General features: G+C 48.6%; 2 protein-coding genes across 10 annotated transcripts; both read left to right on the forward strand.

The window, feature by feature from the left end:
* The first annotated feature begins 6,599 nt into the window (after positions 1-6,599).
* Elmo2 (engulfment and cell motility 2) lies at positions 6,600-45,415 on the forward strand. 2 transcript variants are annotated; one of them, XM_005392377.1, is made up of 21 exons: positions 6,600-6,679; positions 18,209-18,336; positions 18,702-18,742; positions 19,187-19,259; positions 20,046-20,096; positions 23,082-23,263; positions 24,807-24,906; positions 26,271-26,422; positions 28,785-28,863; positions 31,903-31,953; positions 36,241-36,363; positions 36,710-36,844; positions 37,543-37,647; positions 37,728-37,836; positions 38,271-38,407; positions 39,515-39,678; positions 39,847-39,959; positions 40,134-40,241; positions 40,610-40,692; positions 42,789-42,866; positions 43,941-45,415. In XM_005392377.1, exons 2-21 carry the CDS (start codon positions 18,259-18,261, stop codon positions 44,139-44,141), a joined length of 2,163 nt encoding a protein of 720 aa, XP_005392434.1. In that variant the 5' UTR covers positions 6,600-6,679; positions 18,209-18,258; the 3' UTR covers positions 44,142-45,415. The 2 variants fall into 2 exon arrangements, with proteins under 2 accessions (XP_005392434.1, XP_005392437.1); XM_005392380.2 differs by lacking the exons at positions 6,600-6,679; positions 18,209-18,336; positions 18,702-18,742; ... (1 more) ...; positions 20,046-20,096; positions 24,807-24,906 and having other exon boundaries at positions 23,184-23,263.
* Positions 45,416-47,436: 2,021 nt separating this feature from the next.
* Positions 47,437-59,469, forward strand: Slc35c2 (solute carrier family 35 (GDP-fucose transporter), member C2). 8 transcript variants are annotated; one of them, XM_013518300.1, is made up of 11 exons: positions 47,437-47,492; positions 51,817-51,890; positions 51,988-52,188; positions 52,541-52,691; positions 53,369-53,432; positions 54,178-54,250; positions 54,648-54,816; positions 54,909-54,992; positions 56,966-57,141; positions 58,263-58,392; positions 58,710-59,469. In XM_013518300.1, exons 3-11 carry the CDS (start codon positions 52,069-52,071, stop codon positions 58,835-58,837), a joined length of 1,095 nt encoding a protein of 364 aa, XP_013373754.1. In that variant the 5' UTR covers positions 47,437-47,492; positions 51,817-51,890; positions 51,988-52,068; the 3' UTR covers positions 58,838-59,469. The 8 variants fall into 8 exon arrangements, with proteins under 8 accessions (XP_013373754.1, XP_005392438.1, XP_013373755.1 ...); XM_005392381.2 differs by having other exon boundaries at positions 52,004-52,188; XM_013518301.1 differs by having other exon boundaries at positions 51,820-51,890.
* Positions 59,470-69,644: the final 10,175 nt, after the last annotated feature.

Here is a 69,644-nt window from a genome sequence, read left to right on the forward strand (position 1 = left end):
ATGTTATATTGGTAAGTGGTAGCTATTATTTTTATTTACTGCGTGTGCTAGAAATTTTGTAAATCTCACTGAATATGCTTCCCCAGTGCTCACGCCGCGCCGGCTAGCTTTGGAGGTTGGAAAATGATTTCCTGCGCTGCCAGAGGGCGCTAGCCTCTTACAACCGCCTGAGGAAGTCCCTGCTGGGGCCGACAGCCCACTGCTCCCTAGTCTCGCCCCTGCCCCTCCCTCGGCTTCCACTCGCAGGAATACACCATAATCCCCGGTTCCTGGAAGCACGATCTTCACAAATTAAGTTAGCGTGAGTTATGTGAACCCCAGCCTGCAAGAGCTGATGCTAGACTGGCTGTCTGCCTCCTGCCCTTTGCTTCCCGCTTAAAGAACCAAGTCACCATGAATTTTCTTAATGATACTTTATTCGCCCGTTTTAGCCATTTTTCTTCTCTTTCTATCTGAGATGGAGAGTTGTCTTAAGGGAAACGGTGCAGCACTGCAGAAAAGACGCAGTCTTTGAAATTAGACAGAACTGGATGTGAATACTGGCTCTACCACTCAACCCTGTAACACTAGGCAAATGTCTAAACAGCCTGTGTCTCGGTCTCCTAGCTTGTAAAGTAAGTGATAACCGTACGTATTTCATAGGGACGTGGGGGTCAAATGGGATCAGTCATGTAAAACCCTTAGTATTAACACACAGTCTCATTTGCATCTAGGCTTAAAAAGTGTGAAAAGAGGGACTGCGGATTTAGCTCAGCAGCACAGGGCCTGCCTGGCAAGCGCAAGGTCATGAGTTCGATTCCCAGTACCGGAGAAAAAAACAAAACAACAAAAAAAAAAGTGTGAAAAGAGAACACAGAACAAAATGCCCGGGTGTGTCGTTTCCATGAACAGAAAGACAGACATTGTGTAATCACACTCACTTGGGTACAAGACAGGCTGTGGGGCCTTAGCAGGTTTCTTCACATCTCTACACCTCAATCTTCCACATCTGTAAAAGGGTCACACTAATGTCTATAGAAAGTCAACTGTTTTAAGTACGATAATATATAAAACAGCCTTCAGTATAAGTCTTAGTACAGAGTAGAATCATAAGAAATGCTGGTTCTATTTCTTTTAGAAGATAAATGCAAGTTTTGACATTTATTATCTTCTTCCTCTTAGTAAGGTGCTGGGACCATATTTTGATAATTGTATGTGAGAAGGGTCATGCTTAACTTATAGATATCCAGAAAGATTCAAACATGAGCCAAGGCATAAGCCATAGAGACCTTCCACTTACCCATAGCTTACTTTTGTGTAGTCAAACATACAGTAAATAAGACATGGATCATACATCATATACTAACCCAGAAGTCAGAAAACAAAACAGCAATATGACATCAAATGCTAGGAAGACAATTAGAGCAGGTAAAGGGGAAGGAGTCAGTGGAGGGGCAGAATTAGAGGAGCTACAGTGGTCAGGGAAGGCTTGTCTGAGGCAGGTTGGAGCATGGTTTGAATAAAGTGAAAAAGTAAGCATGACCCACAGAGGAGCAACCAGGGAGCGGGAACCTCAAGTGCAAAGGCATAAAGGTGGGAAGAAACTGTGTTCAAAGAACGGAAAATTAGGCTGTGAGACTTGAGCAAAGTGAACTAGAAAGAGAGCAGAAACAGACTAAGTCAAAGAAGCAGTACAGTGCCAGATCACGGAAGGCTTAGTAAAGATTTTGTCTTTCTATACTCCCTCCATTCTCAAGATGGCCCATGATACAGCATCCGTGGATGCTACCAGGAATGATGGAAGCATTGACGTTGCTGGGAAGAGGGTAGCTGCGTGCATCATCATCTTTCTGTGACTGCAATATGTACCTGAGATAATTGGGTGATAAAGAGAAATGATTTGTTTGGGCTTATGGTTTTGAAGGTTTGGTTCATGGTGTATTGGCCCATTGCTTTTGAGCCTACAGCAGCATGGTACATCATGGCAGAAGCATGCAGTAGAGGAAGCCTCACCTCATGTCCCATTGCAAAAGAGAGTATATTAGTTAGTTTTGTCATTGCTGAGACAAAATACCCAACACCCAAAGTTAAGGGAGGAAGAGTTTAAGCTCATAGTTTGTAGAGGATTCGGTCCATAAATGGCTGGCTCTAAGGCAGGGTGGCACATGGCAGAGGGGCACCCATTCATGGCAGTGGAAGACAGCAAAAGCAACAAGGGATCCTTAACAGCTTCTTTCTGCCCTTTTTATCTTATCCAGACTACCAGGATGAGGGTGGTGCCAAACCAAATATTAGACTGATTTACTAATCATACACCCTTAATCCCAGCATCACACACTCCAGATTCAGCTACCTCTGGAAAAAGCCCTATGACCACATGAGGCTTTGGAGGACAAATAACAGAGAGAGAAGAAGAGACTTGTGTCCCACACTGCCCTTGGACAGCATGTCCCCAGAAACCTACAACCTCCCACTCAGCTGCACATCTTACAGGTTCCCAGCACCTTCTAATAGCAGCAAGAAGAGGAGCGCACATTAACACACAGGCCTAGATCCGAACTGTAGCACTACAGAAGCACAGGTTGTGGGGCGAGAAGAGCTGAAATCCAGGGAGCATCTGAAGAGGTGCCCTGACTCTGCCCAGAGCAGAAATGAGGCATCTATAGTGCTGGGAGAAAAGCTGGAGCATAGCAATTCTGATGTAAATGGGATGAATTTCCACATAAGGTGAGATGGTTTTCCCCTTGTTATTTCTTTCTGGCCCTTCCTTTTCCCTGGGAAAACAAGAAGGTCATCAAGTAAGAGTGAGGAGTTGAGGGCAGAGAGAAGACCCAAGACAGCCCTTGGGTGAGTAAGAGGGATCCGACCAGGGACACACAGTGTAGGATTGTTGCCCTGCACTGAAGAAGACCCACTTGAGCCAGAAAGGTCGTGCCTTTTTCTCTGGCCCCAGTCAGTTGCTGGGCATAGTCATGGAATCAGTGGTGAGCTGAGTTTAAGAGTTCAGATTCTCCCTGTGAGTAACTGGAGATTACAGGAGTTGAGGGAGAAGACAAAAGAGTAGTTAAGACAGGGGTTCTAACTTGGGTAAGGAGGGAAATGAGACCACAGAGAGGATGACAAACCTCACAAATGTGAAAGGTCAAATGGATTAGAGAACTGGGAGGGGTATTTCACTAAATTCCAGTTTCAGATACCATTTTAGGAGAACTCAAACACTACAAATAATTCATGCACTAAATACTTGCTGAAAAATTGTAAGCTTACCATTTACTGAGCACCTATTATGTATCAGGCACCATGGTAATGTTGTGTACTCATCATAACTCATTTAATTCTCATAGCAACCTATGAAGGGCTAATACTGTACTGTTATTCACAGCATTATACCGGGTGACTGAACCATGGCTACTCCACTGGCAAGTGGCAAAGAGGACTGTATGAGTACAGCGGTTAGGGTCCTACTTGATCCCCCTGACTTACCTACCCATTGATAGCAGCTAGGGTAAAGGTGGAAGAATCTGGAGCTCTTACTTGTGCGCAGCCTTAGTGGAGCTGTCAATCCCGGTGCCCTTCTTGGCTGAAGGACTACCTAAACACAGCCAATCAGATTCCTGTTCCAGGGCCCTGGACTTTGGTCAATGAAAGGTCTGATCAAGAAAGGAAGAAAAGGATAGAATAGATTCAGTTTTGGCTACCTAAACTTCCAAAGCATCTCTGGTCCCTGTCCTTTCCTCAGACTAACTCTCAAACTTCCTGTCACCTCTGTGAATTAGCCACCAGCCCACCTCTAACGTCCTTTTCTGCTAAAGTTAACCAGATTGGTTCTCTGACTTGCAATCAAAGAACCTGCACTGGCCTTTCAACATGAAAAGACAAAGAACTGTCAAGCAGAGTGAACGATTCATTCCTTGGATAACGGTATTGAGCAGAGCCAGGACTAGGGCACAGCAGGTTAGGCACCTAGGATAGGAAATGCAAGGAGGCTCTCTCTAGGCTGTGTGGTGCAGGGTAGGCTCTAACAAACAGACCCTCCACACTCCCCCCACCAGAAAAAATCACTAACAAAGAACAAAGATTATTTTTCTTTCACATAAGAGTATAAAGTAACCAATCCTGGGTTGGTGGGGAGCTTTCTGTTTCATGTGATCACGCAAGGACCCTGACCCCTTTGTGCTGTGGTTCTGTCATCCTCCAGCACAGTATCATCATCACAAGTTTAAGGCTAGCTCTAGCCTGTAAGAAGGAGAAAGAGTAGGGAGGAGGAAGGTCACCAGCTTCCAGCCTTCCCCTGTGGTTTCATGCATCATTTTCATTGGCAAAAGCCACCACAGTTACTCAGCATGTCTTAGTGGGAAGTGAAGCTGGGAAGTCAGCATAGCTGGCCAGCAGTATCACTATGGAGGGAAGAAGGGGCTTTGATACATGACTAGCAAACTCCACTGCAGTCCCATGTGGAGCCCATTTCCCAGCAGATTCTATTCCAAGTAATACTACAGGCTGCTGGATGTGAGCGTCCTGGGGCTCGCGGAGAAGAGATGATCGTGGACTGGAGTAAATGGGGAAGATGGAGAGAAGGGAGGATGTTACTGAGAAGGGGAACTTCACGAGCAGCCCCTGGAGCTGGGGAGGCCTGACAGGCCATCTGTGATGAGCAGGAAGGACATGAACTAGACCAAGGCAGAACATTCGTGGACACTCACAATGCAGTAGTATGGTAAGTAGACAAAGACACAATTTGGGGTGAGGAAAGCTGAACCTGAGTTCTAGTTTCTGGGTTGAATTCAGATATATCCTAACCTTGTCAAGCCTTGGACTTCTCCTTTCTAAAATGGCAAGGATGATAACAAGAGCATCATCAATGATGCTGAGACACTGAGACATTTATGAAAGGCCTTCATATTGCACAAAGCACTGTAGACCAGGAGTGGGTGAACTACTTGCTCAGGCCCCTACCTATTTTATGGATAGTTTTATTGGAGCGTAGCCACACTCATCTGTCTATATATTTTGTCTCTGGTGGCTTTCACATTACAACAGAGTTCAGAAGTCAATGGCGATCGTAGGGCAAAATGTATGTACTACCCAGACCTCTTGGGTAGTTTGCTGACACCTCTGCAAGGGCTTTGGAAATGTTAGCTATGGCTGAGCCTCTGCCTCCTGAGCATCGCTTTACCAGTAAAATAGGACTGATAAAAATCATCTTCAACTCCAAGATGTCTGGAGGATCCAATGAACCAAGGTATACATAGACTAAGTGCCATATAACAGGTGGTCATTATTTAGTCTCTTTCTGAGAATCAGTTTCTTTATCAATAAAAGAGAGAACTAAATGCTTGCCTCCTGCCATTGTTCTATGAAGCAAAATGACTAAAATATAAACTTTGGAACAAAGAGAGGTCAAGCCCAAGGCGGTAGTACACAGTTCTAAGCTCAGTTACTGGGGAGGCTGAGGCAGGAGGATGGCAAGTTAGAGGTCAACCTGATGACCAACCTTTTAGAGCTTTCAATGATAACAAATAGCTGGCTGTGGCCTGTGCACCATAGGTTTGTCACCACTGAAATATCCTGTCTCAAAACTTTAAATAGAGCCTGGGAGCATAGCTCCGTAATATAGCACTTGCCTAGCACAGGCCAGGTCCCGGGTTCAATCCTCAGTACCAAAAACAAAAACAAACTGGGCTGGGGGTTTAGCCCAGCGGCAGGGTGTCTGCCTGGCAAGCACAAGGTCGTGAGTTCGCTTCCCGGTACCGAAAAAACAAAACAACAACAACAAAAAAACCAAAAACAAACAATAGCAAAAAGCAAAACAGGGAGAAGCTGGACTTTTGCTCTGAGCATCACCCAGGGGATGACGGAAAGCCCTCTCTGAACCTCAGTTTATTCACCTGTAGCAAGGGGTCAGCATACTGCCTACATCATGGGCTGGCTGTGCACTTTGAGGTAGACAGCAGGCATGAGTCCCTGGCGCAGCCTGGCCTTGTTCCGCTCCGCAGGTGCGGTGACGAATGCCACCTCCCACGCATCCTACCAGAGTACAGCTGAGTGTACCCCTCTGCCTCTGCTCGGCGCCCACGGTCAGCCTTGGGTGCCGGTATAATTAGCTCCATCTCCACCGCCTCTGACACGACTGTCACCTCCCACTCGTCCACACACCATAGTCATTCTCACCAGTAACGTGCATGAAGTGCCCGCGGGGCACAGAGCTAAGTCCCACCAGAGGACAGTTCAGGAGTTTTCACAACCTCTGATGTGTCACAGGAACCAGAGGTTTTTTCTTCATACTGTGCTATGTACCAAAAAAAGAATTAAAAAAAAAAAAAAAAGAAAAGGAAAGAAAAGGAAAAAAAGTTTGGGGCCACAAAGTCTCTTACATTTGCTGGGAAATCACATTCTCAGACTTGAGAGCCCGCGGGAGAAAGGCATCCTATTTCTTTAAGAGGCCTCAGCGGGAGGGGTGGGGTGGGAGGGAACTGGCGGCGTCCGCCCAACCCACGCCTGCAGATGGGCCCGCCCCTTCTTGAATGACAGACAAACCACCCAATTGAAGAAAGTCACTTCAGCGTGACAGCGAACTGAAGCAATAGGAGCTGGAGCCGGCCTACGTGGGGAGGGGTTCCAAAAGGCGGGGCGGGTGGAGGCTGGAGTAGCAGCGGCTGCAGGACCTGGGCGCGGGAGCTGGGCCTGGGTCAGCGACCTGGTGAGCGAGGGGCGCGCCGGGGCGGGAGCGCGCGGGCGGAGCGAAAGGGCCGGCTCCGGGAACGCAGGGAGAAGAGGCCAGGCGGGAGAAAGGGACGTAGGACTGCGGCCTGCGGGTGCCCCGGGAGCCGAGGGAGCGGGCCTTGGGCGGACCGCGCTGCTCCGTCGGGCCGTGGGGGTTGCGGCCCTGCGAGGCCGGCCTGGCGGGAGGGGACAGCTGCTTCCCGCCGGGGAAGGGGCGCCGGGTGAGGAAGAGGCTGGCCGCGCCGTCGGGAGCGGAGGCTAGGCCGGGCAGTGGTCGGAGGGAGGAGTTGGGTGGGAGGACGGCGCCGGGGAGCGGGGGCAGGGGAGGGGCCGGGAAGGGGCGCGCTCGGAAGTCTGGGGTCGCGCTGAGCCTCGGCCTTCTTCCCCGGAGCATCTCCCCGCCCCGTCGATCCTGCCGGCCTAGTAGCCCCGCATCCACCCACTGTCTGTCTCCGCTGCTCCTCCCTAGCTCAGCCCCTCGCTTTTTTCCTCGACAGTTGCGGTGCCCCAACGGGTCCCGCGGGCAGCTGCGGCCCTGCTCGCGTCGGCCTAGTGTCTTGTTCAGAGAAGTCTTTACAGAATGCAGATCTGCTCTGGACACGGGCTGCTTGCTTTCCACGAACGCTTGCGGGGTCAGCCCCAGGTGGTCCCCCAGGCCCCGAGGTCGACCTGTCACTAGGCTCAGTCAACTATTCCTGCCTGATCAGTACTCTGCACATCGGCCTTTTTCCGTTCCCTCTACATCCCTAGCTCTTGCCTTTCTCGGGGTCTTTGCTTAATCCTCCTCTGTGGGCTTAATGTAGTAAATTACTTTTCATCCTCCAAATCTTCGCCCAAGTATCTCTTCCTCAGGGGAGGCTTCCCTAGTCCCTGGCAGCGTCTCACTTTCAACACAGCGTTCCTCTCCTTCACAATACTTACACAACTTCAGTTTTGCATTTGGTTGAGAAAGTATTGTTTGTCTGTTCCTATAGATAGGAAGATCCACAAGTAAGAAGACAATGTCTGATTTTGTTCCTTATATATGCAGCATCTCACACAGGGCAAGTACCATAAATATTTACTAAATGAATTGAGAGTTAGGTTTGTCAAGAGGAAGTGAGTGAGTCAGGGTCACTGATGACCTACCTGTGGAAGAAGGAAACCAACATTTAGAATACTTTTTTTTTTCCAGAGGCAGGGACTCACTGTGTATTTCAGGCTGGGCTTGAACTCCCAGCAATCCTCCTGCCTCAGCCTCCCAAGCACTAGGATTGCGGGCCTCTGCCACCATGCGTGGTTTAGAATACTTTTTTGTGCTAGGCTGTGTGCCAAACTGATGCTTTCCAATAGAATAATAATGCATGTCATGTATATTATTTAAAATTTTCTAACAGCCGTATTAAAAATATAAAAAGAAATAAGTGAAAATAATTTTAATAATACATTTTTGGTTTTTTGGGTTTTTTTGTGTGTGTGTTTTTGAGACAGGGTCTCACTATGCAGTTCAGTCTGGCCTTGAGCTCACTTTGTAGCCCATGCTGGTCTCGAACTTGCAACAATCCTCCTGCCTCAGCCTCAGGAATGCTGGGATTACAGGCATGTGCCACCATGCCCGGCAATAATACATTTTGTTTAATCCAACATATTCCAAACTATTGTAACATATAGTCTATATAATATAGTATCGTGGGTCCGGGTATGTAGCTCAGTGGCACAGCGCTGCCTGGCAAGCACAAGGCCCTGAGTTTGACTTCCAGTACCAAAAAAAAAAGAAAGAAAGAAATAGTATCAATGGACTATTTTACAGTTTTTTGTACTGACTTTCTGAAATTTAATATGCTACTTGCACTTAAGGCAGCCCTTTTTTTTTTTTTTTTTTTTTAGTTTGCATCAGTAAGAAAAGTTTATTGTAAATATATAGTAGATGAGAACAGAAGGTTTTCCTTTTTTCCATGAAAGAACACTTTCCGGTTAAGTGAAAAGAAGAAATACAGAAATCATAAAACACCTTTTAGACACCTTATTTTCAAAGGGTGAACCTGTTTTCATGGACCATTAAGATAGAAGTGTTTAAGCCAGGGAGGCTGAGGCAGGAGGATTTTTGTGAGTTCAAGATCATCCTGAGCTACAAAGTGAGCTCAAGGCTGGCCTGAACTGCATAGCGAGACCCTGCCTCAAACACACACACACACACACACACACACACACACACACAAAGATATAAGTGTTTTCTTGGACATTTCATTTTTCATGACTCTGTATGTAATGGTCTGGATGAAGAGAGACTTTGCTCTCAATGCAGCTCAATAGTAGTGTTTCTTGGTTTGTGATTCAACTCTAGATGAAGGCACTGTACCATCAGGTATCACCTCTTCAGCAATTGTCTTGATCAGTCTGGCTTTGTTAACATCTTGGTCCCTTAGATGATTCAGCCCGTCTTATTTTGAAGTAGCCACTTTTCAAGTGGTCCATAGTCACATGTGGGTAGGGGTTATCCTATTGCACTGTGCAGTATTAGACACTTCATATATCTTAACAGTGTTTAATTCACTTCAGAGCCTTTTGAGGAAACTGCTGTTACCTGCATTTTACGGTTAATAATGAAGCTTCTAAAAAGTGTTACCTCCCAGGGATCATCCTAGAGTTTGTGCGTGGAGGAGGCAGGCCTCAGGTCTCCATCTGTTGATGATGACTCAAGTCATTGTTACACTTGATACTGCCTCTAAGAAGTGCCAAGGAAGTTTGGGGGTGCCAGAAGTGGGGGCCAGACTTCTTAAAAACAATAGCGGCAGTATAGAGCATATTCTAGTTTGCTCCATGCAGAGGTATTTGTCTGAATGTATCAGTACCACCTGCCTGCATGGCTCAAGCAAGCACAATTGATGCAGTTGAAGCAAAACCTGTAGGACAAGTACTTTTCTGACCCAGTCACTTCCCTCATCCCAGCCTCAGCCTAGTCCCAGGATCTGGTTAGGAAACTTATACCCTGCAGCATCTCAGAGACCCTGGGAATACTGTGCTTGACTTCACAGCCTGACTGAGCTCAGCAGTTGCTCACTATTCACTGTGAGGCCAGCATTGTTCTAGGCCAGTTGTGGTGATTGGAGAATCTGAAACACAGCCTTCGTCTTCAGGGTGTTTATAGTGCACTTGAAAAGGCAAGACTGGATCACATAAAATGACAAGATGATAGCAAGACATCATGTGGTGTGCTGAAGAACCAGAATCAGTGGTGCGCCAGAGACTGCAAAGTGGCTGTTTGGCCAAGCTGCATGATGTGTTTTTAAAAATATTGAATTTTCACTCCTCTAGGCAGGGTAATGCTATGCAGTTTGCTCAGTCCCTACATGGAGGCTGCTTGGTTTATTTACTTACCTGCCTGACTGCTTAAGGTATTTGAATGTATAACCCATTAGGCATGCTGGTTTAATTGGAATCCCTAGAAAAGATTTGTTGAACACCAGTCATGTGCCCAGTATTATGTTGGCTGTAGCTCTAGAAGTGAAAACTTTCCAGGGTTCTTCCTTTAAGAGTAGTAATAATAATAGAACAACACTAGCAAATGCTTTCCCTTTTATATGATTTTCCTCCCTAACTGCTCTCAGATATGTTCTCTCATTTTGTCAGCAGCATACCATGGCCTGTCTGTCTTACACTAGGAAACCTGGTTACTGTGTCTTTGCAATGTCTTTGAAGTCACAGAGATAGAATTCTGCTTACTCTATGCTAAGTATTAAGTTTAATGCTTTACATATAGTACCCAGTTTAATGTTCAGACAACTTTATAAGGTAGGGTTGGTTCTAGTCCCCGACTTACAGGGAACAAAGTTGTTAGAGCTGGGTTCTAAATCCAGGTTGTCCTGTTCCAGAACACAAGCGCCTTACCTCTTAAGTTTCACAAGAAGGTCAGGGTTAGAAAAGATTCACAAACATCTGGTCCAAACCCTGCATTGTAGATCCAGTCCAGAGACACTTGTGCCCGCGGTAAAGCTGTGGAGGGAGAACTAAACCAGAAGTGGGGACCTGGGCCTTCTTTTTCCCCTAACTAGTGGCCTGGGTGTGGCCTTGACAACTTCTCTGGACCTCAGTTCCCTGCTTCATAAAATGAGAAGGCTTGGCCTAATTTTATAAGAACAATGCTGTGTTGTTACGGTCATTAGTGAAGGAGTCTGGCCCTCAGCCTGGGATTTCAGCCATAACTCAGGCCTATTCTCAGCCTGCGACAGCCCCTCCCTCTCCAAATTCCATCTGGCTATGCAGCCATGGTAATCTATTGACAGAAAACTGTTCCTTAAAGTGCATCTATATTTTCTGTCTCACTTTCTGTTTCCTCTCGTTGCCAAAAATGGAGGCAACTGGTCTGTAAAACTCAACCCCTTGTAAATTCATTGCCTAGGTGGTTGTAGTTAGGGATTTCGAAAGTTTCTAGGCAATGGATAATCCTGTCAGTAGTGGTTTTTTTCCTCTCTTAAAGGCAGTTAGGTCTGGGACCCCAGGGAGGATATTTTTGGTGTGAAATTCTGTGAACACAGATGTATGCCAGGCACTGTGCTGCAGACTTAGGGGGATAGTATGTAGTTGAGGAAGTAACCACAAGCTTCAGAGTCCTTACCCTCTGGTTGCTCACCTTCCTGGAGTGTGGGTCTCAACCCTGACCCCATCAAAATCATTGGACCTGAGTGGCCATTGGTGGTAAATAAGCAGAGTAGAAAACCACTGGTTTAGATCTCCTTCCCAGACTTTACCATCAGCGTAAACTGCTCTGGGGTCGTATTTGAAGGCAGATTCTGATCAGAGGGTCTAGTAGTGATGGCAAACCTTTTAGAGTGGTGATGACGAACCTTTTAGAGCTTTCAATGATACAAGCAGCCTGCTGCGGCATGCATGCTGTAGGTTCAACACCACTAGTGTAGGGGATATAGCTCAGTGGTATAACACTTGCCAAGCATGTGCAGGGTCCTGAGTTCACTCCCCAGCACCATAAAAACTGATTCGGAGGGTCTGGGTTGGCAGGAGTCCTACCCATTAGAACCAGGATCTGAAGGATGCCCTATGTTCCCACCCTGGTGGGATGCAGTTGGACTTTTAGTAGCTAGGGAAGAGTGCATAGAGAATTATAAAATCTGTAGAATTAGGAAGATCTGTATATATGACAGAGATCACAAATGAGGGCGCAATGAATTGTACCTGAAGTGTGAAGATTAGGACGCCAGATAGAAGAGTGATTGTGTGAACTGGGCCTTGAAGGTTGTGTAGAAGTTTGCACCTGGACCTGGCAGAGGAAATAACAGCACAAGCAAAGGCATAAGCTCCGAAGAGCAAGGAATTTGAGGGAGGAGGTGATCTGATAAGACATACATGATGGCATCTGCAGGGATGGTTGTGAAAGCCAGTTCTGCCCCAGAAGTCCCAAACGCCAATGAGAATAAGCTGGCTGCTCTACTGGGGCATTTACGCATTCTTCTGTGCATAGGAATGCCACAGAGCTGTCTGTGCAAGATGAGCTGGGGCTCTTAGAGTGCGGGTTGAGGGGAAGAAGCTCAAACACTTTCCACACCCTTCCTTGCCACATTTTTGTCTCTGCGAGTTAGTGGCTTTTTGCCATATTAGGCTGAGTCCTGTGTTCAGATATCAGCATAAAGGAGACCCTCAGCTGCTGTTGCTGTCATGGTCCTCTTGGTTTGTAGCAGTGACTGTCAGTCCTAATCTGTGTCTGCAAAATCCCCTCTCCCTGCGGGTAAATTAAGAATTGAGTCACTTCTCAGATGGAAAAGATTGCTGAGGGGGAAGCCTCTCCTGAGATTGTGGTCTTGATTAGAAAGAGCGTGTGACCTTTAGTCGCCTCCCTGGTGAGACTGCATTCTGTTGCCGGAAACATAAACCAAACTGAGCCTTGCCTCCCCCACTGAATCACAAATAGAAGAACAGGAACAAGGAGCACACATTGATCCTTACTTACCCTTAAAGGAATGGGGGAGGGAGAGGAGCTGCAAACCTTCTGGCTTTCTTCATCCTGAGTCCTTTCTCCAGGGAGCAAATCATTTTTCACTTCCTCCCCTGAGATGGGCTCTCCCACCCTGCCAGCAGATTCCGCTCCACAGAGCAAGAGCAGTCACCACAGGGTGATTGATAAACCTCCACAGGGCCTTGTGCAGCGGTGCAGATTTTATAAGCACACCTTCCAGAAGCCACTTAGAGACTGCTCCACTGGAGACACTGCTTTCCCTATTCTTCTCATTTTTTCCAGCGTTGTCTTTGAAAAGCTGGGCTTTCACTCCCATGCCTTACATTTATCTGCTTCGATCAGCATGGGCCTCTCTTCTGTTTTGTGGCCTTTTGAGTTTTCCGCATCATCTTTTCCCCTCCCCCCTGTGGTGCTCCAGAAAGGGAGTGTGTGGGGGGGTGTAGCTCAGTGGTAGAGCACTTGCCTAGCATGCAGAAGGCCCTGAGTTTTTTATCGCTAGCACTGCAAAAATAAGTAAATAAAAGAGGTGGGAAGGAGGAGAGTGAGAGTTATTGAATCTAGAAGGGGCCCCCTGGGTCAGGATGTGGGTGTGGAACTGCAGCTCCCTTATCCTGGCTGTTTGCTATTGAACTGCAGTACTGCTGAATGGTGGAGCAAGGAGCTATTTATAACCCTGAGAATTTTGCAGTGTTACTGAATTGCTTCGACCTAATTTCCACTTCCCTTCTAAAATGAAAATGAAGAGAGTAAGCAAACACGTGCTGGAAGGATTCCCTACAAGGAGATCCTTTATCCTGGGAATATTAATTCTCTGGGAAATAGTACTCCAGTCTCCCGCCTCCTGATGTTTCCACACAGAGAAAAGCACCTTGAGTCGGAGATGCTGAGCCTGATTCTCCACTCCAGTACCACACGTTCTCCCATTAGACACGGAAACAAAGTTAGAATATGGAAACACCATATAGTTGGAAGGTGTGTGACATGGAGAGAGCAGTAGAAAACCTGAACAGGTCCTGCCCTGCCCATTGGGATCCAGCCCTGGAGGCCAGAGCTGCTGGCCTTCACAGGTGGAGGTACTTCCTGAACCTTAAGTGTGTCAAGTGCCCTGCTAAGTCATGAGACCACGTGGAACTCCCTGCCCTGGTGGAGGAGGAGCTGATGAAGAAAGGAGGTGTGTAAATGTGTAATGTGACAAGAGGAGTATGACAGGATCCTCCATAGAAGTATGAACAGAATGTAATGATTAAATGGGCTTCTGTCCTTTTTCTTTGCTAGAGAATTTTGGCGAAAAATAAAAATGGTACAGAGAGGAGGTGATGGCTCAGCTGGGCTTTGAAGCTTTAATAGGAGCTCTAATGACAGTGGAAAGGAGAATGTATAAAAGATAAGATGGAAGAACAGAGCCTGCATAGTAGAAGTACCAGGTGATCTAAGAAACAGTCTGACTGGAGTTTGGATCGAGGCAACCACACAAGGAAGTGGAGACTGCCTTCTTCAGACTGTGGGGGACCATTTATTACTATAACAGTGAGCCCTTATTACATAGGTCTCTGTGTTGGTGTGTTTTAGCTTTAAGCACTCAAAACAGAAGTCACCACAGAGCACCTGCGGAGGGTCAGGTACGCAGCTACTTGCTTTCACGGGGCTTTCCAGCAACACCACTCCACCTGGCTTCAAATCCAGGCTGTGCACTTACTGTGGGACACTGAGAACTTTTTAACTTTCCTGGCCTCTATTTTCTTCTTTATCAAGTGAGGGATGACAACATATCACACAGGGTTGCTCTGTGGATTAATATTTGTAAATCTTTAAAATAGTGCTTTACGTACATATATGTTAGCTAGCCTCATCATCATCAAAGGAAGTAGAAGAGAACTGGAGTCAAAGACCTCAGGAGGCCCTGTTCTGATGTACATGTCTTCCTCTCTCCCTCTTTCCCTCCTTCCCGGCCTCCCTCCCTTCCTCCCTCCTTTCCTCCTGGGGAGGGCCATAGAAGGAGATGCACAGAAGACAACTGAACTTCTGTTACCTCCCCTGCTAAATAGAAATGTTTGTCAGAGTTCTGTGAGTACCAGTATAAAATGCTCAGTTATAGAAGTGAGTAATCAATATAGGGGCTGTTACATGTGACACAGTGACCATGTAACGAATCTGTTTTAAATAAACTAGACTCAGCTGGGCGTGGTGGCTCACGCCTGTAATCCCAGCACTCAGGAGGCTGAGGCAGGAGGATCGTTGTGAGTTTGAGGCCAGCCTGGGCTACAAAGTGAGCTCAAGGTCAGCCTGAACTGCATAGGGAGACCGTCTCAAAAAGACATACATACATACATACATACATACATACATAAATAAATAAATAAACAAACAAACAAACAAACTAGACTTATCTAAGGGCGGGTGTCCTCATTGGTTCTGCCAGTGTTAATCAAGTGCCTATTGTGTACCATCATCTTAAGCCACAAGATGCTGCTCTGATCTCCATTGTAGACTTCCTTAGAATTTGGGCCAGCCTTGGTCTTAGGCTTTTTAGATGCAGTGAGCAGAAACAGACTGACTTAATTGAAGGAGTTGTACTGGCAGAATGCAGGTAACCCAGTGTGTAGGGAGTGCAGCGGTGGAATCTGGAACATTATCAGGCAGTGATTTTCTTTTTTTCTGGGATTTTCTGGTTTCTGGCCTCTGACTTTTTTTGGACACAGGGTTTTGCTATGCAGATGCAGTTCAGTCTGGCTTTGAACTCGCTGTGTAGGCTGGCATTGAACTTCAAGTGATCTTCCTGCCTCAGCCTCCCAAATGCTGAGATTACAAGGGTGCACCACCATGCCCAGCTACTCTTTATTTTTGAATTCTTCCTGCAGAATAGATTTCTCTGCAAGGCTCCTGGTTTTTGCTTCTCCACACCTTTGGCTTATAAATGGATTTGGCTTGCCATGGTACCGGCTCTGCTGCTGTGACCTTAGTGCTCTTTTGCCAGTTGTCACCCACCTTCCTTGGTCTTTGTCTTTTAAATTCAAGAGAATGAATTAGATCACCCAACTGAAGTTGGGTATCTACCTCAGCTCCAGTGGCAGGAGAGAGGTACAGTACAAAACAGGATGCCTGAGCTTTGTGGGAAAAGAAGAGTTGATAAGAGAGTTGATAAGAGTTGTGGGGATTTGTAAATATCTTTTGGATAGTGTAAGTCTTCGCAAATCTCTATCCTTTAAAAAGCGTCGGAATTTCTGGAATTTTTGGAATAGCCAAGAATCATTACAGGCGTGGTGGCACACACTTGTAATCCTAGCACTTGAGGGGCGAGGGGCTGAAGCAGAAAGATCCCTGCAAGTTCAAGGCCAGTCTGAGCTACAAAGTGAATTTGTATAGTTTGCATAGTGAAACCAAATCTTAAAAAGATAAAACAAAACAAAACAAAAAAACCCATTCATGGCTTGCTTTCATGAGGAGACATTTATGTAGGGTCAAAATGAAGTAATAACTATAGTGAGTTTTAGCTTATTCTTCTCAAGAGATAGTATTCAGAAAGGAATTATTTAAAATATGGTCTGTTTTTAGCATCATCAAATAGAACAAGGGTATAGCTTCCTTGCAGAGTTATAAAGACATTCTATTTGGATCTTCAGGTTCTGATTTCGAATCTTTAACTTGAGACTCAGGAAGCACCAGAGACATGCTTTTGTTCTACATTCACATCTTAGAGCAGAAGAAAACAGAGACTTGGGTAAAGGCACAGGTAAACACTGTGAGGGAGCCAAGGCTAGGTCGTAAGGTCTTGGGCTGTAAATCCATTGCTTTGTCCCGCAGAGAAAAATCTGTTCCTAATTACAGCCGATGTCCCAGCAAGCGTAGGGCATCCAGAGTCATGGCACCACCCTGGCATGGGAGGTCCCAGCCTTGCTCTTTCACTGGAGAAGAGCATTTCAACTAGAAGTTACACTCATGGGTCCAGTTTCTTCTCAGAGGTCTGTGTTGTGCCTAAGCATGTAAAAATTATGCTGAAAAATGTTGCCTGGCACTGCGTAGATTATGGAAGCTGTAGGGACCATCAGACCAGCCTTCTTTAGCCCCTTTAGGCTTTATGTAGTTCCAATGAACAGAGAAATTCCGGCCTGCTAGGGTACAGGGGAAGAGCGCTAGCCAAGTCCACTCCAAGTTCTGTACCCGCTTTGCCACTCACTAGCTAGGTGACCTTGCTTCACCACAATCAGAGCTTTACTTTCATCATCCTCAAATGGTGCGACAATTCTGTCCTGCCTACCTCATTGGCTCCAGGGAGCGTTCAACAAGGAAAGTGAAAGCTCTTTGAAAAACATTTCTTTCACATGGTCATATCCTGGAAACTCTGGTATTTTTGATAGGAGTTCTCAAGCAGCCACCCTGATAGATAGGGAAATGGTCATGAAAGCTGTTTCTGAGGCCCGTGGGTGTGTAAGGGACAGACTTACACCCCCTTTTTACCAGAGCGGTTTGTGCCTACCAAGGCTGTGTGAACTGACATCTGTGTTTGGGTTGAAAATTGATAGCATACATGAATAACAGCTTAGCAACGGGCACGCTGCCTATGCCAGGAGAGGCAGGTGGTCCTTATTAGAGAAGCATGAATTGAGAGTGAATGGTTAAACCTTGAGGATGCAGAAAGGTCTTTTTCATTAAGAGAGCGACCTCTCCTCAACCGTTAGGCGAGGAGTGTAAATATACATTGAAAGAATCCATCAACTCAGTGGCTTCTTTTCTCTTCAGCTACTGCTTAGAATACCACTAAAAGATCAGAGTTGCCTAGGATACCAGTCACATGGGCCTATCTCGTAGACTTGCTCAAAATGATTTATTTTATTTTACTTTGGAGAAAAGTAGGGGAGAGGTTAGAGGAGCGTCCAAAGCCCTTTCCTCCTCGATAGGGGTCTTTGTGCATGAACAAATTACCTCCCTGTGTTTGAGCCCTCAGCAGCCCTTGCCCTTGGCAGTAAGGACAAAAGAGCATTTCCTGTCCCAGTTTTCTCTCCTGTTCTCTGAACTCTGCGGCATCCCACACAGGGGAAGCTCCACATTGTGTCCTTGGAGCAGGGAGGAGTGGCAGCAGTCAGTAGGAAGGAGAGGAGAGCATGTGGCTGGGCCCTGCTGACACTGGGATCTTCCTCCGATGCCTGCAAAGAGAAGTAGTCTTCAGCTAACCACTCAACCAAGAAAAGACTGTCTATTCTTATCTGCCTCAGAGCGTGTGCTTCTCCCCCCTCACGGTCCCAAGACAGGAATTTGCAGTAAATAGCTTTTCTAATCACCAAGTTTTCTTGACCCTTCATACTAAAGTGTCACATTGGCATATCTTGCTACTGGCTGAGCTGTAGATGATAGATAGGCTTGTCCCATTTCTACTTGCTGATTTAATCTATAAAGACAACAGCCCAAGGAGAGTTTGGGGTATGATCTAGAAAAATTCAAACCAAGTAATTCTGTATGTTGCTTTATAGAATATCTGTCTTCAGACTGCCCAAAATAGATAACAAGAGTGAAGTGAAGGCACATTTTGTGACTTTTGCTTTCTTCCTGATTCTTTCTCCCCAGGCAGCTGTGTCTGTGTATGTGTCTTGGAGAAATAGGGCTCACTGAGAGCGATGCCGCCACCATCTGACATTGTCAAAGTGGCCATTGAGTGGCCAGGTGCTAATGCCCAGCTCCTTGAAATTGACCAGGTATGCTTTTGAACCAAAAAGCAGTGATAAAAGGAGAGGGGTCAGGGTGCGTGGCAGGGGATGCTTTTAGGCCTATGGGCCATCAGAATCAAGAGTAAGCACGGCTGCAGGCAAACTGAGCTTTGGGCCTGGCCCATCCCAGGGAAGGTGGGTCCTGTTGCTTCCTCCTTGATTTCATGTATGGGGGATGTATCTCCTTGACAAAGATGCTTCCTCCTTGACAAAGATGCTTCCTCCTTGACAAAGCTGGCAGGAATAAGATCATTCTGTCCCAACCTAGTCCTGCTTGGTACTCCCTCTCCTGAACCTGGCATGAGTAGTATATGGTTGATGGTAAAGGATCTCTCTTTCTCTCTCTATTTCAGAAACGGCCTCTGGCCTCCATCATCAAGGAAGTTTGTGATGGGTAGGTTGGAACTGACCTCACTCTCAATGCTGGCAGCTAAGACAGATGAGCAACTAGACCTTGGGACTTCCACAAAAGATCTCTGGTTAGGCAGGTCCCCAGTGTGGGCTCTTATGGGCCACTGTGTTACCGAGGAACCATAGTTGATAAGATTATCCTAAGACTTCACGGGAATCTTAATTTACTCCTTTTAAGTCCAAGTATGCCCTGTTTGAGGTCCTGGGAGGATTTGAGACATACCCTTAACTGTACCCCTTCCTACTATGGTGCTAACCTTTTCCGGAGACTGAAGAGTTACTTTTTAATATCTCAACCTAAAGATTTGTTTCATTTTGGTGTAGGCTCTCCAATCGCTTGAGTAACTCAATTGAAAATTATTTATTTGCAGCTTGTGGACAACATAGGTGAGTAGCCCAGTGGGATATACTGTTTTCTCCCACATAGGTGGTCATTGCCAAACCCAGAGTACTACACCCTCCGGTATGCAGACGGTCCCCAGCTCTACATCACTGAACAGGTTAGTACAGGGAGGGCCAAAGGCTGTACAGGCCTCCATCACACATGACCCACTCAAGGAGGTGGCACTATGTAGCTCACTTAACATCCAGGTAAGTAACATTTTTCTTGAGAAGAGAGTTGTTCCCTGATCAGAGTGGAGAGCACCAGCCCTTTGCTCCTCCGATGACTAGAAGATGGTTTTACTTCCTGAGACCCTGGGGCACTTGAAAAGGATCTTAGAAGCTCTTTGTCTTTGGAATAAACCAGAGAAGAGTCCTCTGTGAAGAGCTTCAGTTTCAGGACAGTTGTCTCTTCATAGCCTTTGGGAGGGGCAGGTTCTAGGACCCCCAGGGATACTAAAATATGTGGATTCCAAGGTGGTACTGATTTTACATATAACCTAGATACATCCCCCATACATGAAATCATCTGTAGATGACCTGTAATACCAAATCCACTGGAAATGCTGTATCAATATTTGTTATACTATATTGTTTAAGAAATAATGGCAAAGGGACTGGGGATTTAGCTCAGCGGCACAGCACCTGCCTGGCAAGTGCAAGGTCATGAGTTCGATTCCCAGTACTGGAAAAAAACCAAAAACCCAAAAAAAAAAAAAAAAAAAAATGGCAAGAAAAAAACAACCGTGTACGCTCAAAAGCAGTTTTTCCTCCAGATTATTTTCAGTTCATCATTGGTTGAATTATCCATAAAAGTGGAGCCTACAATAGAGTTGACTGTACTTTTAAACTGACTAAAAGATCTTGTTGATTCAACTTGCTTTTGTTTTCTGTTTGTTAATTAGACTCGCAGTGACATTAAGAATGGAACAATCTTACAACTGGCTATCTCCCCGGTAGGTATTCTTTCTTTCTTAGGAGGTTATTAATTTAATAAACATATGAGCACCTACCATGGCCATACTCTGTTGTTAAAACTAGGACTATGCAGATTAGAAAGCCTTTTCTTACACCTTGGTTGGCCGCAAACAAACAAGTACAGTATAAGGCCTCTCTCAAGGATCTTGAGAGAAAGTTACTTAGAGAGCTGTGAGAACTTAGAGGCCACCTGTCTCAGCCTGGGATTCCTAGAAAGCCTTCCCAGAGAAAGGGACACTTTGCTCAGATGCTAGAAAATGTGCCAGAATTAACTGTAAAAGAAGAAAATGAAACTTTTTGCAAGCAGAGGTGCAGAGGTGGGGTATGTCTGGGAAGGTGGGAATGCTAGGCGGCTGGAGTGCTGTGGCAGCCACTGAGATGCCAGGTCCTGAAGGCTTCTGCCCACGGGTTTGGAGTTTATCCAGAAGGAATCGTGACATTTGAGGATTTCCAGCTGGAAGATACATTCTGTGTAGATTGAAGTTTCAGATCACATCCTGACAATCTGGAAGATGGGCTGCCAGAAGGGAGGCTGGTGGGGGAGGAACCTCTAAGAGGCTGGTGAGCAGTGTTAACATCCCAGGGCGGGCAAGTGGCACTGAAGACGGACACGAAGAGTACTTAGGAAACAGCTCCAATGGAAATGAAGTACTAGATGTAGGTAGCAAGGGAGAATCTACGAGGACCCCCTGGTATCTGCAAGAGCAGCCCTTAAAACTGGCTAAGGAAGTGACTAGAAGGGTAGGAAAAAACCAGGAGTGTTAAATGACTTGGGAGCTGAGGGCAGAGAGAGGGTCAGGATGGAGGAAGGTGTGGTTTGCAGTTTGCGATAAGTAGGGAGAGAAGGTAAACTGAAAACAGAACTATCTACTGACCAGGGAGGTCACGTGGAGATCTTCACAAACAGTTGGATGGCCAGGTTGCAGTGGATGAGTAACAAGGTTAAAAAGATAAAATGTGACTTGCCGTATATCAAGAAGCTTGGCTTTAAAAAGAAATAGAGAAAGCAGTAACTCAAGGGGGATGTGGTCAAAAAGATGTGATTTAAAAAAAATAATAGGTAAAATAATAATGTGTTTCAAAACTTTTACTTTGTACAGATGTAGTGAAAGGTCTGTCTCCCACTTCTGTCCCCCGTCTGTTCAGTTCTCCCCGCTGTGACCCTTCACAACTGCTCGTTTCTGTTACAGTTTTTTTGCGTCCATGAGAATGTGTTAAGATGAGAGAGAGGAAGGTGAAGGTACAAGAAAGAGGGGTGACTGACAGAACGGGACCTTCCTGGGTCAGGCCAGGGCAGACTCAAGGCCCAGGTAGAGGGAACCACCTTGATTGCCAGGCTTGTGACAAAATGGTGATGAGAGTGCAGCTTCAGTCGCATTTGTAGAAGAGCTGCCGGGAAGTGAGAGGAGTGGCTCTTTTCTTGGTGAGCTAGAGACTCATTCATACGAGGGGAGGGAAACACGGAGGGATGGCAGCTGACATTTACTGAACATCCGCCAAACACTTCGTCTATATTTAATCCGAACAAATAGCCAAGGAGATTGGTACTCTTGTTGGCCCAGTTTTACAGACAAGGAAACTGAGGGCTTATGGAGGTTAAAAATAAAACCTTGCCATTTGTCCCACAGAAGGGAGACTGAGCCAGCTCTCAAAATCCAGACACATCGTACTCTAGGCCAGTTTCTTACCTGCTTTCTCCTTGTCTCCTCTCATCTTAAGAACTTCATTCTCCTGTCCTAAGCTCTGCTACTTTAGTATGACAGTCTGGGAGTTTTACAGAAGTGCCAAAGCATTTTACAGACTTCTTGCGTGGAGTAGTTGACTTCCCCAGAAGCACCTATCTCAGGAGCAGGAGGCAGCAACCCAGAAATGCTGTCTCTGGAGGAAAACTGACATTTGGACTGGAAGTTTCTAAGTGTCTACAAATCAGTGCTCTGCAAATTGTTCCATCCTGTGACCTTTTCTCATGGTGCACATTTTCTCTGCTGTAGGATTTGGAGGATTTGTGTTACACTGAGAGTAGTGTGCCATTATGGGCCCTCTTTGCGCCAATAAAAGGAAAGGCCAGAGGAGAGAGAGCAGGCCTGGCTCCTTGGCAGGCTGCAGAGGTGGTCACTTGCTCAACACTCTGAGAATAAGGGAAGACTGTGGGTGCACTTTTGTGCCTAAGGTGACTCCTTTCCCACAGAGGATGTTAAATTAAAAAAAAAAGAATGATGAAACAGTAAGTTGTGAGTCAGTGCCTATGAAGTTGACAAGTTCAGCAAGAGGAAAGCGGAGTGAATGTAAGTGGGATTTTAGCTGCAGGTTGTAGGAAGGAGACAACCATCCTGCATGGGTTCTTGTGGCAGGAAGAAGCGTCTCCACCAGCCTTCATTTTCATAAAGCTATTTTGAAATTAATGGTTTGCGGCTCCTTGATACTCTTAGTTTCCACAAGACTATTAGTTAAGAAATTGTGAGGCTTATCACATTTTAAGATTAAAAGGGCTCTTAAAGATTATCAGATTACATTTACCACCTGTTGTAAAAGTTCCTTTAGTAGGGTCTCTGGCAGATTGCTATCCGGGTTCTCCACTCTTGCTTTTAGCATGGGACTCAGTTCTTTACGAGAAACTGCTTCTATTGTTGGGCGGTTTTAATTAATAGAAAGCTCCTTATTAAGCCAATATCTGTTCTCTGTGACTTGTCATATTTAGTGAGTCTCTGTATATTCCCTTAGTAGGACTTTTTAAATCCATAGACCAGAGGGGTACAGAAAAAATACAGATTACTACACATTGGTGTTGGCATCCTGGAAATTCCCTGACTGATCCCATAAACATTTATTTAGCAACTCCTAAGCATTGTGAAAAACTAATTCTGCGTGGAGCTTGGATGTCTGCATAAAGGCTCCTAGGAGCTATCCACAGAGTTGTATCTGTTGCAAAGAGCAGATGGCATATTTTGTCCCTGGTCTCACAGTCCCGGGCTGCACGCCAGCTGATGGAGAAGACTCAGTCATCCAACATGGAGACCCGGCTGGATGCCATGAAAGAGCTGGCCAAGCTCTCTGCTGATGTGACTTTTGCCACCGAGTTCATCAACATGGATGGCATTGTTGTGCTGACGAGGCTCGTGGAAAGTGGAACCAAGCTCTTGTCCCAGTGAGTATTGCTGCGGACTTCTGACTTACTGCCTTCCGCAGTGCCTGTGCCCCCACTTGCACAGCCAGATGAGGATTTGACTGAGCACTTCTGTCTACAGAGTGGTGGCCAAACCCTGCAGTGCTCATGAAGCGGGTTTGTTCATTCAGAGGGTACAAAAGAGTCCCTTGCTGAATAAGGAGTAAAAACAGGGCCGGAGAAGCTAGGAGGAAAGAAGTTTGTCCATAGCAGATCCGTTAACTTGTGGATGAGGGCTAGTGAGCAGACAAGAACCATGCATTACCTCCCAGGCCAGGTGACTGCTCTGAACCAGTCCCCCCACCTACGCCCTCCCTGTGCCACCCCCTCCCACCCATGTGCACATTTGTATGCATGCACACACGTGCCTTCTTCTGTGCTTGCTACGGGCTTCCCCTCCGTTCACCCTCTCCCTGCCACACGCTGTCAGGGAGGAGGAGCCGCAGAACTCTGTGCCCCACACCAGCGCCCTCACAGTCCCCCAGAGTTGGGCAGATGTGGGAAGCTGCGCCTGAGCTCAGTAGGGAGGGACAGATGCTTGGGTTTCTGTCTAAGCCTGTGGAGCCGAGGCTGGCAGACCGGGAGCCAGAAACCGTCTCTCAGGTGATGGATCAGCTACTGAATTTTTCAGCCAAACCAAGCAACTAATCATGGGTATTTGTTTTAAGTCTTGGATCATAGCCTATGCTGAAAACCCAAAGTCACTGCCAGCTGCAGTGACCATGGAGTTCTCCAGTCTCCCAAGTGTACAGGGTTACCGCAGCCTTAGTTTCCCTCTCTTTAAAATGGAGGTGACACCTTGTTGAAAAGACTGTTGTTAATGAGAATGTGTCGAACATGCTAGTAAATGGGCAAATGCTTTGTTAATTACGGAGCACGGCATAGATCCATAAAGGATTAAATGTGTAAGGAGAGACAAAAGAGAAAACATTTTAATCCTTGTTCTCTGCCAGCATTATTGTAAGGGCTCTGCATACATCATCAGCTTACCCTCCCCGCAACCCTATGAGGGTAATGCTGTGAGACTAACTCGATTTTACCGAGGAAGAAATTGAAGTTTGAAAAGATAAAATTTGCCGAATTAGTGAACGGTTGAACAGAAGTTGAACCCATGTCCATATCTTTCCTCTTTCTCCTGCACACCGCTATCTCTGGCCTAAAGGTTAACATGGAATATAAACTCCCTTGGGTTCCTCCAGCAAGCATCAGAATTTGGCAAAGGTCTGATGTCTTCTTTGTTTTGGGAAACAGATGAGTGATTCTATATTCTTGAGATGCAGCAACATGGAGAAGGCAATCCTAATCACCCAACAGCCTTTTTTCTTTTTTTTAATCATGGATACCTGGGCTGAATGCTCTGCATCTGGCTGGTTGTGCACTCAGGCACTTACAGTTTCTTTGATTGACTTTTCATGGGGTGTTTACATTGAAATCTGTCCCCTTTGTGGCTGCTTTCACATTCGTGTTCCCCGGATCTGAATCTGTATTATTTTGTGTGTGTGTGTGTGTGTTGCACGTGTCTCAGCTACAGTGAGATGCTGGCATTCACCCTGACTGCCTTCTTAGAGCTCATGGACCATGGCATTGTCTCCTGGGACATGGTTTCAATCACCTTTATTAAGCAGGTGAGGCCTCCAACATCCCATCTCTCTCTCCTTCCTCAGTTGCCAGCTGTTCTCCGGGCTTCAGGGTAGATGGGGGCAATACAGCTCATGCTTTCTGTTCCCTGGATTTGCATTTTTTAATCCTCAAACTCTGGTCTTCCTGGCTCCTAAAAGATTTATAACTTATTATACAGGTGCTCCTCAACTTACAGTGAGTTCTGACCTAATAAACTCATTGTAAGTTGAAAATGTTGTAAATCAAAAATCCATTTAATATACCTAACCTACTGAACAGCATAGCTTAGCAACGCAGTGTCCTGCAGGATCTCGATTGTTTACCCTTGTAATCATGTAGTTGACCTAGGAGCTGTGGCTCACTGTCATTCCCCAGCATAGACAATGTTGTCATCGCTAGCCCAGGAAAAGATCAAAACTCAAAATTCCAAGTATAGTTTTTCCTGACTGCATATCACTTTGCACCATAATTGAACCCTCCTGAGTCAAGAACTGTCTGCTCAGCCCCTGCCCTGAGAGGGTAGGAGGGGGCTATGAGAACTGAAGAGGTTCAGAGTGGAATTGATTGCCAGCATTACTCCGAATAAGCCCGCCAGTCAACCAGTGCCATCCCTGAGTCTTCTGACCTGCTTCCTCAGTTCTCCCTTTTCTTTGGATTAAAAAATAATAAGAACGGGCATTTCATTTGCAAAACTGCCTTCTCTTTGCAAAGTAACCTGTTTAGGTAGTCAGATTGAACACAGTGGATATAAAAGGAGAGTCCTAGTTTAACCCTCCTTCTACCAGAAAGAGCAGTGTTAATTCAGAAAACTGGTCTAAAGCCAGTGAATAATAATTACATCCACTGATCTAGAATTGTTTTTGGCTTAGCATTCTGGGAACTTTCCTGCAGTGGAGACATTTGGGGAAAAGTGAAGTGACCTTGGGTCAAGGACTTCGTAATGGGGATTGAGAAGAAGAGTAGATTAAAAGACTTCAAGGTCCTCTCTGCCTCTCCAAGTCTGCAATGCAGTGTTTATAAGGAAGAAGCGCAATTCAGAAGAGCAGGTGGAAGTAAAATGAGATCCCAGTATCACTAAATCCTCTGCACTCAGCTTTCTCATGCCTGAATTCTTATTTTGAAAAAAAGGATTAAACTCTTAGATTTTGAGGAAACACATTTGAGTGGATGCTGTAATCTGAGGTTGTGGTGTCCATGCCTAAGGAACCCTTGCACGTTGGCCAGGGCAGGGCTGTCTCCCAGCCACAACTCCCTGCACGTAGGCTTCCTGGCTAAGGAGAGCGCCTCCAGGGCTGGCACCAGATACCTCAGCTACCCAGCTCTCTTGAGCCCCAAGTTTCCTTAACTGATCTGCCGTATCTGGGTCTAGATTGCAGGGTACGTGAGCCAGCCCATGGTGGATGTGTCAATCCTTCAGAGGTCCCTGGCCATCCTGGAGAGCATGGTCTTGAACAGCCAGAGTCTATACCAGAAGATAGCAGAGGAAATCACCGTGGGACAGCTCATCTCGCACCTGCAGGTGTGAGTAGGAGGCCCCATCCACCCTCCCGTCACTAGTCTTATTTTGGTTCTACCTCTGTTTTGTGTGTATTTCAGGTTGTACTCATTCCTTCGTCTCCTCTTCCACATGACTGTCAGGATTCCTTCCATAATTCAGGCCCAGCCTTGTTATGCTCCTGCCTGAAATCTCATACTCCTTGCCCTTTAGGGTAAAGTGGAGGTTTTCCCAGTTTCCCTGTACTTAATAGGCTCTGTTTGCACCTTTGACAACTATATTTATATAAAATACTGTATTTTTATTATCTGTAGTCTCTTAAACTTTGAGCTTCCTGGGAACAGGAATCAATCATTTTTGCAACTCTTGCTTTGATTTGAGTAGAAGCTCAGTTAGTATTCACTGGCTGATGATTACTGAACTAATATGCTATGGGGACAGCAAGAAATATCAAAGTGTGAATTCAGGACACAGTTCAAATCTAGATGCTACTGAATATGAAGTCTCTGCCTTCAGCAAGTTACCTAGTTTGTCTTTCCTGGCTTCGTTTGCCTTGTCTGTAGACTGGGGTTAATCATCCCCACTTCCCAGACTGTGAAAATCAAGGTTTTTTAAAAAGGTTTAACATATTCACCATGGGATAATAATTTGTCTGTCTCCCTGTGGGACAGCTCTGATTTGAATTTCATTGTCTGATGTTAAGTAGCTAACCACTGGTGGTTCTAGCCACCTGATAGCGTGGTCAGGCATGTACCACCAGTGGTTTAAGACACCTGATGGAACAGTCATGCATAAATCACCAGTGCTTAAAGCGGACAGGAACATGTTACTACAGTGACTACCAAAGGTATTCAGTACCTCCAGAGTTTTATTGATTTGGGTTTTTAAGAAGCTTATAATACCATAAAATATTTTACCAGATGATAAAACCAGATAATAAATGAAAAGAACTGTTTGTCTCTTTATTTTTTTTTCTTCACTTTGAGCCAGTCTGTACAAATTAGGGAAACTAGGTTTCCCAAAACAAGGATGGTAATAACTATGGCCTCCCCTCTGACCCTCGCTCACTTCCAGCTTGTCAGACATGGTCAGAATGCTGCCAGATTCCCCTGCCAGGCCCGGGAAGTTGATGCCGACCCTGTCCTCGTTCAGCCTTGCCCCCAGCCTGTCTCCCCGACTAATCCAAGTAAAAAGAAAGCACAGTGATTTCTTTGCACCTCTGATCTCGCTTTTTCACTTTGTCACTTTTAAGGGCTTCTTCACCACCTGATCTCATCCCTATAGAGCCAACAGAGTTGATGGGTGAGAGGAACATGTTGAACTCTGCATAGAGAGTTGTGATTGTCCTTATACTTTCTCTCGGAATTGGGAATGACCTCAGTTGCCTCCCTGAGAACAATAGGAGAACGTGGCCTTTCTTAGGGGTCATTTGTGAATATTTTCAGCCCGCAGCTGTCAACAGCACATAGATATTCTGCTCTGGGGTGGAGAGGGCACTGAGTGCCCTCCATTAGATTCCCAAGGTTCCCCCACCTGACCAGGGAGTCCATCAGTCCCCTGGAAGGCCACATACCCCATCAGGGCAGACAGAGACATCTTATCAGGTGTCAGGGTTATAACCTTCCAGAAAATGGTTGTAGTTATTTTGTTTAAAAATAAAACGAGATAAGTTTGTAGTCAAAAACTTTGAAAATACAAAAAGCATTTTATTTGTCCATTACTCCATCTCCAGATATAACCACTGTTAAATGTTAAGTGATATGTCCCTCCAATCTTTTCTCCCTTTGCATATTTTCAACAAAATTGGTATCTTACTATACATACTGATTGGTTGTTGTCATTGTTTTACTTGAAATAATATATCTTGAACATTTCTCCATGTCAAAAATTCTTCTAAATGAATAGTTCTAAAACTAGTTGAAAACCCAGTAACAACTTTGTGCTTTATTACTTTGGAACAAATATCATATAGTAAACTAAATGCATAGAATAATTTCCGTACCATTTTTGGGGTTTACAGACATTTGAAGTCATCTCTGAATCCCAGGTGAGGAAGGTTTATCCTAACACATGATCTTTAGTAGCTACTTAGGATTTTTATATGTTAAACAAAGTTGCTAATGTAAACATTTGAATTAGGTAACATTTTTTGTTTCTTTTAGTAGTGCTTGAGCAAAACACCTTGTCAGTAAATCTTGCACAACTCTTTGATTACTCTTAGTTAAATTCCTATTAGCGAGATTTGTAGGGTACCCCTTTTAAATGCTTTGGAGACTTAGCCCCAGATTATTAGATTCCATTCTGTAAGTAATTACTTAAAACTGTTGATAAACATCATCTTGCTCTTCCATCTTCTAAGCTCCTCTGCTTCTTTCTCTGTTGACACAGCTCCAACCAAGAGATTCAGACCTATGCCATTGCACTGATTAATGCACTTTTTCTGAAGGCTCCTGAGGACAAGCGACAGGTTTGTGGCTGCTTTTTCAAACTTTTCATTTGGGCTTTTCTGAGAAAAGAATTCTCACTTCCCCCACTCTTCGCTGTGTAGAGAAATCCAGTCATCTCCCCCAAGTTGCTTATCCGAGCCTTCACCAGTTGGAACCCAGCAGGTAGCTTTGCTGGGAAGACCCTGGGAAGAACTGTGAGGGGAAACTTGCTAAATTGCAGATCAGAGCAAGGGCCTGAAAGCTTTCTTCTCCAAAGACAGAGAGTAAATATTTTTTTCTTCATATACTCTATGTGGCAGCTATTCAGGTTGGCTGTCACAGCCAAAACCAGCCTCAGACAATAAGTAAGTGAGTGGGTATGGCCACCTCCCGATAAAACCTTATGTATGCAGATAGGCAGAAAACCCACTGTAGCCATAGTTTGCTAACTCTTGGGTTAGAGGTTCAAGAATAAGTTAGGGGAGACCTTCTTGGCATTACTGTTGAGTCCAAGGGATCAGAAACAAATGGGACTTAGCATCAAGTTTAGCATACAGAAGTCCTCTGATCAAGATTCTAAATGTCTTTCTTTCCCTGTTCATTAGCTGTATGATGTGTTATACAAATCGCTGGGCCTCTCTGAACCTCAGTTGCCTCTCTTATAATGTGGGAGCGACAACCTCTGCCCTGTTCACCACACAAGGATATTATCAGGAAAAACAGGCCACCTATTTTATAAATGAGGGAACCAGAAATCATCTGAGCAGTGGAATAGGCATTGACTTAAGAGTTAAGGGTCCTGGGACAAAGTACTTTTCCTGTCTCTGACTAGGCAAGTGTTCTGACCTTTGAGTCTCAGTTTCTCCATCTGTAAAATGAAAGAACCAGGTTAAATGACCTCTAAAGGCCCTAATAACACTTAACACTCTAAATTTTCTGATAAATGCCCAAGGCATGTACAAAAGTACAACTCAAATTCTCTGTCAATGTCGTGGCCTTAGTAAGGTGAAATACGGGGATCATGTGTCAAGCTCTTGGTAGATTCTATAGGGAAGATCAGAAGCATCTGTGGCTCTGTTTGTCCTGTCTTTCTCAAATGGCATGGCTCTATGACTCTCTTCCTTCCCAGTCCTTGTTTGAATGTAAGCTGAAGCTCATTCTGTCTGCTTCTCTCTGTGCTTTTTGCTTTCTGCCAGCAGGACAAGCACCTTAATCCTCTAGACCTGCCTGCCACTGTAAGTAGCACCCTGTGTGGAAAGGGCTCCAGCTCACTTCCAGGTGGGAGGTCAAAGCTGGGCAGAATGGAATGTCCAGGGAATTTTCAGGCCCAGGGAAAGGTTGTGAGCTGAACATCTCATCTGTCAGGACACTTAGGGAGTATTTTAGATTAGAGTCACAGAGGGATTGAGAGGATGCCTGCCCCAGGGAATGTGGCCCAGTCTTTCTTGTGTAACCTCCCTTTGTATGGGTCTGTGGTTCAGCTAAGCTCAGATTCAGATATAGCCTTTGACTTTCATCCGGGTGATATTGCTGCCTCCCTCCTTGTATTGCCTGCCAGTGTGCTGTAGTAAAAGCAGAAAGGTAATCCATGCCCTTTTTGGATTCTTCCTGGACAGTCAGAATTTGAAAAGGCTTAGACAGTTGACAAAAGCCAGTGTGGACAATCATTTATTGACTAGCGGGAGCTTTAGAAAGGCTAGCTTTATGAGGATATAAAAGAGGATGAGTGACTTGCCCCCTAGTACCAAGGAAAGGCTTTGGTTTGAGACCTTGATGTTTTAGTTGAAGATGACTGGCAGTTACGCACATTTTGAGTTGTCCACAGCAAAGTTTAATCTCACTCAACCTCCTGTAGCTACCAAAGAAGTTTTTAGGCCACTTTTCCCCTCCACCAGCCAGTGCGTGCTCAGAAGATAAAAAATAAAACTCAGTGCGCCTGACAGCCTCAGCCATTTGGAATGTGGGTAGGAATTTAGAAGTGAGAAAGGCCTTTCTGTTTGAGAAAAGTGACAGAGTTCATGGGTATTACTCCATAGCAGAGGTGCGACAGCTCCATCATGACTTAGAATCATCTGTAAAATTAAATGAAGGCATCAATTCAGAAAGTAAAGTCATACTAATTAACATTAGTGAGAAGTGATGGCTGACATTGGAAGGAAGAGAGGGAAGAATTGTGAAAGGCTGTTGGAAAAATTAAAAGCATAATCTGGAACCATTTTGTTGAGGGGAAAATAGCTTCATGTTTAAAAAGTTTAGGGTGGTACAGTGTCACAACACAGAAGAATTACTGATGTTCTTTTGCATGAAGCCAAGTCCTTGGCAGTGATTAAATTACATTCATTGTAATCTCTTCAGAAATAAAGAATTACATATTTTTTGAAAAGATTTGCATTAGAATGGTTAAAAATAATGCTTCTGAGAGAAATCTTGAAATTTTACTCCCTGGAAGATTCAGTTATGTAAGACAGTTGATTTCCTGAGCCTGCTAAATAAATAAAGCATTACTGTCAAAATCTAAATTGAATATAACTTTGAAAGGTGAACCTATTATGTAGAATTACCCATAAACACACACACATTGCTGTCTACGCTGGTCGGAAGAGTCAGGTTACTGCTCTAGGACATCTGCTCTGGCCCTGCCTGTGGAGGGCTGGAGGAGGCGCTGGGCCAGAGTCCTTTCCTCAGCTTGAGTGAGTGCTTGATCAGGGCTTCTGGCCTTGGTGGCAACTGCCTGGAATGACACATGCGGTGTGGGGACCATCATGCTACTCTTTGCTCTGCGTGCGATGTCCATTGCCCAGCATCCTGTAACACAAGTGTCTCATTGTCTGTGTCCCTCTGTGAAGACGATGCAGCGTTAGGAAGGAAAACTTTTAATTTACACTCACAAAAAAGGAACTATTTTAGTGTATAAAATACAGTTGATGGTGAGTGGATTTTCTTCCACTGACTCACTTTTCATTTGAAAGGAAAAGGTTTTAAAAGGAAAAGCCCCAGAGCTATGTCATCACCTTCCTTTTGATAGCAGTCACAAGTGTGTGCCTACCACCTTTCCTTATATGTACTTATTCTCCCCATAGGATATGGCCAATGCCTTCGCACAGAAGCACCTTCGATCCATAATCCTGAATGTAAGTTCCTGGAGCACACTGTATTTTGTTACTGATGTCTTCTTACTATGAATAGCAATTATTTCAGTTATTACTGAAATTAGTATTGAGTAATGGGGCACACAGAGGAAACTTAATAGGTGCTAAACTCTTCTCAAACTGTTAAGCTTTTTTAATAATCCTCTTAATGAAGCCGACTCACCAGGAATTGCAGCGCCTCCAGGGAGGGACTAAGGTCAGCTATAGTACTTGCTGCATCTCCAACATATTTATCCACGGGGAATTTGTTAAAATAGGCACCAAAGAGGAAAGCAATTCACTCAACTGACGCTCATCATAAACCTGATTTGTGTGGGGTGCTGGCAGAGATGAGTAAGAGTATTCTTGCTCTCGAAGACCTGTGGTCAGAAGCTGGACGTGATGGCACACACCACCCAACGTTTAGGAGTCTGATGCAGGAGGATTGCAGCAAGGTCAAGGCCAGCCCGAACTACAGAATGAGACCTTGTCTTAAGAAAAAGACCTTGTGGTAGGAAAGACAGTGATCATAGCTCAGAGTGGTCAGTGCTTCCCTGGAGGTCTGTGGCCTGGGAGAGGATGGAGGAGATCACTGAACCTTCAGGAATGTATCTGGATGTGCCTGGGTGACAAGTAGGCAGACCAAGAAGAACTGGAGTTTCTGAGAGTAGCTGAGACCAAAAGGACTTGTGATAGGGTGCGAAGTGGAGCAAGGGGCAAATGTGTCACAAGGCTGGAGAGGCTGCAGGGCCCAGGTCAGCAAAGGCCTTCATCAATTGAGGGATTCTACTCAGAACGGTGAAGTGACCACATCTGTATCTTAGAAGGAGCTGTGTGCTTCCCGAGAGTGAACGGGGGAGGAAAGTAGGATTTCTTAGGGGCAGCAGGGTCTGGAGAGAGGTCTTTCCTGACCCCACCGTGGTGATGTGCGGTACAGAAGGACAGAAATAGGCCATGAGGGGAGATGGGAGCTGAGAGGAGAGCCAAGGGTCTCGATTAAAAGCAAGCACTTGTCAAAAACAAGGGTGTTTTAGTCCCTTTCCTCATTGCTGGGACAGAGCACACCCACAGCTTGAGAAAGACGGGGTTACTTTGGCTCACAGTTTCAGAAGCCTCGGCCCTGGCACGATGAGCCAGCTTCAGGGCGGCAGCAGCGTGGCAGAGAGCCTGGTGGAGTAGACTGCTCACTCCTGGCAGCCGGGAAGCAGGGAAAAGGGAGGTGCTGGGGAGGGAGGTGACCTCCCAGGCCACGCCCCCGTGCCCACCTCCCACCAAGCCCCATCCCCCAACAGCAAGTGAGCTGGGAGCCTGTGGTCCAATCACTTTCCATAGGCGCCACCTGTGAGCATGTGAGGTTTTGTGGGGACACTCCATGTACACCATGATAAAGGGAAGACTGAGAGACCACAGTGAGGGAATAAATGAAAAATCAGGAGTCAAGTGAAAGACTTAAAATGCTGAACATAGACTTTGGATTTGACCAGCCCTGCTCTGTCATTTTCTAATCTGCTTTGATCTCAAGTGGTTCATCTCCCTTCTCTAGGCTTTTGATTTGCTCATGTGAGTGTCAGGACTAAATTCCCTAACAGACATGCTCATCAGGGTGCCTGGCACTGGTAAGCTTTGCTTTGTAGGCAGAACAGGACTTGAAGGTGAGAGAATTCACAGAGTAAGCTCCGAGCACTTGTGCATGGATTGGTCAGCTGCTCTAAACCTGCAGAGTCCCTGACTCCTCCCTGCTGACTGCTTCTGTGGTGGTCACAGGCCAGCTAGCAGCCTGGCAGGAAGTCCCCCAGCAAAACAATGCTGGAGCATTATTGGAATGTGCTCTGAAGTGACAGTGGATAGGTTCCCAGGCATTGCTGTGAATACTCTTGAGCAGCTATCGAGGTACCTTCCACTATACGTGACAGTGAGGGTCCCCAGAAGTTCAGCTGATTTCTGGGCAGTCCTTGTGATCAAGCAAAGATTCCACTACAGAAGACAACTGAGCATAGAGACTTAAATGATTTGCCAGGAAATGGTTAATTCTTGCTCACTGAAGTCCGGAGATTTAGCTGAGTCAGACAACCAGAGAGCCTAAGCCTCAAAAGGCATGATGGCCAGGTGAGGTCCAGTGGATAAAACCTCTGAAACTGCAGCTCATCAAATGGGAGCTGGGATTCTTCAAACCAGCGCTGGCTAGTTACCTTCCCGTCATGATGTCTCTTCAGTTCAAGAAAGGGGGCTAATGTGAGTGAAAACTAAAAGCATGTCAACTTTCACCACTACTCAAAGCTGTTTATAAATTATGTGAGCGGAAAGACTAAGGACGGAGAAGTAGAGAGAAATCAGGCTGGAAGAGCAAAGAAATGGTAGAGAAGAAAAGGCTCGGATGAGGCAAAGGAAGAGTTGTGGAAGGAGGCAGGAAGCAGCATTGTCAGAGAAGAGCCCTGAGCCAGGAGGAATGAGAATGCTTGGGAAGTGAGAAAATCACTGGGACTGAGCTAGGAGAGGTCTCTTGCAGGAGAGACGGGGAGTGCATGCAACTGGAGCAGCACCAGAGGCTAGGAATGTGTCCTTCCTGTTCAGAGGGAGGGCAGGGGCAAGATCTAGCTCGAGCACGTTGGCAAACCTGTAGTTTGCAGAAATGCTGTCTGAAGTGGTCATCACCTGAGCACTTAAAAGGAGTCCAGTGTGGCTGAGGAGCAGAATGTGTGATTTTAATTTCAGTTAAATACCCATGTGACACTCAGCTGAGTGCAGATCTTGAGAAGTGAGAAAGTAGGGGAGTCACACAGCTAGGAAAGAGGTCTGGAGCAATCCTGGCTGGTAGAAATATAACCCAGTCCACATGAGTAGTATAAAATGTTCTACAGTGTGCAAGAATGTTTTTAAAAAGGGCATAGTGGAAGTGAACTTTAATGATATAGCTTATTCAGCTTAAGATACCCAAAACACCATTTCAACTTGTAGTAAATAGAAAACATTATTGATGACATATGTCACATTTTCTTTCTTTACACTGAGGCTTTGAGGTCTGGTGTGCATTTGACACAGCACATCTCAGTTTCAATGGGCCACATGTCAAGTGTTCAACACCCCATGTGCCTAGTGGCCACCAAATTAGACTGTGCAGGTTTAAAGAGATGGATCTAGAGCCAATGCAAGCTCTGAGAGAGCTGGTCTTAAAGTTCCAGGAAGCTTTGAAAAGAATGGTTTAGAGCTAGAGAGCTCTAGAACAAGACTGTATGGCAGAACTGTCTGTGCTAGTGGAAACATTCTGTGCCGGCATTGTATCTCAGCCACTAGCCACAGTGGCTAGTACCAATAAAGAACTGAATTTCTCATTGAGATATCACTGAATTTATCATTGTAAATAACCACATACAGCTAGTTGCTACTGCACTGGACTGCACACTGCTAGAGACGGCCCCTGAGTATGAGAACCTAAGGGACAGAGGTTACACATGTGGGAAATTGGATAGGAGGTGCATTTGAGCAACAAAGGAGGCAAAGTGACAGGATTCAGGATGGTAGTTTAGATAAGGAAAGGGGGCAGTGAAATGTCCAGGGAAGCAAGGAGGAAAGAACAGGACGCTGTAGGAGTGAGAACAGGGTAGTGTGCTGGTCATCAGGACAGAGGGAGACAGCACGCGTGAGAGAGACGGATGGATGAGTATGAGAGAAGAAAAGGGGACCCTGGGTGGTGTTGGGCGCTGGGTCAGAGGGAGGCGTGATGAGCCACCACGGAGAGCGGGGAGGACAGAATCAGAAAAGGGAGAGCGACATGCGGGAGACGGGGAGGTGGCATGCATGGTTGGACAGGAGAATGAGCTGTTCCTCCTTTGTGGAAGTGGCTCAGTATCATTTAAAGAAAATGATCTTTTCTAAAGCCTCTTCACTGGGTGAAGCCATCTAAGATGTTTTTATTTTTCTAAGAGAAAGTGGCTGTTTTGCATGCTGCACTCTCCATTGTCCTGGATTCAGTAATCCTGTGAGGGGTCCAGCTAGAGTGGATCCAGTCTCCTGACCTCAAAGACTTGCCTCTCTCAGCTCTGGCAAGGTCAAAGTTGGCCCTAATCCCACTTCCTCTGCCCAGCGGTGTGCAAGGGGGGGACTGTGCCCTCGGCTTGCAGTGAATCATCTCTGCCTGAGTCCATCCATTCTCCATCCCCTTCTAGAACAAGAAGTCCCGTATGTGGGAGGAAACTCATTCCCAGTACACTTTTTTCCCCCCACCAGTATGGATGTGGCTTTTCAAAAAGGAGACAATCAGTTCAGCCCTGTTTCCTGCCTTTGCTTTTCTAGCATGTGATCCGAGGGAATCGCCCAATCAAAACTGAGATGGCCCATCAGCTTTATGTCCTTCAGGTCCTGACTTTTAACCTTCTGGAAGAAAGGATGATGACCAAGATGGATCCCAATGATCAGGCAGGTGCTAAGTGGAACAGTGCCCTCCTGACTAAAATCATGTGCTGTTTTCTCATGGCTGTGGTGCATTCCCGCTCAGTCTGTGTGCCCGGCAGGCAGTGTGTGGGTGGTCTTCATTTGCAGAAGTGGTTTGCATCTCTGGGGAATCTAGTATGGTCTGTGCCTACTGGGGCTTCTGTGAGCCAGCCCATTTCTGCCCTACTGTGGTAGAGGTAATGCCTCCCAGCAGACTCATTGGGGCCAGACTGACTCAGTTCATCTTGGAAGAGCCTGAGCTTGCCCCATGTTCTCATGCTTGCTTCTCCTGGCCAGCTCACTTACTATGACTGTCTGCGTCTTCACTCAGGCACAGAGAGACATTATATTTGAACTGAGGAGGATTGCATTTGATGCAGAGTCTGACTCTAGCAATGTCCCTGGGAGTGGGACTGAAAAACGCAAAGCCATGTACACCAAGGACTACAAAATGCTGGGATTCACTGTGAGTACCCCAAAGCATAGAGGACGGTGGGCAGTCCTTCCTGATGACCACCTCAGTGGCCTGACAGCTCCTCCTTCATAGTGGTGGCCCTGCAATAAATAGATGAGAGTAAGAAGGAGGAGGGTCACAGCACTTGGTTTGCCTCGGCAGTAGCACATTTGCAAATTGATGTGCAACATTCAGTTGTGTAACAGAAATTCCTGAGTAGGAGACCCCAGAAGGTCAGGTAGAGAGGGACCTATCCCCCAAAGCAGCTACATTCTTTGCAAACCTACGGTGACTGTTATGGTAGAATATGGCTTGAGGGTGGGGTTACTTTGATTAGTAAGTAATTACTGCACACCTACTCCATGCCTGGAAGCATGCTAGGTGCTGAGGATACAAGATGAGGCAACTTCAGTCCAACTCTGGAAGCTCAATTCAGTAGTAGAACTAGGCGTGTGAAAAGAGCTGGGCAGGGGCTGGGGATTTAGCTCAGCGGCAAAGCGCCTGCCTGGCAAGTGCAAAGTTGTGAGTTCGATTTCTGGTACCGGAAGAAAAACAAAAACAAAAAAAATAAAATTAAAATAAAGAGCTGGGCTGGAGGACAGTGAGTACAAAGCACCGGCAGCAGAGAAAGGGAGGGCAGTGGGCTTCCCCACAGGTGATTCACATACAAGGACACCACCTAGCCTCAGATGGGGTGTGTGTTTCTCCAGAACCATATCAACCCGGCCTTGGACTTCACCCAGACTCCTCCTGGAATGCTGGCCTTGGACAACATGCTATACTTGGCTAAAGTCCACCAGGACACCTACATTCGGGTAAAGATGGGTTGGCCTCTCATTCCCTAGGCCCATCTCTTGCTTTCCTCCTTTAATTTCCCTTTCTTCTTCCCCGACAGATTGTCTTGGAGAACAGCAGCCGAGAAGACAAACATGAGTGCCCCTTTGGCCGAAGTGCCATCGAGCTCACCAAAATGCTGTGTGAGATCTTGCAGGTTGGCGAACTGCGTAAGTGTCTGCAGCTCCTTCTGCTAGTGTTGTCACCAGAAGCCTGGTGAGACCGGAGATACGAACAATTAGATGTCACCGGGACTGGACCATCTTTTGGGGCTTTCTGATTACTGCATGAGCTGATGATAATCTTTATTCTTGCTTTTGGGAGCCATGGCCATTACTTTGAGCTGCTAATTTGAACTCTTGCAGAGGCTAACCCGTGCTGCATGTCAGGGCTAGTCGGTAATAGGGGTAGAGGCAGACCAAGAAAAACACCCTGAAGAACAAGCTGAGGAAGTGAAGAAAAGCCCAGCCCACTCTCCTTGGTAGCCACTGGCCTGGTCAGCTCTTGTTCATGGGTCTTTGGTGCAGGAAATCCAGGGTTTGGATGTGAGCTTCTGGACCTCTGTAGGCAAAACTCATCATTGTTTCACTATTCTCTTCCACAGCAAATGAAGGCCGCAATGACTACCACCCGATGTTCTTTACCCATGATCGAGCATTTGAAGAGCTCTTTGGAATCTGCATCCAGCTGCTGAACAAAACCTGGAAGGAGATGAGGGCAACAGCAGAAGACTTCAACAAGGTCAGGGTCACAGAGCTGCCCTGAAGCCCATAAAAGGAAACTGTCACATGACAGTCTCAGACAGTTGCCTAGAGCCTGGAGAATCCCTAAGCTGGAAAGCCAGCTTGGTCTGCCCTGCTGAGTCACATGACTGAGGCAGTGGAGAGCCTCAGTTCCATCTGGCTGTGACTCCCTCTGAGGTGATGTCTACCCCACATCTCTCATTTGCCCAGTGAATCCAGTACCTGAGCCCCATCTTCCTTAGGAGTCAGGACAGTAGCATAGGAGAATAGCTGTGGGTTACAATGCACCTACTGTGTGCAATCTCTGAACTGCAAAGGTTAGGAGAGGCAGGAGAGGATTGCTGTGCTGTGCACATTGTGGGTGCTTCATTATCATCCATTGGTGCTTTCCTAGTAATTTCTCCATGTAGAGCACAGTGCTAGTTATTCACAAGATGACAATCTAGGAGCTGAGTGTTTTGAAGTTGATCATCTCATCAAAAAAAATTTGAAAAGTGCAATATAAAAAAGAAAAAGTTACCTATAATTCCTCTAAGCAGTGACACCCATTTTTGTGTTTTCCTCCAGTCTTTTTCCCATGGAGTTTTCTCTCCTTAGTGAGATTAGATTGTACATGCAAGTATCCCATTTTGTTCTTTTAGCAGTTTTAGGGGAACTGGCACGGTTTTTAATGCCCCACATCATGCAGCCTTCCTGGCAGCATCTCCTATTCTTCACAGCAGCACTAGCAGAACATGCGTCTTCCTTTTTCTCACTTTAGAAGTGAGGGGATAGAGGCCCAGGGATGTCAAGTGACTTGCTCAAGGAATCAGGACTCAAGGACTTTATCTTAGAGCAGAGCCAAGATCTAAACCCATCTCTCTCTGACTGCAGCAAAAATCTGGGCTTATTCCCTGATACCAGTGACTAACTGAAATATGTGGCAAATAAAGTGTCTGTCACTTGACCTGAGTAGCCAGCAACAAGATGTCCCTTAGAAAGTCAGGACACTCATTTCCCCAGCAGGTATCTGACCAGCCCACCAGGGATGGGAGAACCTTGGTTTCCTGAGTCAGCCTGTCCGTTTCTCAGAGCAGTGGAGTGAGTCACTGCCTTCTTTTCTCAGGTTATGCAAGTGGTCCGAGAGCAAATCACTCGAGCTTTGCCCTCCAAACCCAACTCTTTGGACCAGTTCAAGAGCAAACTACGTAGCCTGAGCTACTCCGAGATCCTGCGACTGCGCCAGTCAGAAAGGATGAGTCAGGACGATTTCCAGTCCCCACCAATTGTGTAAGTGCCCTTAGTAGCCCCAATAGGGAGGCAGCCCCTACTTCTGCCTTCAGGAGTACCTGTCATCCCAGGGTCCACTTCGGCTTTTTATACATAAAGTCCATTTTAAAAAAAAAAAGAAAAGTGCCATTGTCCCCTTGACCTTACTCTGGCACATGTGCACCCCAGGGAGCTGAGGGAGAAGATCCAGCCTGAGATCCTTGAGCTAATCAAACAGCAGCGCCTGAACCGGCTCTGTGAGGGCAGCAGCTTCCGAAAGATCGGGAATCGCCGGAGGCAAGGTGAGAGAAGGCGTGGGCCCCGGGCTGGTCCTCACCCACTGGTCTGCCTCCTGCCCGGAAGGAGCCTGCCTGCATGGTCCCTGCAGGGAACAGGCAGGCCACTGTCATCGTGCCCTTTGTGGACCTCGGCCTTTCCAGTGCTTTCCTAGCTCACCTGCTTGGCTTGTGTTCCAGAACGGTTCTGGTACTGCCGCTTGGCACTGAACCACAAGGTCCTGCACTATGGTGACTTGGATGACAACCCTCAAGGGGAGGTGACGTTCGAATCCCTGCAGGAGAAAAGTAGGTTCATTTCTCTGTTGTGCTTTGATAGCCGGACTCATCTACCTGAATATTAGTCCTGGCTATTTCAAACCGAGTATCCAATCGTAGGCCCAGCACCTCTCTGCACTTGATTCCTCGTCTGTCAAAGTTACACGCAGTGAGCTCTGACACAGCTTCCTCAAACTACATTCGACTGGAAGTGACCCGGGGGAGGGAACAGTACAAGACCGTGCTGCGTGACCACCCTCCCTGAGCTAGTAGAGCCCTTTGTGCCCGGGAGCTGCAGCTTCCTGGCAACCTGCCCCAGACTTCCCTTCCAGCACTGGGGTGAGTGCTGACCAGCTTGCGGCAGATGCTTCCAGATACTAATTCCCGTCATTTGTCAGTTCCTGTTGCAGATATTAAGGCCATTGTCACTGGAAAAGATTGTCCCCACATGAAAGAGAAAAGTGCTCTGAAACAGAACAAGGTAAGAGGAGAGCAACCCTGACTTGAGTGGGTGTCACGGGGCTAAGCAGAGTATGTTGGCGGCGCTGTCTTTTTATGTAGATTCTTGCTCTCTTCCCCACTTTAAGATATTGCTGAACATTCTTTTTCTTTTTTTTTTTTGTGAGACAAGTTCTCACTATGCAGTTCAGGCTGGCCTTGAACTCACTTTGTAGCCCAGGCTGGCCTCGAACTCGCAACGATCCTCCTCCCTCAGCCTCCCAAGTGCTAGGATTATAGGCATGTGCCGCCACACCCAGCTCTGAACATTCTATTAAGAGGAATTTTGAACATATGCAAAACATGGAACCCCGTACACACATCACCCAGCCTCAGCAACTATAGCACGTTCTGCCATCCACTTCCTCTTTCTTATGACTTCAAAGAAAATCCTAAGTACCACATGGTTTCATCTGTGAATATGTAAAATATAGGACTGGCCGGGCATGGCGGCACACTCTTGTAATCCCAGCACTCAGGAGGCTGAGGCAGGAGGATCATTGCAAGTTTGAGGCCAGCCTGGGCTACAAAGTGAGTTCAAGACCATCCTGAACTGCATAATGAGACCCTGTCTCAAAAAAAAAAAAAAAAAGCTTGGTGTGGTGGCGCACTCCTGTAATCCCAGCATTCAGAAGGCTGAGGCAAGAGGATCGTTGAGAGTTCGAGGCCAGCCTAGGCTACAAACAGAATTCAAGGCCAGCCTAAACTGTATAGGGAGACTCTGTCTCAAAAAGACCAAAAAAATATATATATAGATATAGATAGATATAGGACCGTTAACCATAATACCTTTAGCACACCTAAGAGGAAAGTAAAAGTTATTTTATATCTAATATTCCATTCATGTTTGAATATCTAACAGTTACCTTATCATTATCATGATTTCTTTATTAAAAATTGCAAAGATTTGTATGTATACACATACACATAGGCACACTCATACTCATTTTGTTTAAATCAGAATTCAAGTAAGGTCTGCATGTTATGATGAGTCTTTCTAAGTTTCTTCATTCATTCATAAGTTCCTCCTGCATCTTTTTCATCTTCTTACTTTCTCTGCAGTTTATTAGTTGAAGAAACCAGGTTGCTTGTTTGGTAGTTTCCCAGCATCCAGATTTTGCTGATTATCTCCCCGTGGAGTAGTTTAACTTGTTCCTCTGTCCCAGATCTGTAAATGGGTAGAGGGATCTAGAGGTTTGATTTGGTTGGGGTTTAACTTTTTTCTGGCAGGCCACATCATAGATAGTACTATGTTGCCTCAAGAGGCCCGTAACGCCTGTGGGTTGCGTCAGCAATCTGTCACGTCAGCAGACCAGTGCAGCTCAGTGCCGTATTCCATTAGTAAGTCAAGGCTTGCAAACTAGTGATGTTCTCCCTGCACTTTTGCCTTTTTATGTGTGAGCTGAACTACTTCTCTGAGAAGAAACTTGTCCTTACCTACTGTGAGTTTCCGAGTGGTACCATTTATGTAAGAAAAGCAGATAAATGCTTGATTCTTCTTTTATGAGCCTACTTTCAAAACAGGAAGTTAGTCCCTGGTATACAAATTTTTTGTCTGTGCTTTTTTTTTTTTTTTTTTTTTAGTATTATTATGAATTTAGAGATTTAAGTAAATTATCTTTTTCAATCCATTGTAATTATTTTGTTGATGTTGCAACTGTCCTGCAATTGTCTGTCATGTGTTTTTGTTGCTTTAAACTGTTAACACTTTCCTGTGCCAGTTACAGCATGAGAGGAGGAGAAGGTCAGTCATCTTGGTAATACAGAGTAAAAACTTAGGGTGACATGCAGCCATGAACTCTGGCATTCAAGGGTTCTGAGTGGTGGAAACAACTTTACTCCCATCTTTACGGTATCACAATATCTTAGGTATGAGTTAGGCAAGGAATGACGAGTTAAGGTTAAGGTTGAGCCTCATTCCTAGTCACACCTACATGCATGCCCAGGGGCTCTGGGGATATCATGTCTACATTGGCACATTTGGTGATATGCCAAACTATTGGGACTTGGCCAAGATTTTGGTTTTCAGACTTCAGGCCGTTCCATTGTTCCAAGTAACTGAAACCCTTTCTCCTTTAGGAGGTGTTGGAATTGGCCTTCTCCATCCTGTATGACCCTGATGAGACCTTAAACTTCATCGCTCCCAATAAGTATGAGGTGAGCACTGCCTTGGACAGCACAGCCCCGCGGACTGTTCAGCTGGAGGGGAGGAGTGCACAGAACAGGCGCATCCCCTGAAAGGCAGATGGCCGCAGTGGATCACTAGGGATCTGCCACACAGTGAGCCTTCCAGCCCTGCACTGGGCTTTCCACGTTACTCTTTAGCAACAGCAGTACGTTGTCATTAGAAAGACAGGGCCAACTAGGGATGACTTATTTGCCTGGGACTCAGAAAATCTTCCTCTCTTCTGTCTCATCATGGCCTCCTACCCAAAGGGACATGACAGGGACAGGGCCTCCCTCCTCGGGCACCCAGTCACATGTTGTGGTGGGTCCTGCCTGGACTTTTAAACCAAATGGACCTGGTTCTTGTGACACGGGGCTGCAGTGCAGCCTTGGAAAATACTAGACTGGATTAAGTGAGTAACTGCAGTGGAGCCTGCAGGCTTCGGGAAGAGGAGATGTATAGGCAGAGCCTGAGCTGCCAGTGAAGCCTTGTTGGGAGGAAATGAGGAGCAGGTGGGGAACCAGGTGAACAAGGCATGAACAAAGGGAGACAGCAAGAGAGGGAACAGGAAGAGAGTTCTGTGCTAGTCCCTCTCCTCATGAGACCCTCCTGCCCAATTTTTGTTTACATTTTAAAGCAAAACTGCGATCCTGCAGTGTTCCTGTTTACTCCTGCTCTTTTTTATTTTACCTAGTATATGTTTTCCTCTTCCTATTTGTAATTTCGGGGAGTACCTGGCATTCACTGGCCACCATACTCATTTCTGATTACGTACCTAACTTCAGGTAGGTGATCCTCCCAATTTTCATTGCATTTTAGGTCACAAGGAGTTTTAATGTAAAATAATGCAAAATGTAAAATGCAAGGAGTTTTAATGTAAACCTCTCATAAATATCAGCACTCTTGAAAAACTATTGATCACCTCCCTATTTATCTTTGCTATTATTCCAGATCAGTTTTGCCTACCTGAATACTGCCAAAAGGGACCATCAGAACGGGGACTTTGGCAGGATCTGTGCAGCCCTGGTACTGCCATATAACATTCTGCAACTTGCTTTCCACAGTACTGCATCTGGATTGATGGCCTCAGTGCTCTTCTTGGGAAGGACATGTCCAGTGAGCTGACCAAGAGTGACCTGGACACACTGCTGAGCATGGAGATGAAGCTGCGGCTCCTTGACCTGGAAAACATCCAGATCCCTGAAGCGCCACCACCAGTGCCCAAGGAGCCCAGCAGTTATGACTTCGTGTACCACTATGGCTGAGCCTGGGGCCGGAGACCACAGTACCCAGGAAGGAATGGGGGCCCAGGAGTGACACTCACAGTCTGGTGCCTTGTCATTTGCTTGTATGGAATCTGTAGTGATCGTGGTGGCCAGTGAATGCCAGCCACTGTTCAAACCCACTTTGGACCACCAACATTCCTCTTGGTCCTTGTCCACTAGGAGTCATGAAGCCAGAGTACTCTGCCATCGCTGTTACCATGAAGCCTAGGACTGGGCCATGAGAAATGAATAGCAGGCGCCCTTGCCTTCCAGCCCCCATCCTGCAGTTTGAACTGGGTTTAACAGCAGTCATCTTCCTTTTCTTCCTGAGCCTGCTCTCTGATTGGCTGGACCCCATGTAAGCCAGAACTAGCCCAGGAAAGGCTGCCTGCAGAGGTCCAGCGTGCTGGGTGTGTTGAGAACCTTGGAGTGACTGCCTTAGAGTAGCTCAGACCTGTGACTCAGATCTGAGTACAGGCGTTGGGCCTTTGCTTTTGTCTTCTTCATGAGAGCTCGCTCTAGCCTCATCTGGTGCCAAGATGTTGCTGCTTCTGAGGTTTGGCTTTAACATCTCTGGTCTAGAGCTATCAGCTCTTTTCTTGCTTATGCAGGTGTCAGGGCAGATGAAAATTCTCCTTACAATCTCTCCATCTCATGCTGGCCATGCAGAGACCTACAGGCTAAATCCTGTCCTCCTAATCTCCAGGAATGCTGCAGGGAAAGCCCAGCTGAGACCAGGGCTAGACTGTGGTGAGGTCACTAGATTCCAGTCCCATGCCCACATTTATAGCTTTCCCTTTGTAGGGAAGAAGTCTCCCACTAACCTGAATTGCAGCTCCCTCCAGGTGGCTTTCCTTTGGCCTTCCAGGCTCCAGGAAGTCTACCTTCCCTCCCTCTCCTTCCTAGTGCTGTGGTTTCTACCACTGGCTGTGATTTCAGGGAGCTGGCTGAGGCCACACCTGTGCCGTGGGGCTTCCCTGGTGCTGCAGCACTTGAACCACACTCACAGCCTGTCTCTCCTTGGACATATATTAACACAATGGCATTCAGTATTTGTAGCCTGGCATGGTAGGTACTACCCAGTGAAGAGTGTACTATATATTTTCTTTACTATAGGCCATACTTATACAGACATGTATATATATTTATATAACATTTACCTATCCTAGGATGCAATGGGGGGGGCACAATCATGAGCCAAGAGTGTAACCAGAAAGCGGCAGGAGCGTCCTGTCAGTAACCATGTTTTCAATAAATACTCTTTCCTGTACAAACCGGTTCTATTAACAGCTGTTTACGTTTGCTCCCTGCCCAAGGGTGGAGAGTCACCCTGGCATTTCATTGTACCTGGGAGTACTCCAGCTAGACCCCTTAGCCACTTTCCAAAAGCACCTTCCTACTCATTTCATTGTACCTGGGAGACTCCAGCTAGACCCCTTAGCCACTTTCCAAAAGCACCTTCCTACTCATTTCATTGTACCTGGGAGACTCCAGCTAGACCCCTTAGCCACTTTCCAAAAGCACCTTCCTACTCATTTCATTGTACCTGGGAGACTCCAGCTAGACCCCTTAGCCACTTTCCAAAAGCACCTTCCTCCGCCTTATCCACACACTCAGGACACACGCCTGCTGGTTAAGGACACTTGCAGATTGTTGCTTTGGGACAAAGCTTTCCTGCTCAGCAGGGAACAGGCACAGCAGAGAAAGGCACACTGTACCACCTCATGAGCATGCCCTCCCTCTTCTCCCTGCCAAAGATACAGCTGGGGAACAGCTCGAGTACTTACGCCTTACAGAGAAGACATGTTCCTCAGCCAGTGCTGTGCTTAGTGCCCAGCCTTCCAGCTGGTGCTTTAGGCCATTGCTCCAATCCATGGCCTTGGTAGCTTGGAAACTTGAATGAGGGAAACAGTGCTCCTCCTGCTTCAGAGAGAAGTGGGTGAGGACAAGCTCTTTCAAAAGGCATAGAAAGTACATGCAATACAGGCCTTGACTACTGAATAAAGCCAAGACCTTGGGTAGTGATGGGGACCATTGTAGGTGCTTGGTAAGCACTGAATGAACTAATGCCTGCATAACGCCAGCTGGCAGAGTCAACAGCAGCAATTTGCACAGAGCACTGCTTGCATTTGGACCTTCTGTTTAGAGGGGCCAGGGACCCAGCTGAGTCATTTGCAAGGATCCATGTTTGCAGCCAATCCCTTAGTGCAGAATCCAGGAAGCAGTTAGAAGGCAAAAAGCACAAAACTGGACCTCTCAGTGTGTAGCCCTAACCTGCCCGCTTTAAAAATGGCTCTCCCTGTCCAAAAACACTGCCCTTTTTAATCGGTCCTACAAGATGAATCAAATGCTCTAGGCTGGCATTTTGAGGCCACTGCAACCTGCCCTTTGGTTACTTTGATACGATATTTGTTACCCTTGTTTATGAACAACCTAGATTCCTAATTGGGCAGGAGACTTCCCTCCTTTTAGGATTATTTTAAATTAATTTTATTATTACTATTTTTTAGAGTTTTTTTGGGTTTTGGTGGGTTTGGGTTTTTTTTGTTTTTGTTTTTGTTTTTGTCTTTTGGAGACAGGGTCAGTTCAGACTGACCTTGAGCTCACTTTGTAACCCAGGCTAGTTTTGAACTCACAAGGATCCTCCTGCCTCAGCCTTCCTAGTGCTGGGATTACAGGCGTGTGCCACCACGCCTGGCCTATTACTATTTTTTAGACACGGTTTTGCTATGTTGTTTGGGGGCTGGACTTGAACTCATCGTGTAGCTCACATTGGCCTCAAACTCAGTGCTCCTCCTGCGTCAGCCTCCCAAGTGCTGAGATTTACAAGCTTGCGCCACCACATCCAACCCTACTCAACTACCTGAAATTAAGTAATTCTTACAAAGCTTCAAGCATCCAGAAAATATTTCTCAAATGTTTATTAATTGAGTATTCTTGGTCAAAATTTAATGCCCCTGACATTATTCCTCACTGGCTGGGGCTCCAAGAAGAAAAAATCAGTAGGAAATTTATTTTCGTGGTTCCTTCCACGACTGTCCAGCATTAGACTGAACCTAAACAATTTAACAAGAGTAAATAGGTGACTTTTTTGACGCACATTTGTTTGCAGGGCACTAGTAGGTAGCAAGAGTCCAAGGTAAGTCCCCAATCCTGGGCACTTTTCAAACCGGAATTAAGAGACTTCGCAGAAGACTGAGCCGGGTTGGGGATGCACCTGAAGTAGAAGTACCCAGCCCCGCCCCTCCTCGCAGTGGCTTCCGGCGGAAGCCGCCCCCTTCCCGCGGCGCGGGGGCGGAGCCTGGCCTCTTACTTCCGGCGGGAGGATCCCGGGGAGCGCCTCGGGCGGAGGTGAGCGTGAGTGCAGCGGGCACTCTGGCGGCCGGGGAGGGTCGCGGCTGGAGCCGGGACAGGCTTTGCGCGGCGGCGGGGGTGCGCTCCAGGCCTCAGCCTCCGGGTGTGTGTGTGGGATGGGGTCCCCAGGCGCCCTCCCGCTGGCCGCTTCCCCTGCGAGGGCCCAGGCGGGAGTCGCGCGCGCCCGCGGCGGGGAGGCTGCGTCCTGCGGCGGGGTGGGGCAGGCGGGCGGGGACACGTGAGCAAACACGGAAACGTCAGACGGTGGGAAGTGCCACGAGGACTGGGAGGCGACGCCCGGCAGGGGTTCTGCCGCCGAGCAGAGGCACGCGGAGGAGGTTGAGAGCAGAAGGAGGAGCAGGTGCCTAGGCGGACGCGGACTCGGTGTGTTCGCAAAGGGCGGAGGCCACGTAGTGGGTGCGAGGTGCAGGAGCAGGAGGATGAGGTGGCACAGGGGCCTGAACCGAGGAGCGGTGTCGGCCCTTGACGGCCTCGGACTGCGATGTGTGTTTAAGGTATCTCTGGCTACTTCGTGGACTCCAGAGTGTGAGAGCAAAAGAGGAAACAGGAACCCAGCTGTGGGAAGTAGGTGAAAGGTACGGGACTGTTTGTGGGAGCAGCGGCAGTTGAGGTGGAACTGACAGGGCAGCATTTGAGGAATGAGAGAAGTGGGAGGGGTGCTCAGAGCTGACTTCCTCATTGACCTATGCGTTTGGTTAAGTAGTCACGTGGCACTTTCTAAATTACTGTACGTTGGAACAGGTTGGCGGCACGGGGAATAAAGTATCTTCTTAGGCTATCTTAAGTTTTAGGGATCTGGAGGGGAGCCACCACCAGAGCAGTTAGGTATAGTAGCCTGTGCTCACAGGAAAGGTTAGGGCTAAAGAATGCAGAAATTGGGTCGTTGGAGGAGGAGGAGATTACATAGGGGAGGGTAAGAAAGAAGGTGGAAAAGAGAAGCCAGGGCCCAACCCTCAGGTTCCCAGTTCTTACGAGTTGAAGAGATGGTGCCAGCCACAAAGACCAAGGAGTGCAGAAAGGCGAAAGAACAGCCAGGAGCGTGGTGCTGGTGGCTCCCAAGAAGTTTCTCCAGGAGAAGGAAGTGGTTAGTTGTGTAGAAGTGAAACAGAGATTTGACCCTGAAGGGGCAATAGGGAGGAGGGATAGTGCCTTAGGGGCAATAAGAGCAGGTGGAAGGGAGGCAGGTAAGGGTGCAGGGCTGGTTGTACAGGGGCCTTTGGGGAAGTTTGGCTGTAAGAACTAGAGGGAAGTGAGCCCCAACCCTGAGCCAGCATCAAGTGCTATACCTGACATCATTGACTTTCCTCCCCAAGAGACAGATGTTTTGTCTCCCATTACAGTGACTGAGTCCAGAAGTCAGGTAAAGTCAGGCCGTAGTGAGTAGAAGCAGCAGGATTTACTTCCAGGTCTCTTAACTTCAAAGCCCAGTTTTGAGAAGAGATGGGGAAATTGAGAGGTGCTACAGCGATACACTAGTCCTACTCTGTTGTGACTACTGTTCCTAGCAAAGCTGCTCTCTGGGAAGCTGAGGTAAAATACGGGATTCCTTTCCTGGGCAAGTGAGACTGGAAAAAGAACATTTAGCCCTTTAAGCCCTGGTGTAAGGGTGAGGCCTTTATCAATTGCATGTCTGTATCCCAGTGCTAGGTATATAGGGTTACTTAAGGAATGCACCTGAGTAAGTGGCCTGTGAGTTCCAAGTGCCCTCAAGCTGAGGTCTGGTGTTGGGGTGTTCTGAATGCTAACAAGAAAACGAGTCTTGTTAACTTTGAAAAAGTGCCCCTGTTGGGTGTGGAATTCTTGTAGTTGGGGGTCTTACCCAAGCTCTTTGAAGAGAAGGCAGGAATTGAACATGAAGGAATTGCAGAGTTGGAGTGGGAACTACAGCAGAAGCAGAAGATGCAAGAAGTTGATTGACCGAAGCGGGGACAGACTGTGGCTTAGAAGCCACTGGAAGGACGCAGGGAACAAGCGCCAGGAAGAAAGTCCTCTTAGTGCCAGCAGGGAGCATTTTTGATCCCCAGAGGCATATCCACCTGTCAACAGTACTTGACAATGTCTGGGCATAATTTTGGCCATTAAAACTTAGAATTGGGTATAAGGATGCTCTTGGTATTAATGTGTAGAGACAGACACTAGTGGTACTGCTAAACATTCTGCAGTGGATAGGACAGGCCTTATCCCACAAAGAGTTTCTGGCCCCAAATATCTGAAGGGCCAAGGTTGGAAACGCTAGGATAGCTAGGGTGAAGTTCAGTGGTAGAACACAGGCTTAGCATGTATGATGCCCTGGGTTGGATCCCCAACACCAAAACCCAATCAAGACAGAAGATAAGAGAACCTTGGGATGGAGCAAAGGATGTGGGCCTTAAGGTCTTGTTTGAGGCCCGCATGCTCCACCCTAGCTGTACAAGCAGCAGTCTGGCCGGAGTGGCAGGAGGAGTGGAGAGATGTTTTGAATATGAGCTGCCGAAATCTAGACATCCAGGTGAAGAAGCCTGGTAGGCAGTTGGCTATGCCTCTGGAGCTCATGGGGAATCTGAGCCAGGGCACATGCAGGGGATACATCGCTCGAAGAATTTCCAGGAATGAGACTACATGAAGACAGTAAGGTTCGGTGACACTCAACCCACTGAATCTAACACACCCTTCTTATTCATTTCATAACAGCCCCCTGTGTGATCCTAAAGTGAAATCTGTGATTAGTAAAAACTGCCTACACGTAATTTTTAAAAAATCAGTGTTGCCCTAAGTATAAGACATAGGAAAGTAATTTACAGTAGAAGAAAATGTGTTCCATCTCTAAGTTTCTGGGCACAATACTAGAGCCAGAATGAAGCAGCCAATGTTACCCCTCCCTGTAGAACATCTGGGCATGTGGTACCACAATTGCAGGCTCATAGCACCATGGTGTGTTGGCAGCCCAGAAACCAGGGGCGCCATTGCTATGGTGAATACAGCTTTTCCAGAATGTGAACTCTTGGTGCCATTTTGACAAAAAAAGTAGTCTCCCCTCAGTGTACATGGTAATTTTTTTTCTTGGAAATTTCAGTGCATAGTAGAAAAACCACTCCATTTACATATACAGCTGAGTTGGGTTCTAGGTTAGGGTAATCACAAGCAAACCATATGTGACTATCAGAGTCTTGTAGAATGCAGAACAGTTGCTTACACTATGCTAAGAATGTGCCCCAAATCACCATAACAGGTTTCCAAAGCTCCTCTGAAAAGGAGCCCTTTGGGCAATCCTAGTGCCAGCTCCCAGTTTGCCTTGGGGAGGAGAAGTGACTGTACAGGTTTCCAAGTGCAAAGCAGGATATAATCAGTCCCTTCAGAAAGGGGCAGGGGAGAGAGGTGTGAGCAGATGGTTCTAGGAGGGCTTCCAGAGGGAGATAGCACTTCACTAGGTGGGAAGGTCTCAAGACCATGTAGGAAGAATGGCACGCAGGTAAAGAGGCAGGTGTGGTAACTCAGGGACCAGGCTCCCCACACACAGATAGGTTGGCATTCTGCTCCAAGTCTGGCATGCCCTGGGTGTTCATCACGGTTGTTGGATTGGTAGAATAGAAAGATCCTAAGCAGGCACCACCTCCATGGGAGGAGTTGTTAGAGGTTAGGGCCAAATAGGTATGGGTTTGTTGGTCTACTTTTAACTACAAAGACCAGATCAGTTGCCTGAAAGTCCCGTGCACTCTGAGTCATCAGAACTGAGAGAGAACTTACAGAGTGCCTGGTGTACAAAAGGCCCATACGGACAGGCTGTCCCTATCCTCATGTTACAGTCTTTCAGGGGACACAGATATTGCTCAAATCACACCCCAAACAAATTCTATGAAGGAAAAATAGAGGAGCCTTGAAGGCCACCCTTGTTCAGTGGGGGCTGGAGGGTCTCCAAGGAAGAGGCCTTTGAATCAGAGATACATAGCATGACCTGGGAAGGACTGAAGGATGAGGGGGGCATCTACTCCTCCAGTAGCCAGGAGACTCCCCATCAGGGGAACGAAAGGCAACCGCAGGACCCGCCCGAGGGAGCATGAGGCTGAGGCTGGTGAGATGGGCAGGGCCTTGGGAACCCCAGGAAGAACACTGACCTTTTTCATAAGAGCACTAGAAGCCGCTGAACGGTTTTAATCAGTGGTCCGACGTGATCTGATTTATATGTGAAAAGGTCACTTTGGTGGCAACCTGTGGAGAACAACTTGAGGTGACAAGAGAGTGGTGAGGCTGTGTGAATGTCTGTGCTGGTGTGGGGCCAGGCCTGTCTGCCTGAGCCACTATAACCACTTTCTGGTCTTTCCAGCAGCAGACCCAGGACCCAGAGCTCTACATCCAGCTCACCATGGAACTGGTCAGCTTAGGCCACCAGCCGCTTAGGTGAGGACCTGCTGGGGTGCTTTTGATCGTTCTGAATCATGGAGGCAAAGAGAGCTCTTCCAGCCAGGAGACCTGCTTGTTGAAAGTCGTGGTCCAGTTCATCCTTCTTTCAGTGAGCTGTCGTCAAGAGGGTACCTGTCTCTGCTGACCGGGAGCTGGGGTGCTGCAGCCTCCACGGATGGGGCGCTGGGTGCTCGACCTGGCCTTTGTGTGGAAGGCAGTGTTCACCCTGGGGCTGGTTCTTCTCTACTACTGCTTCTCCATTGGCATCACCTTCTACAACAAATGGCTGACAAAGGTAACTAGAGGCTTTGCCAGTGCAGGGCTTGGACTGACAGTGGTCGTGGTTGGTTCAGTCATGTTGGGGACGCAGTAGCTCTTGACACAGGCAAGGCTGAGCAGGCAGCTGGAGATGCGTTGAAGTGGTGGATACAGCCCAGGGCTGCAAGGGAACCCCTGGGCTGCCACTTTTCTATATGACCTCTAAAACGAGGACTAAAAGTCTCGGTCTAAGGGATTGTCATGCAGCTGAGACTCCTCGCACAGCCGGCCACAGGCTCGGCACCCTGGCACCAGGTGGAGGGAGGAAGCAAGGCGGGGAGGGCCAGGCTCTCTGCATCAAGCTGAGCCTCTGCTTTGGGCTCCTACAGAGCTTCCACTTCCCCCTCTTCATGACGATGCTGCACCTGGCTGTGATCTTCCTCTTCTCCGCCCTGTCCAGGGCACTGGTTCAGTGCTCCAGCCACAGGGCCCGCGTGGTGCTGAGCTGGACCGACTACCTCAGAAGAGTGGCCCCCACAGGTATGTGTCCTAACAAGACGAGGACTGGACAACCAGGCCAAGACCCAGAGACAACCAGGCCAAGACCCTTGCACCCTGCCCCCCACACACTGCCTTCTTGGAGTGTGGCCAAGGTTCCCGCCCTGGTGGTGCTGTGACAGGGCCACAAGGTACGCCCTAGAGCAGAGGAAGGGAGGTAGCCAAGCTTGACAGGCAGTGGTGGGAAGATTGCCTGGATCACATGCTGCGTCGGTGAGACCGGGAGGGTGGCTGGTCCTGGGAGGGGGCAAGTGAGGTCCATGAGTGTTGTCAGCGGTGGAGGACTTGGTGAGAGGGCATGGGAGAAGTGAGAAACCAGAAGCCCAGCTGGGACTCAGTCCTAAAGGGCCAGGTGCCCTGCTGAGTTTGTGTTGCATTCTGTTAGAGAAGGGTTTTCACTGGGAACATGACAGGATCGGGTCAGTACCACTGTGGGTGTTGACTTTCACATCAGTTAACAAATGGGACTAACATAAGCTCCACCAATCAGAATGGGCTCCAGCCCAGATGCTGCCCCACCCTCACTTTTGCCACGTGTTAGCCATTTAGTGGCTGGGTGGAAAGGAAGGCCTGAGTTTCCCGGAGGCCTCCAGGAAAGGACCCCAGGAATATACTGGCCACACTGGCTGGGTGTTCCTAGATGCCCCTTGTCTCCACAGCACTGGCAACAGCACTTGACGTGGGCTTGTCCAACTGGAGCTTCCTCTACATCACTGTCTCGCTGTGAGTACCGGCTACTCCCTGCAGCTTCCCTTCAGGCTCAAGCTCTCTCTGTCTGTCCAGCTGGCTGTCTACACACCCGGCCGATGGGCCAGCCACTCCATCACCCTCTGGGACCAGCTCTTGTTCTCTCAGCTCCTCGCTGGCACCCAGCAGCTCTCCAGGAAGTCTCCAGCCTCTTCCGTAAGCCAAGCGCAGAGGGGATGCTGTGCCTGCCTGCCAGGCAGCTGGGGAAAGCCAGGGGCTCCAGTGGCAGTCACAGCAGGGGGGAGCAGGCTGTGGAGCAGAAAGGAGAGGAGGGGCTGGTGTGTAGTGTGTAACCACCTCAGAGCTCAGGGTGAGCACAGGGCTGCACAGTAGTTCTTCTCTGATGTGTTGCTTCAGAGACACAGTCTCTGCTTTCCTCTGTCCCCTGTTGGCTCATCCTTCTTACCTGGTCATGGCCAAGGTCTAGATAAGGAAAGGACTCAGCAAATTCACTTGCAGTTCTCCGTGGTGGTAATGAGAGGCCTCTTAGAGATTCCTTCTGGTGAAAGGTCACCCAGCAGCCCAGACGACAGGCCAGCTCCTTCTGGTCTTTTGTACCCAGGTTGTCCTCCTACCCTGGACAGTGCCGGTTGCCCTCTGGGAACTCATGGGTCTCCCCTTCCCTTTCCCAGCCCACTGATCTGTGCTCTGGGCTCTTTTCTGGGTGGTGGGTCTGCGCCTCAGGCTCTAGCAGTGTTTGTGGGTAATTTCTGCTTTTTAGGTACACGATGACGAAATCTTCAGCCATTCTCTTCATCTTGATCTTCTCTCTGATCTTCAAGCTGGAGGAGCTGGTGAGGCCTCTGCACCTGTTGTCAGTCCTTGTAATAGAGGAGACAGACCCAGGCCTGGTGGCAGTAACTTCTTCCTCTAAGAAGGGACCTAGGCACAGGGGTAGTGATGCAGAACACGTAGAAAAGTGCAACAGGGCACTGACGGAAGGGGAAAGCACGAGGGTGCTGCAGGGCCAGGTCCCAGGGAATCCCCATTGTAGAAGCAGGTGGCCCTTTGTTGCCAGGCCCAGAGGGGAAGGGGAGACTTTAGTATTTTGGAACAGGTAGGGGTGTTTGAATGTCAGCCCTGTGTGTATCAGCAGGCTGGGAGGGCAGGAGAGTGGAAGAGCAGCCAGGATGATGAGGTTTTGCCAGCGGAGCGCCCTGAGCTAGCCACACCCGCTCCCCACCCTCCTAGCGTGCAGCACTGGTCCTGGTGGTCCTGCTCATTGCTGGAGGCCTGTTCATGTTCACCTACAAGTCTACTCAGTTCAACGTGGAGGGCTTTGCCTTGGTGCTGGGGGCCTCGTTCATCGGTGGCATTCGCTGGACCCTCACCCAGATGCTTCTGCAGAAGGATGAGCTGGGTGAGTGCACGTGAGCAGGATGGGTACAGGAAGGCTGGAGGCCGTGCAGGCTTAGGCCAGACCTGACAACCCCTTGTGTCCCCATCCTGCAGGCCTCCAGAACCCCATCGACACTATGTTCCACCTGCAGCCACTCATGTTTCTAGGGCTCTTCCCTCTCTTTGCCGTATTTGAAGGTACGTTGGGTCATTCACCCCTGGGGCACCTCAGCACAGCAAATCCCAGATCCCTGCTCAGCCCAGCACAGTGCTGGCCACAGGTGACTGAGATCCAAGACACAGTCCTTCCTCTAGCAGCTGCAGTTTGGGTCTGGACAGACATGTGAACAAAATGGCTAGAGTCCAGTGTGTTAAATGCTGCAAAGCAAGTATATAACGCAGTACAGGGACAACAGTGACTGTACAGAGCCCTACTGGGGCACATAGACATGCTCACTCACCTTCGCATAGCCAAATGTGGAGTACTGTTACTGTCTCCATTTTGCAGGTGAAAGAAACTGAGGCACAAACCCACTTTGAATCCAGCCTCCTGGCTCCCAAGTGGTTAGGTCCCCTCTTAACACTGTGCATGCTACACCTACGACAGGGCTCCCAGATGGTGCTTTTGGAGGATGAATGGAATGTGGGTGGGGGTTGGGGCAGGAAGTTCAGCTGGGATCAGATTTGTAGTGGTGCGTGTGTTCGGGGAGTCCAGGCACGGTCAGCTAAGTGTGGCCTTGAGGGGTGGGGGCCTGGGCTTGGGGAACAGGAGCGTGGGGATTCTAGCTGTTGTTCCTCTGCCCTTTGAGCGTCCAGAGAAGAGAGGCAGGGAGAGTTGTACAGGGTGGGCGGTACAGCACCACCTTCCTTCCTCTTGTGTTTTGGGATTAGTCTTTGTCCTTTATCTATTTATCCTCCCTCCCAGAGTCCCGACTATCCTCAGGGTCATTACAGAAAATTCTGTCCCACATCCATTTAAATCTCAAGCAGTGAAGCGTCTCCAGCCTCCCTGAGAAAATTATTCTCCAGCCCCGTTGTCCAGGAAACTTCTGTTCAGAGCCTCATGTTTTTCCTTTTTAAAAATCTCTCCCCATTCCTTCATTATGCCCTCTTGTACCAAATGCCACACTTGTCCCCCTCCCTCCCTGGGCATCTGCACCATCTCTGCAAACCCTCATCCGAAAGCCCCTGGTAGTCACCACTTAGCAAAGCTGCATGGATTTAGCTCCTTTAATCTTTTCTGGTAAATTAATCCCCCAAGCGCCTTCATTACTTATGTTGCTCTTCCCCGAATTCCCTTCAATTTGCCGACGCTTTTGCAGTACTGCTGAGCCCAGCACCAAACAAAACGTCCTACATTGGAGGCTACTGGTAATTTTTTTTTCCCCTGCTTCCCTCCAAAGTCAGCTCCCAGCTCCCACAGGTGTCTCTGTGGTGCCCAGGGTGGGGCCAATCTCAGTCCCTGCTGATAAGGCACTGGGGGCTTTCCTGCTGCTGGGAGGCCCAGGAAATCATCCTCTCAGACTGTCCCTGGTCCTGGTGTACTGTGTGCATGTGTGTACATTCTGGAGCAAGGGGTCAAGGTTGTGCGTGCGTGTGTGTGCATGTGTGTGCGTGTTACTGAGCGAATCGTGTTGCTTACTGAACAAACACCTGGCTTGTCCCAGTCCTATTGTTTTATCAGAAAGGAAACTGGTCCAGGAAGGGGACGTGTTGCCCCAAGTCCCTTGGAAGTAGCAAGACTTAGGTCTGGGCTACAGATAGTGCTCAATCCCAGAGTGCTTCCGTAGCTTGCATGAGGCGGTGGGTTCCATCCCCAGCCCCAGAAAAGCAAACATTCTGAAGGAGCCATACCCTGCCTCGGATTTTCTGCATGGTGCCAGCCCCTGTGCTGCAGCCATAGGTTCAGATCACTTTCCCTAAGGGTCACTGACTTGTGTTGCCCCAGGGCTCCCTAGCAGCCATCCCTGTTTCCCCAGCAGTGTTCCCAGGTCTCAGGCCATCTGTGTGTGATTATTTGGTACCTTTCTTTCCTTTGCTCTGGCTGTAGACAGCAGGTGCTCAGTGAATGTTCACTGCAGTGATTAAAAAAAACTCATCAGGTTGATGGGCAGGGTTGACTGAGGTGCTCCAGGGCCCGGCTTCCCAATCTCTCTCCCCATTGCTTTCAGGTCTCCATTTGTCCACGTCTGAGAAAATCTTCCGTTTCCAGGACACAGGGCTGCTCCTGCGGGTACTTGGGAGCCTCTTCCTTGGTGGGATTCTTGCCTTTGGTTTGGGCTTCTCCGAGTTCCTCCTGGTCTCCAGGACCTCCAGCCTCACGCTCTCCATTGCTGGCATTTTCAAGGTACAGACTCAGAGGTGACCCCAGTCCTTTCTTAGAAGGAGCCCATCAGGTTTCTCACCAGCAGCTCCTGTCCCAGCTCCTGCACTCCCAGGCCCTTTGGAAAAGAGACAGAAGTGCCTGGGTAGGTGACCGCACTGTGCCTGTGTTTGCACCATCCCTATACCGCTGTGGGGGAATGTGATCTCCCCACTGCAGGTGGGAAATGGACCTGCCCAGCACACCAGCTAGCGATTCAAAGCCAGCTCTGACTCCACTAGTCCTCAGTTGCGTTTACATTTGACCTTGAAAGCCAGCTCTCGTCCCATGGCAGTGGCCTGGAGCTGTAGGCTGAGAAGTCCCCATCAAGGCTCATCAGTTAAGCTCATCAGTTATGACTGACTGACAGTGTCTGCCGTGGACACAGAAAGGATAGTTACGTCCTGTTTGAGTGCCCTGGGTTGCCCGTCTTGCGTCTCCTGCCACCTTGAAGCACACTCCCCTGTCCTCTGTCCTTCTCCCCTCTCTCCTCACCCCCAGCCCCATTTCTCCAGTGCTCCCTGCTCAGGGCCATGGAGAGGGTTTTCTCTCGGACCAGCACGCCCATGCTGGAGCAGCGTTGCCTAAAACCAGAAATGCAGGTCTGTCCACAAGGCTTCTGGCTGCCAGCCAGAGCCTGAGACAGGAGCTGTGGTTCTCAGAATGAATTGTCTGACCCACACTCTCTGCAGTCTCAGTGGGTGGAGAGTCCCAGGACACTGTATGTCCTCATAGCACAGTGTGGTGCAGCATCTGCCCATGGAACAGAGATGGCCCTCTGCACTGCTGTCTGCAAGGGTAGCCCTCCCTCACTCCTGTGGAGATGCAGGGTCTGCACCCCTGTGCCCAGCATGGGCCTGCTTTGCTGCTTCCTGGCAGAAGTCCAGAAAGAGAGTACCACTTGGTTGTATCTCAGTAACAAAGGTTGCCAGGCCAACCCTGTCCTCTGACTTCTTTGCTCCATAGGCCATCCTGTCCTGCCTGGGCAGGAGTTGAGGCATTTCTGGACCTAGCCTCTGAGTGTCCTCAGGGCCCCCAGCCTCTGCTCTCCTTGTGAAGGAGCCAGTTCCTGCTGAACAGCCCCCTTCCTGCTTCTCTGCCTCCAGGAGGTCTGCACTTTGTTGCTGGCGGCTCACCTGCTGGGCGATCAGATCAGCCTGGTGAACTGGCTGGGCTTTGCCCTCTGCCTCTCGGGAATATCCCTACATGTGGCCCTCAAAGCCCTGCACTCCAGAGGTAACTAAGGCTCATTCTGATGTCATTCTCCCTGTGACTGTAGTGCCTTGGATTTCCCCTCTGCCCATCTCCAGCCATCCCCAGGAGAGCCACCTGCCTCCCCAGCGTGGCGGTCTGGTGGCTGTCTCCACAGGCCAGCAGCCTCTCACTGGCTGCAGTGTTAGCTCAGAAGTATGTGTGGTGGGACTGCCACCACCACTCCGGGAGAATGTGGGGTCATTTCCACAGGGGCAGGGCCCTGGGTGACTTGGCACAAACGCTAGTCGGGTACATCCAGAAAACTGTCCCTGGCTCCATGCTGTTATCTCTACCCCAAGGTAACAGTGGCCCTAAACCTCTGAAGAGCCTGGGCTCCAGCCCTGACCTGGAGCTGCTGCTCCGGACCAGCCAGCAGGAGGATGAGGACAATGAGGAGGGGTACTTTGTGACCCAGGGGCAGCAGTGACCAGCCTGGAAGGAACTTGGAAACGGGCCACCCAGTGTCCGGCACCACTCTGAATGCTGGGCAACAGCTCTGGGGACTGGGTACTTCTTCACAACAGCTGGGAGCTGCTGGGCAGGACCCAGTGATGGGGCTAGGTCAGGACTTGGGGCTCCCGCCTTCCCTTCAGAGCATGGGTCATGGGGTGTGTGCCTGGAGCTGGACCATGTCGTGCCAGAACCGCAGTGGAGAGGGGACCAGACCGTTTCTTCTCCACTGTTGGCCAGGCTCTGAGAACCAGGACCAATTTCAGAGGCATAGGGACTTCCCAAGGGGGCTGGGAGTGGACTGCAGGGCAGTTGGGAGGGGACATGGAGAGGCTGGAGCCTCAGCACCTGGGCAGTACCTTTCTCCGAGAGCAGGTTTATTTATAGTTTGGAAATAAATGGTTTATGGTCCACTGGCCGCTCGCATTGCCTGGCAGTGTGGGGACAGGAAGAACCATGGCCTCTCCCCTTCCTCCCTGCCTGGGGCCTCCCTCAGTGGCTGGTGAAGCCCAGCCTGCTGCGTCGTTCATCTTCCTGCTTGAGCCCCAGTGCCCACTCCCTGGGGCACCACCACACCTGCAGGCAGAAAATAAATGAGTATGTACTGAATGTGGTGTGCTGGAGACTTACACGTTCTCACAGCCTAGGTGTGAATCCTGGCTGGCACTGACTGACTGACCCTAACCTCTATGCTAGGTTTTTCATCTGTGAAGCGGGGCTCATACCTGTCTCAGAGGCTCTCTAAAGATCATTGCCAGTGTTGATAACAGATTAAGTTGTTATATTTATTTTTAAAATCATTTCAATACCAAGAAACGAAAACTTAGATAAAAGCTTAATGAATGGCCAGGCAGGGGTTCATAGCCAGCTCTGTACCTCCCCGTATGTTCGTGTGTCGCTTCCTGGGACCTGAGCCTTCCATTCACCCACCTTGGGCAAGTTTGGCGCCATCTCCAGTGTGCGGTAACGTGAGGAGGGTAGGGGACAAGCCCAGGGCCCTGCGGCAGGAGCTGCCCACCCCTGGGCCAGCGCCACCCCCAGAATGCTTCTGGCTCTCACAGCAGGTGGCGCTATTGCCCCACACTGGCTCCTCACCTAGCCGCACTGTGGCCACTGTCCAAGCGCAGGCTGGGGAGGGTCCTTGGGAGAGCACAGTGCAGGTCTGAGGGGGAGGACCAGGACAGGGCTTGCAGTAAAGCTGTTCTAACCAGGCTGGACCGCTTGCACTCACCCAGTTAAACCTTGGGGAACTTGGGTGCTTCAGGAAGCAGTCTGCAAACTTTCTGTAAAGGGACAGATAGTAAATATTTTCAATGTGGGGACCATATGGCGTATGTTACAGTTTCTCAACTCTGCCGTTACAGCATGAAAGGAGCTGCAGATGACACAGAAGGGTGTGGCTGTGTCCTAGTGAAACCTGCTGTACAGGAGGAGTAAGCTGGCTCGCTGTCTGTGGTTTTTGCCACCTCTGCTGTAGAAGAATCCGTGAGAAGTATTGAGTCCCACGCCCAGGCTTGCTGGCCCCAGGCCCTCAATACCTCTGTGTGCCAGCAAAATTACAGCCGGGATCGGCTTCCCATGTAGTTTCCCGGTTGCCTTGAGCAAACAAGAGATGGGGCACCCTGGGCACTCCTGAGCAGTGCCTTATCTGGCTCCTGCACCCCTCTCCCCCTTGGATTCTGTGAGCTCTGAGGCAGGATTAAAGAAAGCTCATGTTCCAGCTGGATGACACGGGAGAGCCAGCCATGGAAAGGCAGGGAGAGGACAGCCTCACTGGCTCAGGTGGCTGAGAGCTTCCTGTCAGCCCACACCCCCTCTCCTGGGCCCAGGAGCAAGGGCTGCTGTCTGCTGCAGTAATTACAGGGTACAGAGCAGGAGCCCTCTCTGTACACATGTTGGGTTCAATGACAGCCCCTCACTTAGCAGCAATTACCAGCTAGGCCTAGAGGACGGCTCCCTCCTTCCCCACTCACCCTCCCTCCTCATCTGGCCACCTGGGCCAGACAGTGTCCACCCTCATCCCTCGAACCACCCATGCTGTCTGCAGCCACTGTATGGGGGGTGCTGCAGCATCACCATGGCAACTTGGTGCTTGCACAGGTTGAGGGAAGCTGTTCTCTCTGAGGCTGTTGTGTCTGTCCCCTGGTCCCAGGGTTCTGTATGAGGGGGAGTAGAGCAGAAGGCTGACCTGCAGGTTCAAGTTTTAAGTACTTACATACCCACCTCCTCTCCCTGGAGCCTGCAATGGAAGGAAGGTTAATGCCCCTAATATAAAAGGATGTCTGCAGTTGGTGGTGTGGTGGGGGCGGGAACAAGCTGTGGTTTGCTGTGAGGGAGACCTGAGCCATCAGGCAGGACCTGATGGACTTGCATCTTCATTCTGTTCAGGGGATCTGCTCTACTCTGCTGTGAAACCACAGAAGTCCCTGTGGCCCCAGACTCATTACGTGGCTCCAGGAGAGTCCCTGCCTCAGCTGTCTGCATCATGGGCTAGTAATACACTGAGTTGCAGCCCCAGTATGTAGTCCAGAGAGTCACAGGCATGGACTCCAGATCATCCATGTAGGGTGACAACAATCAGGGAGTGCTGACCATGTGACAGACACTGCTGGGCTTGGGGGCAGAGATGTCTGTCCTTGGAGTCACCTCCTAGCCCAGGGAAGAGAGGCAAGGGGTGGGCAATGGGGAAGAAAGAACAGAGGGGCCCACTAACTGGGCACCCTCTGGCCCTTCACAGAGATTATTCAGACCCTAGCAACCCAGCGCAGTGGGGGTCAGTACCTATTTCATGGCTGTGGAAACTGAGCACGCAGTGGCCAGGAAGACAGCCTCAGGACATTGCTTCTCTGCCCTGCAATCTTCTGTGATTGTGGCATGCTGCTGATCCCTTTGAGCCTGTTCCCTTTTCCTATAAGGAAGGAATAATGATAGTAGTATACGTGTACGTCCCAGTGAAGTGTATTTCAGAATAACAGTGTGTAAAGCAGTTTGCCCAGTGCCGAGCACATAGTCATTAGTTCTCAAATATTGGTGATGAGGATGTCACATACCCTGCCCAGATGACAGAGCATGGAAGAGGAGCGGCCACCATCAGAGCCCAAGCCTTCTGAGGTCCCCTCCCTTGGTACAGTGCCTTGCTTGCAGGTGCCATTTAGTAGAAATTTGTTCTGTGAAGGAATTTCCAATAGTGGAAATGAAAGTGGAAGTTTCACAGGCTCAAACTTTGAAATGCTGTGCTGCATAAAGATAGACCATTGCCACCACCAGCAGCAGCCCAGCCTGCCCTAACCGCATAGCCCCTACGGGAGCACCCCCCCCCTCCCGCCCCGCTTCAAAGCAACAGTTACTGTGACTTCTGTTCCCATGGTTATTTACGGTTTTGTTGGCAACTAATACATTTCCCTGAAACAGGCTGGCGGCCCCCGTCCTGCTGGCGTCTGCTGGCGGGGCCATCCCTTTCTCCTGATGTCTGATGAGAACTCCTGCTGGGGACAGCACCAAGGACCTGAAGAAAATGTGTTAGAATGTATTCAGCAAATGTTTCCAGAGCATTTACAGCCTGCCTACCCAGTGCTAGTGGTTGGAGATAATAGAAGACATTAAAATACTGTCCCTGCCTTCAAGGAACTTCTGCAGGGCTTTTGCCCAGCCAGAGGCAGGGAGGCAGAGGCAGAGCTCAGAGCCCAAGATGTTTACTATGTAGAAAGTGATCTTGGGGAAAAACCCCTGTGGAAGGGAGAAGAGGGACAAGGAGTATGGCAGAGGAGGACACAGACTGGGGCTTTCCTGGCCCCACTGAAGCTTTCAACACCATTATGTGTTGAGGGGTGAGAGCAGAGTTGACCTGTCATTGCCAGTGGGCTTGGTTTTCTTCAAGACCTTCCCCCTCAAAGGTTGGCAGGTGAGGACAGTCTTCTAGCCTTGTTTCCCTGCAAGGTGCCCCTGGTCTGAGGACCACAGCTATCCGGGGGCAACCAGAGATCCAGAAGAGGAAAGCAACATCTGGGGTATATGTGCTTACATGCATTTTTCTGGGAGAGCTCAACCTCCAAAAGGCTAAGAGCTGATGGTCTAGGGGAGACCAGACTTGCTCAGAACTCCAGTGAGATGAGAGAGGCACATTGCAGGTGTTCAGCTGAAAGGATGGCTGATGGGTAGATGGGTGGGTGGATGGGTAGATGCCATAATAGAAGGACGTCTGGGAGGCATAGAAAAGGGAATAACAGATTTTGGGTTTATCTGGGTCAGAAGGATTGCAAAGACTTGCAGGAACTGAGTTGAGGACCAAGTAGGAGTTTGCTAAACAGACAAAAGGAGAAGTGCACACCACGCAGACACAAAGGAGCAGAGGCGTGGGTGAGCAGGAGGAGGAGGCTGTGTTTGGACAGCAAGAATTATTTCACCTTAGTTGGCCAGAGGTGCATGTAGGGAAAGAGGCAAGAAAGGGGCTACTGACCTGCCTTTGGAAGCCTGTGGGCCCCAGAGGAATCCTGATGGAGACTGTCCCACCAGCTTCTCTAGAACAAGCAGGGGTCTCCCCACTCCCACACAACTGTGGCGGGTGACTCTAGTGGGGAGCAGGAGGAGGGTACTCCTGCAAGCCTGGAGCCCTGAGTCATTTACCAGTCCTTTCCTAGCCCTGATTACCTTTACCTTTGCCTGCAGCCCCACTTTCCAGATAAGAAACGGTCTCAGAGTGGCAAAGGGACCTGCCTGGAGGTCACTCATCCTGTTAACCACCAAGCAGGAAGCCTTGTCTCCTGGGCTCACCTCTCCCAGTGTCCCACCCTTCACCTCACCACTCTTCAGCCCTCTGGCAGGGGTGGCAGGCAGTCTAGATAACCTCCTGGGAATAGGGCTCTCTGGTTAGGGACAGAAATAATGACCCGCTGCAGGGGGTGCAGGTCTAGCTGGGCGACATCCTGCTGTTAATATTTTGCCCTGAGAGGAATCCCCCACTGAGCCCTTGCCTCCCATCCTGTTCGTGGGCTGCCCCATGAATTAAACATGCCCCCGTGGTTAACTCAGTAATGCTTTTATTAATAGTTAATTACTCAACGCGCACTGGGGAAATGAGACTCACTCAGGCCTCGTAAATTAAGGCAGTGATCTCGTGAAGGAAGCCAATGGGAGTTCATTACCCTGGCCCCTTCCCTCGCTGTACTTCTGGGCTTGCCATTTAGCGGTGCTAAACAGTCAGCCTGGGCGGAGGATGAGGGGGACAGGGCCCTCCTGTGGGACTAGGGGTGGGAACTGAAGGATGAGCATCCGTCGGCTTCCTCAAAGAGAAACGACCTGGGGAGAGCGGCAGGAGTGTCAACTAGCAACTGTTATCCCGCACCTTGGCAGCTTGACATCTGCCTGTGTTCCCTATCACTGCTGGGGTCTCAAGTGCCACCTCTAGGGATTCCTAGACAGGGCAAGGCCACCTGTCTCAGGTGAGGGACGCCTCCACTCAGTCCGGCCTCGGACCTGTCCTAGCTGCTGCTGGCAGCATCCTCCTTGCCGCCCACCAGCACCCCCTTCGTGGTGCCCCTCCCTGCCATTGTCGCCTGCCTGTCTCATTTCACAGGTGTCAAGACTTCCCTTTCTAGGTTTTTGTTGTGGCTGAAGCCAATTTCCCATCCTTGAGTCTGCTGCTGGGCTGGATAAGGGCTTGTTCTAACCCAGCGTGGCTTTTCTAAATTTAACTTTCTCCTGTGTTTTGTTTCCTGGGAGACAGAAGCCCCTCCAGGAGTCTCCCTGCGAGAAGCAAGCCCATGGCTGCTGTGAGCCTACTGTGCACCAGGGCCTGTCCCCATAGTTTGTGCTCATCAGCTCCAGCCATGGAATTCTGCTCCCTGCATCTCCATTTCTGGTCTGGAAATGGAGTTCATAATGATACTTACAGCTGAAATTATTGTGATAATGAAATGAGCTACTTAGGACACTGCTCAAAACATGTAAATTCTAAATGGCAGCTATTACTATTCTCTTTCTCAGAACAGCACTGCCAGTGGGATAGTGTCTCCATTTCACAGATAAGCAAAGTGAGGTTTTAAACGTATTCTTGGACTTGCCTTAGGGACACACCCAGAACATTGTGTTTCTAAATTCATCATTTTCCTTCCATGGAGGCAAAATGGAGAGCTGGTCTCCCCTCTGAGAGAGAACAGTGGCTGAGCCTCAGAAGCCAGGGAATACCTGCTTACCTGTCCCAGGGTCCCAGAGCCTCCCCAGTGCAGAATGGGATGAGACCCAAGGGGCCCAGGCTCTGCAGTGGGCTGGCCTGGGTTCAAGTCCCGCCATGCCCACCAGCTATCATTTGCCTAAGTGGGACCTCAATTGCCACATCTGAAAAAATGAACTCGGGGTGAGATCTACATCCCGGACGATCCTGAGGGCTTCTGTTTGGAAAGGTCTGACATCTAGTAGCCTTTTTTCAAAACTCTCTACACTGGTTTCTTTCTACGGCACGTGAGGATGACAGAAAGCCTCCCTTGAAGGGGTTGGAGGCCCCACAGCCAGGCTTCCTTGCAGGCAGGAAAGTGGAAAACAGGCCACAAACTGTTGTCCTGGTCAAGGTGCCTGAAAGGCAGGGCTTTTGGGGAAGTAAATATTCTCCAGTGGCTGAGCCAGTGATTCTCTGTCTCCTGGATGAGGTGACATGGAGGGCTGGGGACAGATGCCACCCAGCTACCAGGCACTGTGGCAGGTGGAGGTCAGCCTCTGACTGTGACCCTCAAACAGCCGGAGCCACGGCAGGCGAGGAGGCTGGAACGGGAGCTAGAAGCCACCCCTTTAGGGAGCCCAAGGCGTGGAGGAGTGCGGCTCCGGGTTCATCTATAATGTGTAGCGTCAGATTTAAATGTCACTGCTGCAGACAGCTGACCCGGGTTCCCACACAATGGACTGCGAGGGGCGCCTCCACCGCCTCTTCATCTTCCTGGTGGTAGCTGACCAAAGGGAGGGAGATTTGGTTTCTTAAAAAACTAAACAGTTGTTGAGCACTCTGGCGTTGCCTGGGCAACAGCCGAGGGGGAGAGAGAAGCATCTTATTGTTTAAAGTTATTCTTGCTCGATTTCAAAGGTCTGCTCTGAAAAGACCGAATTCTCCAAGCAGCCCGCCCGCTCCACTCGGAGGCCCAGCCACGCCTGGCTCCTGCCTGCCCTTAGCCCCAGCCCCACACGGCAGCCTGAGGCTGTGAAAGGGGTCATGGGTGTGCTAGACATCAGCGTGCCTGAGGCAACTTCCCTGCTGTACCCTGTGCCTTCCCTCCGGACCCAGCAGGACTCACTCAGTGTAGACACAGACAACATGCTGGGCTGCCCCAGCCATAGAATTCTTTGCCAGCCAGCCTACCTAGGCAGCTGGACACAAGGACAGTGTCTTAGCAGGCCACACAGGTACCTGAACTTGGAGGGTGGAAGACCTCCCCTACGTACATTCCAGAGGTGGACATTTTTGCTTTTGAAACACATCCAGGGGCAAGATGAAGGTGGCCTTGTCAGGTCCTTACTTGGGGGCAGTGATTGAGTGCAGCCACCAGGACCATCTTGGACCACGTTGAGTGGCCTGGCATCCATGCCCCTCTGCCCCTCCTGTGACACTATTGGAATTGTTTACGCATCTCTCTTCCTCGAGAGACTGTCAACCCCCTGACAGCAGTGCTGTCTGTTCAAATCTGTGTGTTCTCATAAGCTGCCTCAAATCCTTTGAGGAGCAAGGTAAATTCTGAAAATCTAAATGAGATGTACATATATTTTTAATTACAAAAATGTTTAAATAGTGAATACATATGTGTGCTACAGAATTCAAAAGGTTCAAAGGGAATAAATACTCATGTCTCCCAGTACCCAGTTCTCCTGCACAGGGACAGTCAGAGTCCCCTCCTCCCAGTGTACTCTGCCAGAAATGTTCTGCCATAGAGACACAAATGAGCAGCCCATTTATTAGGAGTTCCAGTATCCAGCATCTAGTAACAGAGATGGATGAAGACTGGATAGGTTGGTGGATGGATGGATGGGTGGTGGGAAGGTCGATGGATGATAGATGAATGGATGGATGGGTGGTGGTGGTGGTGGTGGTGGTGGTAGATGGATGGATGGGTAGATGCAGCTCTTGCACTGCCAGCTCTCATTTATCACAAGTGTCCAGGTCACTACAAGTCCTTAAGAGAGAGATGAGAAACCCAGCATTAGACGTGTGAAATTTGAGGGGCCTATTATGTCCAGTAAGCAATTGGTTTTGTGATTGTATCAGATGAGAATTTTGTTCTGCTAATAACAAGACCCAGTCACAATGGTTTGAACCCATAAAGGTTTTTTTTCTCATGGTGGGAAGTCCAGATGGAGGGTCAGTTCTCAAGGATATCAGGGTCAAGGGCATCATGATTCCCTTAACCTTTTTATCGTGGTTCCAATAAAAGCTCTTGGTGGGGAGAGAGCTTCAACCATCATGCCCATGTTCCGGGAAGGAAGTGAGAGGAAGAAGAGCAGCAAAAGAATGAGTCAACACCCTATAAAAAGCCTATTCCTGGAAGCCCCACCTGATGACTTCTAATTAGATCTCCATGGCAACCCCAAACTGCAAGGGACGCTGGGATATGTGGCCTCTAAACTGGGCACATTACTCCCCCAGATAATATTGGGATGTATTAGTCAGGAGGAAGGGAGAGTCGGATAAAGGATAGGCAGTTGGCAGCCTCTGCCAAGTGGGTGAAGAATCAGAGGTCCAAGAGAACAGGAAGGTGCACCCCAGAGCAGCCTGAGCCAGAGCAGAAGTGGGAAGGCACCTGTCTCCCCTCCCCCAACTCAGCTCAAGTCCTGTTGGCTCCAGCCTCAACTGCATCCTGAATGCAATGGCTTCCCCCCGCCCACCTGCTCCAAGCCACCACTATTTTCCCCTTTGATCCTGGCCTCCCCACGTCCCTTGTCACCCATCGCTACGTTCTCAGCCTGACATCCGAAGTGATCCGGCCGACAGATCTGAGGGCATCAGCCCCTGCGCAGAACCCTTCAGCGTGGTCCTTCTTGCTCAGTACACAGGATCTTCCATCATGCAGTTCCTGCTCCTCAAGTCCTCTCCCCCCGTGGTCACTTTGCACAGCCACCCCGGCCCCTTTGTCCTTTCCGGCCTGGTGCTGTTAGCCTTTCAATTCCCTCTGCCCACAGTGACTTTGACCTTTGTGTGCTAAAGGTTTCTGATCAAGTACCCCCTCCCCAGAGGGCTTCCCTGCCCGCTCCGCCTTGGTTCCGTCCTCTGTCACGCTCCTACGCAGGAGCTAACCCACTGGGCCACAGGTCCCGGGCCCTGGTGAGCCTTCCCATCCCTTCCTCAGCATAAAGATTGCAGATGCACAGGGGAAAACACACAGATCTACAAAGGCAGCCAATTATATCAAAATACGGTTTTCAAAATATTTACAAAACACGTGATATAATACGATATATGCCTCTTTATTAATGCATTAAGTAACAAGATCTAGCAGCAGTTCCATTAACTACCACAATTTCAAAGCAGTGATGAGTGTCAATGATATTTTGAAATGTCTGCAACAACCATAATGTGATAGGAAATATCTGATTTCTGTTGGTGACAAAGTCACAGGCAGTTAATACTGCCACAGTGTGTAGCCAACATTTGTAATTGAAGAGAACTGCTATGTTTTGGTCAGAGGCTAGTGAAATTAAATTGTACTATTTTTCCCATCTCCCTTCACTGACCCTCCAACTTCTCTCTGCAGACCCTTTAGGTGGGCAGAGGCATCTATGTTTCCCCCTTCTAAGTCCTTTTCGCTGCCTGACATCATGCATGTACTTGTTCATGTGCGAACTGTCAGGTCCTCCCTGACAGCAGCGATTTTACCTGTCCTGTTTTTTGCCATCTCTTTAATACCTGGAACACTGCCGGGCACACAAGGGACCTGTGAAGGTTTTGAAAATAAGGGAGTGAGCAAACCATGAGGCAGGGAGGCTTGAGCTGTATGTCGGAGGCCTTGAATGCCAAGCATAAGAGCATAGCAGGAGCTGCCTGCCAGGCATGCACTCACCCTGGGAGGGAAGAGCAGCCCGGGGGAGGTCTCTGTCGCCCCAGCAGCCAGGCTGGCAGGTAGGAGACCTGGGAGGTGGGTGAGCAACCTGACTGTGACCACGACCCAGTGGCAGCTCCGGAAGGGAGGCAGAGCCTAGCAAGGCCTCACATCAGTCCTGGATGTCAGCAGCACTTCACTCCCTGCCCTCCCGTCCCTCCCTCTGGCCTCCTTGGATGTTAAACAGGGACCTTGGAGAAGCTGGGCCCAACATGCTGTCATTATTCTCCAGCATTTCCCAGGCAGCAATGGAGGGACTGTGACAAGGACAGGTCCCTGGGGCTGTAGGGAAAGAGGGGCCTAAGGTTCCGCATATGCATTGGGACCCAGTAGGTCAGCTGGGGAGCCAAGAAGGAGCCAGCTTTCTCCCCTAGACCTGGGCTGGCTGTTCAGGGCAGTGGATTTTATAGCCACCTGAGGAGTGGGGAAACAGCCAGCATCTGGAAGCAGACCAGCTCGGGTGGAATTCCAGATCTGCCACCTGTTTCTTAATTGCATGCCATTGAGCAGGTCACATTCCAGCTCCAAGCCTTGGCATCAATCTCGGAAGTGAGAGGGGCTCTTCCCACACGGTAGGTTTGCGGTGAGGACTCAGTGCGGGGAGTAATGGCTCTGTGGCAGCCAGCTCAAAGCCAGGTGCACAGTAGACACTCAACAAACTGTTGCCCTTGTCACTATCACATGTAGCGAGTGACGACACAGCCAGGAGTCTCT

This window comes from Chinchilla lanigera, unplaced genomic scaffold (assembly GCF_000276665.1).
Source record: "Chinchilla lanigera isolate Chin_1 unplaced genomic scaffold, ChiLan1.0 scaffold00044, whole genome shotgun sequence".
NCBI classification, from domain to species: domain Eukaryota; kingdom Metazoa; phylum Chordata; class Mammalia; order Rodentia; family Chinchillidae; genus Chinchilla; species Chinchilla lanigera.

Bases quoted from the DNA above. Each gene is read 5' to 3' on its own strand.
- Elmo2 (XM_005392377.1), top strand. From the start codon at position 18,259: ATGCCGCCACCATCTGACATTGTCAAAGTGGCCATTGAGTGGCCAGGT. The intron at 36,845-37,542 runs GTGAGTACCCCA...GTGTTTCTCCAG, and splicing joins ACAAAATGCTGGGATTCACT to AACCATATCAACCCGGCCTT. The intron at 40,693-42,788 runs GTAAGAGGAGAG...TTTCTCCTTTAG, and splicing joins GTGCTCTGAAACAGAACAAG to GAGGTGTTGGAATTGGCCTT.
- Slc35c2 (XM_013518297.1), top strand. From the start codon at position 52,069: ATGGGGCGCTGGGTGCTCGACCTGGCCTTTGTGTGGAAGGCAGTGTTC. The intron at 52,189-52,540 runs GTAACTAGAGGC...GGGCTCCTACAG, and splicing joins ACAACAAATGGCTGACAAAG to AGCTTCCACTTCCCCCTCTT. The intron at 54,817-54,908 runs GTGAGTGCACGT...CCCATCCTGCAG, and splicing joins TCTGCAGAAGGATGAGCTGG to GCCTCCAGAACCCCATCGAC.